The 72089-nt window shown below is 39.5% G+C and overlaps 1 protein-coding gene across 2 annotated transcripts; it reads right to left on the bottom strand.

Moving 5' to 3' along the window:
- Positions 1-33435: 33435 nt before the first annotated feature.
- Positions 33436-71873, bottom strand: BCKDHB (branched chain keto acid dehydrogenase E1 subunit beta). Of its 2 annotated transcripts, XM_053381346.1 has the most exons (11): positions 71695-71872; positions 69059-69136; positions 68539-68607; positions 66463-66596; positions 65540-65695; positions 64032-64140; positions 59090-59187; positions 58174-58284; positions 54225-54311; positions 37189-37337; positions 33436-35051 (listed from the first exon to the last, which is right to left on the bottom strand). In XM_053381346.1, exons 1-10 carry the CDS (start codon positions 71837-71839, stop codon positions 37197-37199), a joined length of 1128 nt encoding a protein of 375 aa, XP_053237321.1. In that variant the 5' UTR covers positions 71840-71872; the 3' UTR covers positions 33436-35051; positions 37189-37196. The 2 variants fall into 2 exon arrangements, with proteins under 2 accessions (XP_053237321.1, XP_053237322.1); XM_053381347.1 differs by lacking the exons at positions 33436-35051; positions 37189-37337 and adding an exon at positions 49704-50266 and having other exon boundaries at positions 71695-71873.
- Between the last annotated feature and the right edge of the window lie 216 nt (positions 71874-72089).

Here is a 72089-nt window from a genome sequence, read left to right as displayed (position 1 = left end):
CTTTCAGGGTTCTTTGTAGTTTTCTTACGGAATGAGACATCGATTCTATAATTATCCCAGCACCTCTTCAATGAATAATAAGCTATTCTGGGGGTGCAACTTTTTTCTCACTCCGTTCTCATCAATTATCAAGGTGATCAAACTCACAAGCTCAATTTGAACATCAAATTTACTCAAGTTTTACAGCAGCAGCCTAATTTGTTTTCACATTCTTACCCACAGCAGCTTCATGAGACGGAATCATGCTTCACTGTGAAATCTCAAGGCCACATGAGAATTCCCCTTTTGGGGGAATTAGACTTTTCAAGATGGTAACTTTTAATGCAGCCTTCCCCAAACTTGTCTTCTCCAGATGATATGGATTACAACTCCACGAATTGGAATTGTACGACCTGCATGGCCAGTGGTCCAAAATGTTTGAAAGGCACCAGGTTGGGGCAAGTGGCTTTGTCTGTATTCTGGGGTAGAAGGCTGGTAGAAATGCATGCCATGGTGCTAAAAATTCCCATACAAAGAGATGTGGAAAGAGAAATGGGCAACACTGCCCCTGTCCCACCATCCTATGCACATGCTATAGCACAAAAAGTTTTCTGAGTCTGGCAGCCAATTCCACACCATTAGCGTTTAGCATTCCAGAGCACAGTACATCAGGATAATGTTCCATGTTTTCCTCCTTCTGATCTAGAGCCAAGCAGATTCCAAGGTTCCCCTTCCATACCAACTGGAGTCCTAAACTGAAGCACTGTTAGGGATCAGGGACACACTGCAAGATTATGTTGCAGGCTGATTCCCACTAAGGTTCCATCTGCAATGTACATTTCTCAAGAGTGATTTTATAGTCAGCCCCTCTTCCCAGAGAACTCTGGGAATTGTAACTCTGTGAGGAGAATAAGGGCTCACCTAACAGGTCTCAGCACCCTTAACAAACCACAGTTCCCAGGATTCTTTGGGGGAAGCCATGCTTGTTTAAAGTAGTGTGACATAGCTCTAAATGAGGCCTAAAATAACACTATGATAACTACCATTAAGGTTCCTTTTATTTTCTCCAGTGGATTATGACCGTAAGAGATCACATGCATAAGTTTTGAGAAAATTACATGGAGGTTAAAAGGCTATTTTCTGCTTGACTATCCACATAATATCTTTCATACATCATTCTAATTGTAACGTTAGCAAGGCATTGCCCCAATTTTTCTTAGTCATACATAAACAGGCATTGTGAATGCTCCTGTGTTCTGTGCACTTGTGTTAAAATTACAGGAGAGGTCACTGGGTCATTTGGGGGGGGATTGAAATCAAAGGGTGCAATCCAATGGTTTCTAGCCACCTGTAGAATGGACTTTTGCTTGCTCAACCCTGTAACCTTCCACACACACTCCCAAAATCTACTCAAGGCAGTTGTGGGATTCTCCAGAGCAGGGCCTGCAAGGGGCAAGACAGGAAAGAGAAGCCCATTTGCACCATGTTGTGTGTGACCTACAATTACTAAACCCTCTGGGACACGGGTGGTGCTGTGGTCTAAACCACTGAGCCTCTTGGGCTTGCAGATTGGAAGGTTAGCGGTTTGAATCCCTGTGACGGGGTGAGCTCCCAAAAGCTCTGTCCCAGCTCCTGCCAACCTAGCAGTTCGAAAGCATGCCAATGCAAGTAGATAAATAGGTACCACTGCGACAGGAAGGTAAATGGCGTTTCCATGCCCTCTGGATTCCATCATCGTGTTCTGTTGCACCAGAAGCGGTTTAGTCATGCTGACCACATGACCCAGAAAGCTGTCTGTGGACAAACACCAGCTCCCTCAGCCTGAAAGCGAGATGAGCGCTGCAACCCCATAGTTGCGTTTGACTGGACTTAACCGTCCAGGGGTCCTTTACCTTTACCTTTACAGTGGAACCTCAGGCTACGAACGTGATCTGTGCAGGAGGCACATTCGCAACCTGCAGCGCCGCGTCTGTGCATGCGTGGGTCGTGATTCAGCGCTTATGTGCAAAGCGCAATTTAGTGCTTCTGCACATGCGCGAGTGCCGAAACCCAGAAGTAACCCGTTCCGGTACTTCCGGGTTCGGCGCAGTACGCAACCCGGAAACACATAACCTGAAGCGTCTGTAACCCGAGGTACCACTGTACTAAACTCTCTCCCCTTGTCATCAGCAATGAATTTATGGCAGCTTTCCTGAAAATAGCTGAGTAGGTCAAAAGGTTTTTAAAAATAGCAATGATTTTAGAAGGTAAAACATGATGGCCCAAGAAAGGTACACAAGTAGTAGTATTATGCAATCAACCTTCTAACCACAGGAAGTTGACTGATCAGGGAAAGAAAGTTGGTGGGGCGAGAGAAGGGGAAATGGAAAGGGATGTCCTGAGAGATGCTGTGACTGGATGGCTGGCTGCCTCCCTGAAGATGAGAACTCTGTTCATATCACATTCATATTCATTCCTTTTCTCATAAGCTCATGTGTTTATTGTATAAATATTTTTTGCAGTTTTCTCCCCCTTCCGTATTTGTGGAGACATGAACTTTTTTTCTTTTCTTTTTTGGCTGGGTTTCTTTCATTGTTGCTTGTTTGTTTCTGGCAAAGTACAGCATTTCCATCTCTATTTAGTATTAACTTTGCATTATGCCCATTTGTGATTTCTGAGAAAAATGAACTTCATTTTGAAGGGTTGCTCTGGTGCACCAGGAAGAAGGTACACAAGGCAATTACCAGTGTGGATTTGACATTTATATGGCATGCAGAGGAGATTATTATTCTTTTTCTTTCATTTGCCAAGTCTCCCTGATCTCTGAGAGAGTGCTATTAAAAGAAAACTTGTCTCTCCTCCTCCCTTGCCCCAGAACCTCTTATCGTATAGATATGGAAGTTTTTCCGCCCCTCTGAAGGTCATTTACACTGCGCATTATCATAAATACATAAAAGGTCAAAGCTGTCTTGAAGTAATGATAAAAATATGTAAAATTACAAAGAAATGAAACATGATTTGGCCACTCTACCCACTTCTACTCCCCCTCCTCATGCACATACCATTTAAAATACAGTTACCTCTTGAAATAGGAAAGTTTCCCCATGTCAATTACGTTATATTAGTGGCTGGAGTTTTGGAAATTGTGCCATGCATTTTCCCAAAATGAAAAAATAAAATTATGTTTCGCATGAATCATCCATGTTATGGTCTTCATAAATCTACATCATTACCAAAATACGTTCCAAATTACTGTGTAAATAAGAAGATTTGAAAACACTGGCTCAGAGGAATGGCATATTATGTTATGTCAGAGCAAGACTGGTTCTAATATGATGGCACAGCATAATCATGCTGTCAGCAGATGAAATTTCTGTGGTACTATACCAACTTGGAGACATCTGACTTTGATACAGAAACAGATGTGGAAATATTGAACTTTGCATACAGTATTATGCCTCCATCAATTTGTGGTAAAACAACCTCAAACCATAAAAACAAAACAAGATGAACTTTACAGAATTTTTTTTTTTTAAAAGTGTGGATTCTAGAGCTCCAGTGATAGTGGTGGTTGCAATGGATCTAAGAAGACAACCCCTAGAGGAGAGAACTTAGGCCTATAGCAGCGATGGGGAACCTGTGGCTCTCAAAGAGTTGTCACACATCTCCTTCCATTCCTTCCTCCAGTGACCTCTAATGATGCAAAATGTGGACTGTGATAGCAACACACTACATTTCCCTATTCCCCATTCCCTTCATGGGCTGCCATTTGTAGGAATTTGCAGCATGGTAGTGTCATGTCACTTTTTACTTTCTTGGGCTCCACGATCACCACAGATGGTGACAGCAGTCACAAAATTAAAAGACACCTGCTTCTTGGGAGAAAAGCAATCACAAACCTAGACAGCATCTTGAAAAGCTGAGACATCACCTTGCCAACAAAGGTCCGTATAGTTAAAGCTATGTTTTCCCCAGTAGTGATGTATGGAAGTGAGAGCTGGACCATAAAGAAGGCTGATCATCGAAGAATTGATGCTTTTGAATTATGGTGCTGGAGGAGACTCTTGAGAGTCCCATGGACTGTAAGAAGATCAAACCTATCCATCCTTAAGGAAATCAGCCCTGAGTGCTCACTGGAAGGACAGATCCTGAAGCTGTCCAATACTTTGGCCACCTCATGAGAAGAGAAGACTCCCTGGAAAAGAACCTGATGTTGGGAAAGATGGAGGGTACAAGGAGAAGGGGATGACAGAAGACGAGATGGTTGGACAGTGTTCTTGAAGCTACGAACATAAGTTTGACCAAGCTGTGGGAGGCGGTGGAGGACAGGGGTGCCTGGCGTGCTCTGGTCCATGGGGTCACGAAGAGTCAGACACGACTAAACAACGAAGTGTCATTTCTCGGGATTTGTATGACATGATGCTACCAAAGGAGAGAAAAGACGGAGAGGTGAGGTGGTTCATAACTACGCTTCTCCTGTAACATCAAGTAAGCCTTCTATGCAGTAGAAAATGACCACAATCTGTGTGAAACTTAAAACTGTAAGTTAATTGGTTCTTATCTTCTTGGAAGCAGGAAAAGAGTAACTTTACCTAAAGAATAAAGCACAATCCCCAGTCACCCCAAAGACCCATCTCATCCAGAATCCTGCTCTCACAGTGGCCAGCCAGGTGCCTAAGGGAAGCCCACGAGCAGGACCTGAGTGCAGTGTCAAAGATCCCACACTTCCTTAAGAGCCAGAAGCATTACAGAAATGTTCAATGTGCTGGATAAGTCATGCCTAATCGTTTTGTGTCTTGCACCCAGTCTGTGGTTTGGTCACCACAGCAGCAGAATGCTTGTAGCATCTCTAACAGTCCATGGCCCTCACACTGCTTGTACCTTTGCGGTTCCCTCAGAGTGGCTGGTGTTGACTAGACATAGCTTGTTCCTGTGAGCACTAAAGAAAAAGCTTGGGCATTTGTGATTAATAGCAACTCAGCCAGATCAAACTGTGCTTGACAAATAGTTACCATTAATTATAACGTTATTGGACCACAAATACACTCTTCACTGCTCTCCGCTTGCTCAAAGTGGATGATTAGTAAATGAATTTGGATTTTTAAGAGTAAATAGATTATTCAGGGAGATTGTACTCTATCAGCTGCATTGGCCAGAGATATATTATCTACTTTGTGAGCTGTGAAATATGAGCAGGCCAAATTTAAAGTGCTGTAGTTATATATAAAGTCCTAAACAACTTGGGTCCTGACTCTCTAAGGGACCACCTCTCTCCATACGCCATTGAAATCAGCTGGAGGGGCATTTCTAACTATGCCTCATGATGTTCAATTGACAGTGACTAGGAATGGAGCATTTAGTGAGATCACACCAACATTGCAGAATTCATTACATATGCATATCAGGCAGGCCCCATCTGTGCCAAATTTTAGACATCAGCTTAAAACACTTTTGTTTCTGCAAGCGTTTCCAGATATGTGACCCAGTTAGATGTTTATCTCATTTCTAATGCCAATAAATCTAATTTTATGGTGTGGTGATTTTATTATGTGCACTGCTTAGATAAGAGTTTTCGTGTGTGTGTGTGTGTGTGTGTGTGAGAGAGAGAGAGAGAGAGAGAGAGAGAGAGAGAGAGAGAGAGAGAGCTGAATGTATGAACCATCTTCACTGAAAAGTAAAGAAGGTAAAGGTACCCCTGCCCGTACGGGCCAGTCTTGACAGACTCTAGGGTTGTGCGCTCATCTCACTCTAGAGGCTGGGAGCCAGCACTGTCCGCAGACACTTCCGGGTCACGTGGCCAGCGTGACGACGCTGCTCCGGTGAACCGGCACCAGAACAGCACACGGAAACGCCGTTTACCTTCCCGCTATAAAGCGGTACCTATTTATCTACTTGCACTTAGGGGTGCTTTCGAACTGCTAGGTGGGCAGGAGCTGGGACCAAAGACAGGAGCTCACCCCGCCGCGGGGATTCGAACCGCTGACCATGCGATCGGCAAGTCCTCAGCGCCACCCGCGTCCCAACCACTGAAAAGTATGGTGCTTAATATTAGCTGATGTCATAATTCACTCTGTAATGACAATAAATTAACAAATTCAAGTTATCACTAATGCAACAAAGAGTAATGAATAATGAATGTGTGAGCCACCCCTCACATTCACAAACAATAGATCTGCAAGGCCAACATTTGACCATCAGCCTTAAGTGTCAATGGACTTGTGTATATGAGCTCCATTATGGAGCCGACATCCACATCACCTCATGGAACGAAGCTGCTCAATTGTGTCGGCTCCTATGTTCAGCCGTGAAAAATTAAGTGTTCCAGTAAGGAGAATTCAAATTATTACATGCATGTGTACCCCATGCATGTGTGACTTCTCTACTTATTTCGTTAAATAAATGCCTGATCTAAGCTTCATTTTAAAAAACAGAATTAAACACCTGAAACCATTTCAGTCCTCTAAGCCAGTGGCTGCAATCCAGAGAACTGCATGATTGACTTGTGAAAATGCCCTTCTGTTGTATCAATCGGTAGCGCAGATAAGCTGAAGGCCAAACTTTGGATTTGGACACTGAGCACATGCACTTTAGTGAATGAGCAGTATTTCTGTCCCTTTTCTCTTACTCCTTCCCCAACCATGTGCCCTTCAGATGTTGCTAGACTACAGCTCCTGCTATCTCTGATGTATAGCTAGGGGGCTGATCGGCGTTAGCAGCCCCAAAACATCTGCATGACACCTTGTTGAAGAAAGCAGCTCTGGTCCTACTAAATTAATTTTGAATTACATGTGAGGTAACTGCTATCAACCAGGGCCTTAAGAGCATCATCGCAAATTCTAGCAAAAGGTTAATGTTTCTGTCTACTTCCCCCCCCCCCCCCAAGCCTGCTGGACCTGGTTTCTTCCTTGAGTGGAGAAAAAGCTCTTTTCCAAGAACAGTAAATTCGGGCTAAATAAAAAGACATTTAAAAATACTTTATTGGAACATGGTCTAGGTTGTTCTGTGATTGTGGTCAAGATTCCTTTATCTAACCTGCTGCTCCCTATTCTTGAAAGGTCAGCCATCTTGGACCAATTTGATATGTGAGATTAAACCTTGTGCCCAACCTTGAGTCCTTTCTCTGACGACCAATCAGCTTCAGGATCGTGATGCACACTGAAAAGTGGATGAGAAACAAGAACTTCATTGCCTTGTCTCAGCCTTAAAACAAATAGCAGGGTACTGTGTGCTCTGAAAGGGAACTGTTTATGTTGGATTAGCGTGATGAAAAGGATGCGGGAGTTTCAAACACCAGAACAAAAGTAGGCTGAGTGCATGGAAACAAATGCGAACTGATTATGGGAAAGGATTTCACAGAAAATACAGATGTGGAAAATAGAAAAGCCCCAAAGCTTAAACCAAGGAAGGAAAGTAAAGGCTGCTTGGGTTTGAGATCTGAAAAAATATATAAATTGTAGCCAGACCCTGCTCATGACATCAGCTTCCCTAAGCAACAACAAAGTCCCATATATCATGAGTGGGGAACTATGGCCCTCCAGCGGTTGTTGGACCACAACTCCCATGATCCCATTTTTGTGTTATGGGATTCCTGGCCATTGGCCAGGCTCTCTGGGGCTGATGGGAGCTGGAGTCCAACAAGCTATGGAGGGCCAGAGGTTCAGCATCCCTACTCTAAGCATTAAACTATCTTTTAAAAGCTTGCTCTTGGGATGGCTTTTACTCACGTCACTGGACACCTGTCTAGCTCTCAGTATTGTTCTTCTGACAATCAGTTGTAAAGTTTTGCCTTACAGCAACATAAAACAGATCTTAAGCAGGGCCGGATTAAGACCTTTAGAGGCCCTAAGCACTTAAAAGATTTGGGTGCCCCCATATATATCTAATTCAAAAAATAGGCAATAATAAACCGTGAAGTAAAAAAAAAACATTTTTCAAAATGAAACAAATCCTTCAGGAAGGTGGAAAATAGTTCTATTTTTATATGCTTCCACTTTATTTATATTTGATTTTTTCCCCTCCTACTTTTTCAAATTGCAAAGTCCATGGTAAATCTGGCAATAGGAAATTTCGGTGGTGTCCTCCTTCTCTTGATGCCCTAAGCATGTGCCCTAAGTAGGGATTTCACTGCTAGCATAAAAGAACTGGGCCTCCCTCATCTTTTATCTATATTTTAATTCCGCATGTATTTTTGTTCAGCTCTCCTTGTTCTCATCGAAAATTTTGCCTCAGTCAGATTGTGAACCATTTATGAGCAAAACTGGCTCACAGTCTTACATGTCCCTTTGCTTAAAACTGTGGTGGCCAATAAGCTTTTGGCTCAAGGGCCACAATTCACTATTTACCAACCCTCCAGGGGCTGTTTGGTGAGTGTGGTCTCCCCATACTTTCCCATGCACACAAAATGCACATGCAAAACAGCTGGGGGAAGTTGTTGCCCTCCCTTGCTCTTTAAGTGATCAATCTGGTGATGGGAGAGGGGTGGTTTGCATCCCCTTCAAGCTACTAAGCTTTAAACCTCTTTGCCCATTGCAGCACTAAGTCTATTTTTACAAATTTGTTCTTGACTGCAACTGCCAAATTCAGTGGGGAACCAGGGGGAAAAAATTGCTTGGAGGGCTGCCACCATTAGCTTAAAATAAAATAAATAATGACTTGGGACAGAGCAAGCCATAAATCAGGAAAATTTTGTTTTTATTTCTTCTTATTTGTCAACTTATATCCTGAACTTCCTCCCAAAAGAACCCAATGAGGCAAGCACATCAATACTAATAATAAAACAATTCTGTAAAAAATAATAATTAAATATTAAAACAGTTATCTCAGGGTTGTAAGCAACTGCGTTCTTCAGCCTTCTAACCTTCTAATCCCTAGCAAACAAGAATGTTTGAGTAAAGGTTATATCCAACACATGAAAGTACACAAACTGAATTATGGTGCTGCAAATTGGTATGGAATGGAAGAGGTGAGAGGAAAGGTAAAGGAAGCATTGGGAAAACATTGTCACATATTTCACCAATTAGCAACTGTTGTGTCATTTAAAATGGCAGCTATAGTACTGGAATACTCTATACTATAACTCTCTCACCACACAAAATGCCAACTGAAACAATGGTGTCCATTCATAATCTGACAGTACAGTGGTTTCCAAACTCCCCCCCCCACCCATGGAACACTTGAAAAATGCTGAAGATCTTGGTGGATCAATTAATGGTTTTTCTGTCTCATGTAGCAATTGTAATGTGCTGCATTAGATGCTGCATTGTTTTTCACTGTATTTTTATTGCTTCTTTTATTTCTTATGTTGGATGTTGTATTACAATATGCATTCCATAGAATCCAGAATATATTAATACGATAAAATACAGTATAAGAAATAAAATAAGTCATAAAAACACAATTAAAAATCAATGTGAATATTTACTGCAGACATGTCACGGACCCGCTGAATGAAGCTCATGACCACAGTTTGGGAGCTTTTGCCCTAGGCAGTGATTATTGCAGCAATTCCAAAAGCACAATGGCTGTTCCCTTAAGACTCACTGTTTTTGTAGAATTAAGCTGGATAAGCTTGTTAGGAAATGCTTTGTTAAGTTCCTCTGGGTTTAATATTCATATTAGAGCATGCTTCTACAGTACCATCATAAAAGCAAAACAAAATGGAATGAATAGAAGTAGTGGCATGTGTAATTATGACATGGAAATGTTATGAGTTAAGTAGATGTTTATAGAAGGGATTTTAATTCCAAGCTACTCATAAAAGTATAGCCTGAACAGACTCCTTTAAGCACTGCCCACACCCAGAGTGGGGTTTTTGGAAATAACAAACCTAGAAAACACTTCATTTTACTTTGTTTTTTCAAGAGAAGACTGTACCAGTGACTCCATAAGATTTAAAGCTCACTGTGGCGTTGACCACAAGAACTTTTGTTGCTAGTGTGAGCGGTATTTTGGTCTGAAGTATCACCAAAAATAACTGGTATAAACTCATTATTCTCAAGGAAAACAAGCCGTTAAAAAAAATCTGAATATATATGTGTTTTTTATGTGGGTATATATCAGCTACTGTCATGGATGGCTTATAGGACTCACCAGTCAGGAAGCTTGACAAGAACTTTATTGTCCCTTTCCACATGAATAGAACAAGAAACTCCTGAATCCACTCAGACATAACTAAGTTCAGTGTCTAAATGATTTAGGCCTCAAATATCTGAAAGGCTATTTCCATTCCTACAGACCCTCTCACGTGTTAAGATCTGCAGAGGGGGGTCTTGGAAATCCCACTACCTTCAGAATTGCAGGGAATGGTGGCTCGGAAGAGGGCTTTCTCTGTGGCAGCACCAGTGTGATTTTTCTAGAAAAAGAGGTGCCAGAACTCTCCATGAACACCTCCCTCATTCTCTTAGAATGGCAATGGTGACCACCTGAGAGGTGCTGGAGCTGAGCTTTGGTGAGCTCAGGTTGCAGAGAGAAGCCATGGGCTTCAGTTTGAACTTTGAGGGCAATCCAGTCAGGGGTTAGAACAGTAGATGATCTGCTGATATGACAGAGCCAAAAGCTTCTCGCAGCCTATCAGATCCATATATCTGTTCTGAGCATGCTCAGAGCTGTTTCACTGAAGGCAACATATCACCACAGCTCTGAGCAAGCCCCCCATATTTCTAGCCATGCCAATATTACTTTATCATTTTTAGATTGACAGCGAGAGCCAGTGTGGTGTGGATAAGTGTTAGTCTTGGCTTAGGGACAGATCCATTCAGGTCTCCACTAGCCCTGAAACACCCTGGGTGGCCCTTGGCTGCTCATACCCCTTCTGTCATCCTAACTTCCCTCACAGATTGCCATGAGGATAAAAATAAAACAGCAATCCAAACTTTATCACAAATGTTTCCCTTAATGTTTTCTAATGAAAGCAGACTCCTTCTGACAAAGTACAAAGCTTTTCTTTTTTTTAATGTGTGCATACTTAAGATCTGTTTCTAAAACTTCTAGAACATGCTTTACTGTTGTCGTGGCACTACTAGATGCATTTCAGTTTCATGCTTGCCACCATCATGTGCCATAAAGACAAGCAACTACCAACCACAAGTGTAAAGAAAGAAAGAAAGAAAACCATCTCTTGACTTTTGCCACATCCTAATAAATAGGAGCATTCTCTCAGCAACACCTGGAACTAACTAGATAGATTTATTGTCCTTGGAGCCTAGAGAACATATGGTTGCTCTTTCCTTTCTTAAATAAGGAATTAAATGGATGGAAAACACAACAGAGAAAAAGATCCTTTCTAGATAGCTACTTATGACAGGCCCACCTGGCAGCTGAACTTCACACAGCATTAACAGAAATGAGAAAGGAGGGAAAGCACATTTTCTCGAAGACAGCCGGGGTGGAGGTGGGGGCTGTCGGTGTGATGAATAGGAAGACTAAGAAATCGAAAGAGAAAAGGCTTCTCATGCTGTGTTGCAGAGGTGGGAAACTTCAACCTGGAAGCTGACTACAACCCCCTCTTCCTCCTTCTGGGGCTCTCAGTCTGGTCCTTGAGATGCTTCGCCAGACCATGTCCTCATTCCCCAGGCCATACCCTTTACTGGCTCCGTTTTGCACACCTCTTAAGTGTTTTTTCCTATCTGAAAGTCTTCTTGAATTGTGATGATGCCTCTTGCCTGGGTGTACAAATGTCGCAGAGGAGGCAGTATAAACTTCTAGCTTTCGTATGGCTATTGTGCATAGATAAGAGTCACATTTGTTGCTGCACACTAGTTTTGCTTTTGACCCCACCACCACGCAGACATGTGTCCGTGAGGGAATGCAGGAGTTAGGCTGAAAAGAGTTCCTTGGCCCTGTGATAGTGCACAAAGTACTGTATTTTTTGCTCTATAAGACGCATTTTTCCCCTCCTAAAAAGTAAGGGGAAATGTGTGTGCGTCTTATGGAGCGAATGCAGGCTGTGTGGCTAAGACAGAAGACAGAACAGCGAGAGGGAGTGCTGTGCACCGTTCCCTCTTGCTGTTCTGGCTTCTGGCTTAGCCACACAAAGCCTCCACAGGGCACGGGGAGCCTTCATTTTCTCGGGGGAAACCTGCAAGCACCGCACACACGCTCCACGCGGCTCATGAAAGGGAGCGCTGAGCAGAGCCTGGGATGCATACAGGCTCTGCTCAGTGCTCCCTTTAAATAATTTTTTCCCCTTGCATTCCTCCTCTAAAAACTAGGTGCGCCTTATGGTCAGGTGCGTCTTACGGAGCGAAAACTACGGTACTCCTAAACATGGGAATATTTTGAGTATGGAACCTATGTTACATAATCCCTTAAACCTTGATACTGTCCCCAGCACCACAGCAGTGTGATGCAGATTAACAAAATATCCAGCCATCAGGACCACCCAGAAAAATTCCCCTCAGTGGTTCCCATCAACCTAATACCACCTGTCTGATAGAAGAGGGGGGAAACCCTTTTCTTCAGTTACCCTCCCCCCAAAGCCCATAGCAACATGGATTACCTCTCAGTTGGCCTCTTGAGTTGCTGAGAGACATCCATGCTCAGAGCAGGGCCAACAGCCTCCTGTTCCAAGATGAGATCAAGATCAGCAGCAGATATTTGGATTTTCACTCCCAGGCATCGATGGACCACACAGGAAGCCACACTTCTCATTCCCAATTCCAGTTGGCATGAGTGAGGAAGCACAGAGCAGCCTTTGCCGAACACGCAGCATAACCTTGGAAGCAGTTGCTAACGGTGTAAACAGAATCACAGCCAAAGATTATTGCAGGCCCACCACATAGCCAAGGACGTGAGGAGGACAATAGTTGATTGATGAGCACATGCTTGGCATGCTGCCAATCAGAGCAAAGAACCCTGAGCTAGATGGACACACAATCTGACCTGATGTAAGGCAGGTTCCTGTGTTGTCACATGACTTGAAGAACAAATGCATTGACCTGTAATGAATAATGGCCTATGATTCAATACATGCTCTACAGATTCGAGATAAAGCCCTGCTAGGCAAGCATCACATCTGGAAAAACAGTTCAGATCCTGACCAAGCCTTGTGGAATGTGCCAAGAGAAGAGACTTCATACAAAGTCTACAGCTTTGTAATATGAATTGTTCTCTTCAACTTATTGTCATTAAAAGAGCATGGGGCACAGACAGATACCTCCTTCACTGGAGCTTTTTAATCAGAGGTTATGTTGCCCTCTGCCAGGGATTTTTTTTTACCTGTGATTTCTGCATGGAGTCCCTTCCAGTTCTATAGCTGTATAATTCTATGACTGCACTGGAGTCCCATATTGTAAGAGTGAAGACACTTGTCCTGTTTTGCCATGGATCATACTTCTCCTGCCCAAGGGCCATGACTTTTCTGCAGGAGAGATTGCATAGTTGTAATGCTGCTCTATTCAGTTTCCTTTGTGGAAAGCCCTCCTTCCTGATGGCTTTCCACAAAGGGCTATATTTGTGATGCTCTGATCATCATCAGGCAGCTTAACAACTGGCTGGTGAGTCAATAGCACGACATTCAGGTACATTTATACTGTGCTAAAGTGGCGGTTGCTATTTGAAATCCAAGCACAGATGCAAAAGGAAGTGCAGGGATTGGGTAAATGGTTGTGTCATTCTCTTCAGAAACCCTTCTATATCTGTCACATAAGTACGCACAAGAGACGAGCTTGAAAAAAATTAACACTATAATTATCATTAATAACAATAGCAATCATTGTTATTGTTTGTTGGGACCAAGCTAAATTATTAGTGCTGGGATAGATGATGATTAGATAAACATGTAAATGAATACTCCCAGATACAAAGTTCTTGTGTGGTTTAGTGCATCTTGCTCAGCCAAGGCTTCTTCCATATGGCAAGTCAAAGGAGGAGAAAAAATAGATATTTCCTTGTGGGACTACCTGTGTGTTACGCACATATTAGAATGCTGCTCCCCACCTTTTTAAGGATAGACATGTTTGGGATGAGGGGCATCCGGAGCACAGAAGCAGTAGGCAAGTGTTGCTTAATCCTTTTTCCTGCCCGTGGCTCATCCTTTACACATCCGCCCCACCCCAACCAGCTTCCATCCCTCCTGCATGGCTGAAATCACATCCCCTCCCGTGTCATAATAAATGGTTACATCTGAGAGGAGAGGAGAAGAGAAACCCTATTAAGTCAAACTTAAAAACCACAGGATAAGTATGCCTGAAACTAAAGGTTTTTATAAAATGAGGGGGTCTCAAGGTGGTAAATAAATAATACCTCATTTTAAATGCAGATATGATCAAACGCAAAGTATTGTATGGCTCGTATTTGCTTGCCTCATTTTTCAAAAATAAGAAATAAACTATACCAGTTATTATTCTGAATGTATTTTTTATGACGCCATCTGGTTTATTTAATAGTAACCTGCTTCATTTTCCCCAGCTTTATATAAACATTTAGTCACTTTATTACCTTTTACGTATTCCTCTGCTCATAAATGCATTCCACTGATTACTGTTTATGAGGTCACATGAAAACAGAGCCCTTTGTGCCAGGCCTGTGAACTTACTTGACGGTAGCCTACTTTTGTGCTTGAGCCTCAAAACTACTGTGCAGAATGTATATAAAACAATGGCAAGTGTTTGCAAAATTCCTCAGGCGAGATTTCAAAACCAGCCAGCCCAGTAAAACCTTAAATATATTTATAGGCATTTTACTGCTGTCACAGCTAGGTTTCAAATGTAACCTTCTTTCCTGATGACATCATCCTGCCCACTGGAACAGCCAAAACAGACGATTTTCCTCACTCGACAGGGCTGAATTTTCCAAAGTCACTTCTCAATGGTACCCAGGCAGGGCCCTTTGAAAAGCTGCTTTGCCACACACATACAGCTTCAATGGCAAAGAACTGGGCGTTCCTTCCCTGCGGTGTCACAAATGCAAGGCCACTCAGTGGGATAAATGGGATTCATTAAAGGTCCTGACCACCTTTATTCACTCATTGCAAACCCACATTGAGGCCTTGGGTGTAAAAATTTAAACAAACAGAGAGAGAAGTAATGATATTGAATGACGGGTGAGTCATTGAATCCAATTCCCTATGCTGAAGTCCAATTTTCTAACGATTGGAGTGTTTGTCTTTCAGCCTACCAGATGCATACTGAAATCTTCGGGTGATCACCACATGGCATGAGGCACACAGACCTGCTCAGCCATGAAACATGCTCTGTCCCAGCTCCTGCCAACCTAGCAGTTTGAAAGTACACCAGGGCAAGTAGATAAATAGATACCACTGCGGCAGGAAGGTAAACGGTGTTTCTGTGTGCTCTGGCTTCCGTCACAGTGTCCCATTGCAGCAGAAGTGGTTAAGTCATGCTGGCCATATGACCCAGGAAGCTGTCTGTGGACAAATGCTGGCTCCCTCGGCCTGAAAGCGAGATGAGCGCCGCAACCCCATAGTCGCCTTTGACTGGACTTAACTTTCCAGAGGTCCTTTACCTTTACGTTTTATAATAATAATAATAATAATAATAATAATAATAATAATAATAATTGCACCATTTGCCCTCCCATAAATACATTTCTGTACAGAGGTGCAGTTTTCAGAGTGGTTTCTCTTTCCTAGGGAATTCTGGGAATTGTAGGTCTGTGAGGGTAACAGGGGTTGCCTAAAAACTCTCTACACCCTTAACAAGCTACAGTTTCCAGGAGTCTTTCTGGGAAATCATGACTGATACTGCTTTAAATGAATAGATCAGACGAGGCCTAAGTTTTCCTCAGAGTTGATCCAATGATGCTCATGGAAATGACTATCTAATTTCAGTGAGTCTAGTCAGAGCAGAAGTTAGTTGGCTACCACCCAATAACTTGTCCTGTGGCAAAAGTCAGGGAGGGTCCCTGTGGCTCCACGGCAGAGTCGGGAGAATCAGGTGGAGAATCAAAGACCTGGGGGTGTTGTAGCCCCACACCTTCCCCCAAATGGGAAAAACTAGCTCCTCTCTTCACCAGCTCGCCTCTCAATATTCTGCCAAACCAATCTCCTGTCTCTCCATTCCACTCTCTTTTCATGTATTGTAGATAGTTAGCCTAAAAGCAAGTCCTGCATCTTATTTTGATTTCATTTCAGCACCTAGCTGACATGAGCATCCTAGAAATGAGGAGGTGGAGGCAGCAAAAGAAGAAATAGGAAACAAGCACAACTTAGTGTAAGACAGCTCTATAATTCTCATTTTATATCTTGGTGTGAAGAAAGCAGTTTTTCATCAGTCATCTCTCTCTTTTGCTAATAGCACTCAGGAGGATCTTTAACCTTTAATTGGAGCAAACAGTGTAATGGATAAATGTTGAGAATGTGCTCATTAGTATAAATGTTGGATGTGGGTGCCTGTTGAATGCTTAGCAGGTAATTAGACATTTCCTTTCAACTGCCTACAGAGCTTTGTTGAATGAGACACACTAATTGTATAACGGGGAGACCCATCAGCATCTCCTCATTAGACCATCTATGTCCAAAGGCAATTTGAATCAGCCGCTGTCGCATGCATGCCTTATGCAAAAATAATTTGCCTCATACACACACACAAAGAAAACATAGGGTTTACCACGTGGGCAGAAACAGAACAGGAGAGACAATTACTTCTATGAAACGAGGGCAATGCAGTTGTGATTCTAGTTTGGTCTATTCAAATGAACATTAATAACTGGGCATTTTGCAATGAAGGGAAAAGGAGTGTGCACTTTTTGGTGAAAGGTACACAATGTATAATGAGAAGATACAGGTTGAAATCCTCACCCCATGCATTATAGCTGTCAACTTACAGATTTGAAAATAAGGGACCAGCAGCCTCGAAAATAAGGGATCAGCAGCCAAAATAAGGGATCAACAATTACTTTGATAAAATACATATTTTGTTGCGTGCAAATGGCTTTAGATACCTATTAGGTCCATAAATTACCATATAGCAAAAAACAGCAACAATTTGTTGTTGACAAAGGACAGCTCGACATAGAAAGGGCCCCATTACCTTCAGTAGCTTATTTAAGGGACATCATCAATAAGGGACAGCAGCGGGACATGGCCCTGGGATAAGGGACTGTCCCGCCAAATAAGAGACGCTTGACAGTTATGCCATGCATCCATGCAGCCCCTGTCACTTATTCTCCGCCCACATGTTCAGGGAATGCATAGAGAGAAACACTGTTCCCAGCAGTACTGTGTTATTCCGTCTTAGCACTGGCACCTACACATCTGCACACCTGAAAAGGTTCCTGATTGCAAGCAGAGCCTATATGTGAAAACTGCCCTATGAAACATTGTGTAGACAGAGCTGTTAGTGCATGCATGGGGAAAGGGCAAGAAATGGCTAATTGAGGTGTGCTTGTCCTGGACCTGCAACTGGTTAAGTGGGAGTCAGCAAACTTGTGAGAGTGACTCAGCACAATCTAATACATAAATACCCTTGTGTTTGTAGCAAGTTTGCCTCGGCCTCCTGCCCCTTGGCTAGAACCTAATCTGTGTTGGAACGCTGCAAGAAAGACATGTCACTGGAAAGGAAGACATTTTGCTATAAGCTCTCTGTTGGGACAGTATTACTTTATGCTGCTCCTGTGCGTAACTGCTAAGCTGAGAGGAACTGCATTATATTTTGGACTACCTGTTAGTAAAGGAATTGGCCCTGCGCAAGCTGTCTGGTGTTTTTCTTTGACAACCCCCTTCTGGGTTTTCCAATAGCACAATCTGCATATAAATGGAGACCATGCAGCATCAAAATGGTCTCATTTCATAGCCTCTTAGAACTCTCCTGTGATGGGTTAAATGCTCAGACAAGGCAACATCCCATACCCTTTCAAACCATCCATCCCTAGAGGGACCCAGAACTATTGTTTCTTAAGGTTCCCGTGAATTGTAACTGTGAGGAAGGCCGAAATGTACTTAAGAACCTATTCTTGAACATGTCAATGCCCTAGAAACCAGTGAAACCATGAAGAGGAACAAAAACAATAAACATTCCTTAGTCAAAGAGACACTTTGTAAAGAGCGGAGCACCGAACAGTAGGTAAAGAAGTAGAAAGCTCTAAGGAATTAGGAGGAAATGTAATTCACTTTTGCAATAACTCTTTTACCATAAACATGAAAAGTGAACAGGCAAGTTAATGATGTTCCACCTCAAGCTCTTAAAAGCACATAACAAAAACGGGAAATATTTAAAATTAAAAACCAGTATAAACATTAATTACAAGTCCATTTATATCAGCAGGTTCCAATAAAATGGTCCCCCCAAGTGCTTGTTAAACTAATATAGCCCCAGATGATTGACCTTAAAACCAAAGCCTTGTGGATTGGCTGAACCCCTCTAAGGAGAGAGCTGTTGATGTTTAATGTGTGAATTAAGGTGATTTACAAACAGCTGTTCATAGAAACAGCTAAAAATAGCTTTTAAAGCAGTAGAGAGAAAAAATCCAAAGAAAGCTTTAAAAACAATACAAATGAACAACTTTTTATCTGCCTGCAGGTGCTTACAGAAATAAAAATGTCTTCAGCTATTTGCAGAAAAGTAAAAATAGTAGGTGCCTGGGCTCAATGGGGATGCTGTTGAACAGAATGGGGCAACCCCACTAAAGGCCCTGCTCTGACACTTCTTGCTTCCAATATTTTAGAGAATCTAAAGCAGGGGTCAGCAACCTTTTTCAGCCATGGGCGGTTCCACTATCCCTCAGACCATGTGGTATGCCAGACTATATTTTGAAGAAAATAAATGAACAAATTCCTATGCCTCACAAATAACCCAGAGATCCATTTTAAATAAAAGGACACATTCTACTCATGTAAAAACACCAGGCAGGCCCCACAAATAATCCAGAGATGCATTTTAAATAAAAGGACACATTCTACTCATGTAAAAACAAAATGATTCTTGGACCGTCCGTGGGCAGGATTGAGAAGGCGATTGGGCCGCATCCGGCCCACAGGCCTTAGGTTGCCTACCCCTGATCTAAAGAAAAACTCCCCTACATAACACAGTGACTTATTAGGGATATAAGGGATAAGGCAATCTCTCAGGTAACCTGGTCCTGAGCTGTAAAGCACCTCATACGTTAGGGCCAAAAGCATGAATTGGCCCAGAAGCAGAGTGGCAGTCGGTGCAGATCCTACAAACAAGCAAAGTGTTACATGCTGGTGGTAGTTTTCATCCACAAGCAACCCATCCACTGTGAACTGCGGCCTCCAGACGAACCTCAAGGGCAGCTCCTCATAGAGCGCTTTGTAGTGAGTCCACCCTGAGTTTACCAATGCATGGGCAACTGTGGTCAAACTATCCTGGATGCAAGAATGACCAGTCTAAGCTGGTAAAAGACACTGTAAGCTACCAAGGACACCTGCATCTCCAGTGACAGAGCTGGATCTAGGAGTCCTACACACCTGCTCCTTCAGGGAGAGTGCAACCCCATCCAAAGGAGACAATGAACCAACTTCACATACCTGGGCATCACTCATCCACCAGGTTTCAGAATCCGTTTATTACTTCTTATCCAGCCCACCACTGCATCCAAATACCATTCAGGGCCCGCTCAGCTATTCCCAATTCAGATGTTACAAGGAAATAGAATTGATTTCATCGGAGAACTGATGACACCTCACTCCAAATGGCCACTCCCCATTACTTCTTATAGATGCTAAACAGCATTGAAGGCTATGCTGTGCTCCGTGGTATCCCATAGCTCAAGAACTAGAGGCCCAATAAATACTCTGTCAGTGCTATCTTCTAGAACCACTGGAGCAATGTGCGCTATATCTACCTCCTGTGGATGGTATCAAACGCTGGTGAGATATTGAGCAGGAGCAGCAGGGTTGCACTCGGTCCTCCTCCTCCCAATAAATGTCCTCCATCCAGGCAACCCAAGTTGATACACAGCACAGATGTCACTGCTATAATGCCAGCCAACCTAGCATCTGCCATTGTTCACTCTCAGGTCTGGTAGCATCATCTGAGATATCCTGGACCTGATTGATTTAATGTGCCACAAAACTAAACATCAGCCAATGTACATCTTTCAGCACAGGCATTATGAGCAACCTCTTGCTATCAACAGGCTGCTACCATATTTGGAACCATTTGCAGTTTCTGTACAGTCTTCCAAAGGCAGCCCCGTGTAGAGCATGTTATGTTCGCTTGATGTGGTATTATAACTAGCAGAGAGATACATTGTTCTTATTTTTATTATGTATTATGGTTTTTATATTGTAATTTTATGTCGTGAACCACCTGACATCTACAGATGAAGGTTGGTATACAAATTGAATAAATAAGAATAATAATTTATTCAGGTTTTCTCTGCATTTCTATTAAGACTGAAATGAACATTTTGCAGGAGAGGCAGGGAACCAGGCAGTGGGCCTTCTCAGTAGTGGCGCCCGCCCTGTGGAACGCCCTCCCATCTGATGTCAAAGAAATAAACAACTATCTGATGTTTAGAAGACATCTGAAGGCAGCCCTGTTTAGGGAAGTTTTTAATGACTGATGTTTTAATGTATTTTTAATCTTTTCTTGGAAGCCGCTCAAAATGGCTGGGGAAACCTAGCCAGATGGGCAGGGTATAAATAATAAATGATGATGATGATGATGATGATGATGATGATTCCTACCCACCCTTTCCTTTACTCAGTTGCTTACTTTGCCACTTATTCTGGATCTAATCTATTCCTTGTTCTGTATCTGGTTTTTCTTCTTGGAAAAGATACAGCTGAATTGGGAGCACACAGGGAGCATAATGACTTATTGCAGCCAATCAGATCTGGCTACATGACAATATCATGAAGCTGATTAAGAGTCAAGGCATTAAGATGCATCCTGCATCCTCACCTTCATTATAACTAGTTAAACATGTTTGTCTCATTCCACAGTACTGCTGAAAATTCACTCATAAGGAGGCACTCTTGTGGCTGCTGAAAGTTTTCCCTTTTATAATATTGACTCCACCTTATTCCCTTTCTGGTGCTTCCCAGTGGTACTTGCTGATAGGAAACACAGGTTATTATAAACCTTTGTACCACAATCCTTAAGTATATCAGGAGCCTGAATAAGCCATTCAATTTTCTTCCTACTACTGTCTGCCTGTGGTTCATTTGAAGCAGCCTACGGACAACAATGTCCAAGGGATAAATACAGCGTCTCACTTGTCCTTCCTGTTTACTGCAAGGTATGCATTTGGACAGATAAACTTGTTTATTGTCTCGCTTACCTTCAAGCAGAGGGATTGTCTCAGCAACAATAATTTTCAAGGATCATGTTACCTTGGATGCAGTAGTGATGAGAACAGTCTAAAAATAAATTAAAAAATAATCCCCTTTTCAGGAACTTGCCTGAAAAAGGAAGGGTGTATCACAGGCACTGAAATGGCCCATAAATTATACAAGCAGTGAAACACTGTCAGAATTAATTGAATACATAGGATAAAGACAACACTTCTCCACTTTATGCAGAAAGCATGCATCCTGCAGGTACACTGGTGTGGGCCTCTAGATGTTGCCCCATGGGACACTGAAAAATGTCTTCAGGGGACATATATATCCCAGAGACTTGCTACCCCAGGCTTAAAAAAACAAGTCTGGATCTATAATAAATTATATTGTTAGATACAGATACTCCAGCTTGAGAAATGTATTTTTCTTGTCCTGCCAAACAGATTTCCTTACGTACGCTTGTGTGAATTAATATCAATGGGCTGAATATGCTTCAAACTTACTGTAGATTTTTTCCTTCCCATCTTGATTTTTTTTTAAAAAAAAACACCTGAGAATATCACAGCTGAATATAGGAAATTTAAAGCTGTTTGATGCATGCCACAAAACTGCCTTTAAAGTGCAGAACTTCTAACGCTGAAATATCTCTTTGATCTGAACAAGTGTCTATGAAAGACAAAAGTATAGGCTCTTCGGGAAAAGAATGTTTATGATCCTTCCCCTTGGAAGGATAATAACTCAAATGACATTTGAGTCTTTCCTTATAGTAGTCAAACAACGCTGTGTTCAGAAAGATGAGGAGGTAAACATTGATGGTGTTAGAAGTGTCTTGTTTATGGTCTGAAGGTGGTTCAGATGGTAAGAGGCATCAACATGTGTAATGCTTAGTGCAGGCGTAACCAATGTGGTATCTTCCAGATATTGTTGGACCACAACTCCCATCATCCTAAGCAGCTGGGGCTGTTGGGAATTGTAGCCCAACAACATCTAACAAAACCACATCATCAGGTATGGTCACAACCCCACCATACATTTAAAGCACTCTTATACTACTTTAACAATCATGGCTTGTTAGAGCAATCCATCAGCCATCAACCTTCTAAATCATCCATCAGAGGTTGATGGATTGATCCCATATGGCTGCCTCCAAAGAACAGAAACTTGTTAAGGGTGCTGACCTCACAGACCTACAAGTCTCAGCATCCTGTAACAAACTTCAGCTCCCAGGATTCTCCAGGACCATTAAAGTGGTGTAAGAGGGCCTTAAATGTAGGGTGTTGATGTAATGCAGGATGGGGGAGAGTGGGAGATGGTTTTATAATATCTGTTATCCCATGATACCATGACTAAATACAGAGATAATTTTTACAGATGGACACTGGTCTAATTTTCTATGTCAATGATCCAATAGTAGGTTGTATCCAATGATGCTCTTCCATACATGGAAGAGTCTTGGATCTAGCAGAAGCCTCCAGTGACACAGGAAGTGCCAGCTAAAGGAAGAGAACGGAAGGCCATTTTCACTGATTCCCTCCTGCCCTGAAATCTCTTTGCACCATCTTCAGCTTTGCTCGATACGATACAATATTGTTATTGTCATCGTCCCATATAGGACAATGAACCCTCTTCTCTAGAGCAGTTTTTTAGGCTGCAAGGGAACAGTGGAATTGGCAAAAATCCTCTCCCTTTCCCTTTCATTAGTAGAGACAGATTGTCAGAAGCTCTTCCATAAATGGAAGGACACAACTTCAATCAACGCACACAGAACTTAAAGGGTCTTAAAGAGACCGGAGAATAATTCTAGTGTTCCTTCCTTTGCTTGACACAGTCAGCATTAAAATGGAAGCAGCTTCTTTTAATAGTGGATTATTTTTAATAGTACATTTTTAAGCACCTTCTGTTCCCCACCTGCATCTCACCATACATATAGACATCTGGTCATTTTGTGGAACCAGAAATCTTTGCTGCTGTTGTTTACAGATGGAAACAAGGTTTTTCCATAGCAAGGAGTCCTGAACATGCCTTCCCCTCTCCCCCCCCCCCAAGCATCACCATCTGTGCCTTGTCTGTTTCATACGCATTCTGGAATCCGCACCTCAGAAATGTTTGGCAGACAAAGCTTCATAGCTGTTTTTTTCTGATGCGAGAAGCTCTGCTAAAATTTCCTTTGCACAGTATGGCCTGTTCGTTCCCAGTCCTAATTATACGGTTCAGAAAGGGAATAAAAATAGTATCTCCTCCAAAAAAAGAGGGAACACCACAATACATGACTGAAATACTAAATCCTGTAACACTGCCACAGTCACTTTACATCAAATTTGGCTGTATGACTTTCTTCAAATATGAAGACTGGGGGCAGGGAATGTAGAGGTGTGGGATCCACTGAGAAGTCTTCTCACCCTTTGCGCTGACTGGAGCCAATCAGAATGAAGGAAGGCGAGTCAGACACTGAGGAGCAGCGGATGGAGAAAATAGTGAGTTGTTCTGCATTCTCCAAAGCTGAGCATTTAGGAACACTGGGAACGCAAGGTGCTTCTGTTTCAAGAGAATGGTGTACAAGTTCTCTCACGTACAATGGAGCTTCAAGGAAAACACGCCTTAAATCACTCTGAAAGAGGACACTGGAACACTGTGCCCATCCACAGAAAAAAAAGTAGATCTAGCTGAAAAGTGAATCGCCATTTTAATTTTAATCAATGCAAATCTCCCTGATTATAATTATTGTAGAATTATAAAACTGGATGATCTTAAAGGCTGTATAATCTTAGAAGCATCTGTGGCTGTAACCATCATGAAAAGACCCTGCACTTCTGAATCGGCCACTTCACAATTGCCTCTGACAGAAATTACAGTGGTACCTTGGGTTAAGAACTTAATTCGTTCTGGAGGTCTGTTCTTAACCTGAAACTATTCTTAACCTGAAGCACCACTTTAGCTAATGGGGCCTCCCGCTGCTGCCACCGTGCCACTGCCGTGCAATTTCTGTTGTCATCCTGAAGCAAAGTTCTTAACCCGAGGTACTATTTCTGGCGGAGACTGTAACCTGAAGCATCTGTAACCTGAAGCATCTGTAACCCGAGGTACCACTGTAGTAAGAAAGGATTTGATGCATGTACAGCTGTATGTACACAGGATTCTGTTACTGCTAGGAAGCTTGATCATTCCAGAGTTCCTGCTCGCATGAAAGATCTATAAACAAATGTGGTCCTTTCTCACTAACATGGCAGAAGCTGTTGAAATCTCCAGCACTTCAGGGTTGGCTAGTGGTTGCAATCTTCACTGCATGTATGTGTGCAGCAGAGGTGAGGGACTGAGTTCATCTACACAGCTTAAGAAATAAGCACAGTGAGCACCTGATGTCCCTATAGGATAAAAACATAGAATTCCAGTACCTATCACCATGGCCAGAGAAATTCCCTTCTTCAGAAGGTTGCCATACCAGCCACAAAGCTTAGTCTTAGGATGTAGCCCAAAATAAAATAACTACACTGAGCTCTCTTAGTGCAGACCCAGGTAATCGAGCCTGAGCTTCCACAGCTTCTACCTGCCATGAACCATCATTGGTAGGATTGGCAGCAGCAGATATGTTCTATGCTTATCATATTTTGTTTGCTAATTACGTTGTTTTAAATGTGCATTTTATATTTGACTTCCTTTGTTGTTGTTGTTTAGTCGTGTCCGACTTTTCGTGACCCCATGGACCAGAGCACGCCAGGCACTCCTGTCTTCCACTGCCTCCCACAGTTTGGTCAGACTCATGTTGGTAGCTTCGAGAACACTGTCCAACCATCTCGTCCTCTGTCGTCCCCTTCTCCTTGTGCCCTCCATCTTTCCCAACATCAGGGTCTTTTCCAGGGAGTCTTCTCTTCTCATGAGGTGGCCAAAGTATTGGAGTCTCAGCTTCATGATCTGTCCTTCCAGTGAGCACTCAGGGCTGATTTCCTTAAGAATGGAGAGGTTTGATCTTCTTGCAGTCCATGGGACTCTCAAGAGTCTCCTCCAGCACCATAATTCAAAAGTATCAATTCTTCGGCGATCAGCCTTCTTTATGGTCCAGCTCTCACTTCCGTACATCACTACTGGGAAAAACATAGCTTTAACTATACGGACCTTTGTTGGCAAGGTGATGTCTCTGCTTTTTAAGATGCTGTCTAGGTTTGTCATTGCTTTTCGTTGTTTTAAATGTGTGTTTTATATTTGACTTCCTTTAGGAATGTTTTATTCTGAAATCTTCAAGATAATATTTTAGTTTCCTGTTAATCATGTTGTTTTGAACGTATACTTGGCTTTCTCCAGTAATGTTTTATTCTGGGTTGTTTTATTTGATGTTTTAATGTAGGTTCTAAACTGCTTTAAGATTCTTTAAAATGTAAAGTGGTATAGAAATGAAATTAATAATAGTAGTAGTTGGTTAGACTGCATTTCTCTGGTTTGCCTGCTTTGAAGACCATTAATCATTAGTTGTGTCTTTCAAGAAATGGGTGTGCAATTGTTTCAGCAGAGCAGCCATGGAGAAAATATGCTACTGGAAATGATGGTTGCAGAAGATTTAGAGCTAAATGTAGAAAATGTAGCCAGTTTGGTGCTTAGGAAATCAATCTTTCTTAACTGGCTACACTTGGAGGAAGCCAGACAGACTACTTTACTTGGCAAATTTACTCACTTACCTGTTTCTGCGATGTCTATCTTTTCAAGTAAAATTTCCAATGGCATAGTCTCAGATAAAGCATATAAAAAAATTAGGCTGCCACCAACATTGATTGCAAAAATGTTTCTTTTCCGTAGGCCTTTTGGATTTCGTTAAGATATTTGTGGGGAGTGCCTGTCATTGCCTGGGGATTTTTAGAAACCAAAAAATTATGTTTCTTAAATGGATAATGCAATTTGTGAGATTGGACCTGTCACACCCAAAACTGGGTGAAGTCACATTCCAGTCCACTATCTTGATTCAAAATTGTGTCTGGCATCCAAATGCCAACAAAGACCCTGTCTTACCTCAAGAACCCCCGTGCTGAGTTCGGCAGCCGTATCTCAAATGCAGTAGAACCTATGCCATAAAATAGGCAAAGTCATGCCAAAGTCATGCTTCAGGCCACCATCTTGATTCAAAATGACACCCAGCACCCAACGTTGAAACATTGATGTAGATCCTTACCCCCGCCTGGAGAATGCTTTTGTGCTAAGTAGTCTAGCAGCAGTATACTATTTCTGTCTCTCCCCCCAAAATCTCCACTGGCTGTTTTATTTTATAAACAAAGAAATACTCAAGCTGAAGAGTCACCAGCTATTTTTGTTCTATTATATAGGGAGATTATCCAACCTTGTTCTATTTTAAATACATTGTTCTTAATTATGTTTAATTTTATTTTTAGTATCATTTATCTACTTCTGTGATCAATTATCTATGTTTTATTTCTCTTTACATATTATCTTCTGTTAGTGAACTATCATTTTTTTGTTGTAAATCAATGAGGATCACAGCTAATTTAAAGAACCACCAACACAATGCTCTCCTTGAAACAAAACATCAAGAAAATACCCTTGGTATCACCAAAAAGAAAAATAGAGCAGTGGGAAATACAGGAGAAACCATTTTCTTACCTCTGTAAAGGGGGCTGACAATGCCTGAGAGCCAGATGGAGCAAGTGTCCTCTGTGATGTATGGGTGGGATGAGTGATATAAGTACAGTACATTTCTGTGTACAAGACTATGTTTTTTACTCTGAAATAATGTTCAAAATCTGGGCTCATCTTGTACACAGATAGGATCTCCCCCCATTTTCTTAAATCGGAGTCTCCAAAAATAGGGGGCATCTTATAAACAGAAAAATACGGTACTACCTGTTTCTCACAAATAATCATCAATGGGAGATCTGGGTACTAGGTATTCGTAATGCCTGTTACTTGGCTAAATTCCAGGTGCTAGTACTGGAACCAGCTACCATATACACCCAATTGATCACTGGACTCTACAGAAGAGGACCTCCTGCAGATACTATCCTATCAGGAAAGCCATTCGGTACGATATTGGAACTTGGCACCTACCCTTTGGAATTTTCTCCTGCTACATATTAGATAGGCACTGTCTCCGTGAGGAATGGTTTTGCCTGGTGTCTAAAGATATGTAATGAAGGTGTCAGGCAAGCCTCCCTGGGAAGAGCATTCCACAAGGGGGGGGGAGCCATTGCAGAAAAGGCCCACTCTCATGCACACAAACTATGCATTAGAATCACATGACACTATCCTGGAAGCTGATGTTTACTCATCACAGAGCTACAATTCCCAGCAATCTGAGCAAACTATTTCCCAGGATTCTTTGGGGAAAATTATGTGCCCTAAATGCATGGTGTGCTAGAAGGTATCAGTTGCTGGAGAGCAACAATGGCAGAAAGTTTCTGCTCTTATATTGTGCTGGTGGGCTTCCTATGAGAAACTGGATGCTGTGCTAGATAGGGTTGGGATCAAATCCAGCAGAGCACTTACATTTTTAATGATTTTAATCTCAAATATTATATTTGCATATTTGTATTTCCATTGCATTTTTCTGGAGCCCGTTGAAAATGGGTGCAAGGATATCATTTTGAACTTGTAGCATACAATGGTTTCCTTAAAATGGGTTATATAACAGAGCAGTCATAACCATCTCTAGTCAAGTCTTTTTGATTTCAATGGGGTTTATTCAAAAGAAAGTGGGGCTAAGATTGCTACCCAAATTTATTGGTTTTAATAATTGGTCCAATAGGGATCTTTCCTCTCCTGAGCACAACTTAATTTAACGTGTGCATTGTAAAATCTCACCAGATCAAATTTCAGCAAATGCGTATTCCTTCTTTAAATTTTTTTTAATGATGTCTATATTACTCCTTTTCTTACATAAAGCAGTTGAAATACACATGGAATAAGTCTAGGTTTATTTATGTTTTATGGGTGGTCTGAAGAAACTTAAGTTGTTTTCTTTCACTGAAGATTACATATTGTGGCAGCACAACTAACTTTGCGTTTATTTTTATTGCCTGCTTTTGCTATACCGGTAGCATTTTAAAAAATCACATTTTCTTGATACAGGTAGCAATACTGTGGGTTCTTCTCTGCTGCTTAACCATGCCAGTGCCCAGATTAAGTGCCACAGATATTTCTCCAAGAGTAATCAAATTGAGAACCAAGAAAATTTTGCATGGTATCTGGAAAAAGGTAATTGCACTCTGCATGTTGAAAACGCAGGCCAACTTTCACTGAAATAAACCATTCAAATCCATGATGAACATCAAAGTTGTAGACATAAAAGGCAATGCAGTAAATTGTAGTACGACAAAATAACTGTTTAATTATGTCAAATTCTATATAATTTGAGAGGTTACCTCCAATATGGGTTATTTAAAGTTACGCCTAACTTCACTTCCTTTTCTGAATAAAAACATTGTCTGCTGAAAGCCATGGTACTGATCAGACCTCTATTTGATAATTTGGAACTTGAAAATGACTCACAAACCTGTCTGTATTTTGCTGCTTCCTTGTTGCAGAGCAACAGAAGCGCCTTTTCAGGCTGAGTTACTGTACAAAATCTTAACTAGGAAAAGGGCTGCCGAGGAGCATTAAATAATGGAATATATGAAAGCATTTTTGCTGTCTTTGTGTATTACACACACATGGTCGAGATAGAAATGCATTTATTGGCCTGCCAAAAGTTAAGTAGACATCAAGGCACCATTTGTATTCCGTTTTCATCCCTGTCCTCTTCCCTCCAGGCTAGATTGGCAAGGAGAGGTGGAATGGAGAGGATCACAGAAGCTGGTACAAGCAAGCAGCCATCCGTTAGTCATGTCTTTGTGTATCAAGTGCACCTTGATATGGATTGCAAGTTCAAGTAGGCTGCTGTTCTGGTCTATAGCCGGAGGTGTGGGAGGAGCCATGCCCATCTACCTGGATTAGCACACAAAAGCATTTAAATCAATGAACTGATCTCAAATGAATCTACAAGAAAAACAGGAAGGGGAATGGGGTGCGGATTTATATTTGGTAAATTGTTTTGTACTTATTGAAATAGTTCATGTTTTGCTTTAAAAATGAATTAAGACATTAAGATACACCCACTGGCAATCCCATGAATTAATAAATAGGTTATCTAGCAGGGCTCTGGAAATTTTTTAAGAATAGCATCGTACTGTAAATTGGAGAGGCAGATGGAGGCACAGGGAGATCTTGGATGCTCCCAAACATGGGCTAGGTAAGCATCACAGGGCTTGCAGTTCTTCCGAAAACCTAAGTTCTGCCTGAATTCTTCCTTATTACCTTCCTGCCACTCACACCACCTTCACGGAGTATTCTGGAGAAGTAGGAAGACAAAGCCCATAACCCTCAATGCAAACAGAAGCAGGGATGGCAGCCCTAAGCTTCTAATGAACCAGGGGTTGAACCAGACCTAGAATTTTGTGGAAAGGCTTGGGTCTCCTCATGATTTTGGGATCCTTATGTTATAGGTAAGACTCTGAAACAAACAGACCCTTGAAATATAAAGAGGAAGCCCAGAAATGATGGAATTTGCTGGCAGCAAGACTTCATCCTCAGAGCTCCTTAAGGCAGAAAGACAAGTCACCCCACTGGTGCAGAAATCCAAGCCTTCAAAGACTTCCCAGAGAGAAATTGTGGATAGGTTCAAGGTTTTTACATCTAGGGATATGAATTTGCATTTCACTTTGAAAAATAGGCAGATTACGAATCTTTAATCAGTATCCATTGCAATTTCTTTTAAAATTATATTTGCACATATTATTGAACAGCCAATTGTGCAATCGATGCATATTCAATTAATTATCCAATCATTTTGAGCATTTCTCATTGCCATTTATAGCCAAGTACAATTGATTTTCAACTTCTGACATATCAAATGCAAGTAGTTAATCACATTCACTTCAAAATAAACATGCACCAAGAGATATTTAATGGCTTGAAGAATTCTATTTCCCCACACCCACCTTTTCCTGCTGCAAAATAGTGACTTTTCAAAAAAAAATCTGGTTCTTTTTCTTGGGTTTTTATTGTCCCTGGACTTCCTATAAGTAACTTCCACCCCATAACTCTTTTCTTCGGTTCACATTGTTTGAGTGAATGTAGTGTAAATTTCTGGCAGGGCTATTATATAGTGATGCTATCAGCAGCCAGGCTGGCAGTCTTCAGTGACCTGTCCCAAGTGCTGACACAAGCCTCATGGTAGGAAAAGCACCACAGCCAGGAACAGTACTTCAGCACTTAATAATAAAAGCAGCAAGCAGCACCACTTTTTAACAATACAAGCATTGGTGAGCAAAATGTCTGCTGATTTTGGTTTATTGCAGGGAAGGGAAATTGGAATGCAGAGGATAAAAATGAATGCTCTAGAAGGCAAGGGGATAAATTTGTGGGAGAAGAAGTTAATGAAATTAATGTGGGTGGGGAAATAGATTTAAATATTGACATGGGAAGTTAATGGAATGAAAACTAGATGATACACTAATATTCTCATTAATAACCCAAGGCAGTCCAAGTAAGGGATACAAGAGAAGCAGAAAACATGAAATTTCATCAGTCACTTTTAATACTGGAGACAATTCATACCATACACACACACACACACATGCATCTACATATGCACACACACCCATGAGGCAAAGTGTGGCAGTGTGCTCACCAGTACCTCTTATGGAATTAGTTAAAAGATCTCAGGAAATATCACCATAAAAATCCAAAAACTCCTGCATTAGGCTTAATCCATGAATCCTAAATCATCCACTCAATGCGTCTAAGAGTACATTTAAGGGAGGCTCGGGTAAAGCACAACATGTCTTTGTTATCTTATGTTCACAGATATGGTCCAAATGACATAGCACAGGCAAAAGAAAGACCTAAAACTTCCTCAAATCAGTTATTCATGACTAGGTGCCAAAATTGTGTCACTTAATATGAACCACTCAGAATACCTATACAAATGCACAAACATCATTATAGCAGTTGTTGACTGAAGTTTTCAGTTTCATGGCAGACTCGTCTGTTGTGCTTTTAAATGTTAAACATTAAGAAGGAAATGCAAAACACACATTCTCCAGAGCCCTGATAAAGAAAAAACAAAGTTTTTGCTCTAATTAAGCTTTTAAGTCATCTAGCAAATAATTGAAACTGGTACCTTCTGTAACTTTAATCATAAAAGGCATAAAAGAACTAAGTAAGCTTGCATTTATTGATAGTCGTTAAAAGTGAGAAAGTCCATAGAGACTTTTCCAGGGATAGCATAAGAACAAACATGTGTAGAAGTTGGCTGTGATCGCAATCAAGATTCCAAAACAGCCATCCAACCATCTTCTGAAACAACCCTGGGTGCATTTTTCTTCTTCACAAACATTCATTCCCCTCTGAATTATAAATCAGATAAATTATGCCAGGCAATCTATAAGCTAAGCAGGCGGCAGGTTTCATGAGCCACCCCTGTTTTTTAGTGTTACTGTTTTTAGCATTTGTTTTAAGTCCCCTTTGCTCTCCATCCCACATCCCAATTCATCACTTAGCTTAAAGGTAGCACCTTTAAAAAAATATTTAAAAACTCAAAAGAAATATTCAAGGCAGTTCTATTGTGTTGGAGAGACTCCACCACCCACTTTTTTGTACAGAACAAAGGTTATGTGTGATTCTGTTTTCAAAATTAGCATCAGACCTAAGTATCACACAGGAATGGTTCGACCGTGACAAAAAGAATCAAGTGCTACCTGTGCTCATTTAGCAGCATTACAGTAAATCAATGCATGCAATATTTAGAAGCAAGATTAGATTCCTCAGGTGGCTTGTAAAAATCAATAATTCTCTTGGCAAGTTTAGAAGACAGAAGATCTTGATACTTCTCAAAAAAATAAACAGGTGGGTGGGAACAATATCAAATCTTAGCTTAATCACCTTGATAAATGTAATACTTAGTCATACATCCATATTCATTCACACTAGCACCAAAGGTGCTTCACAGTAGAACAGGTGGGTGTTCTGCAGGAAGATCATGAAAAGAAAACCAAAGTGTTGCTGCCTGCTAAATAGGGGTAACTGAGATTCAAACCAAGGACAAAACCAGTTGCTTGGATCCTGGCCTTAAGTTTCATTTATCTTTTACTTTTTTGCTTTAAATATCTGATTCCTCCCTCCCTAATTCAGCAGTATTTAAAAAAATCCCCTTCAGTTTCAAATGCCAGACAGCATGAAGAACTGCTATTTAAAAAGAAAAGGACTAACCCTAAACCTTAGGCTCACGAAAAGTTAAACTGGTCTTTGGAGCCATGCCATGACTTATAGAAATCATATGGAAACTACAGTGGAGGCAGAGATTTACTCAAAATATCTGTTTGTAGCCAAGGCTTTAAGCGACAAAGCCAATAACCTGCCTGTAAGGGAAGAACTTGCACATTCACTAAATGCCAAGAAATTTATTTTGCAATGGAGTATTTCTGACTTTTTTTCTTTGATATGCAGCTTTCGAGTTGCAGACTTGATAAGCTATAAGGAACATGAATGTATATGCGTTAGCCTTTTCGTTCTTTCTCCTTAAACATTTGTTTCGTAAAATCTGTTTGTACAAATTGTGATGGATTTGTAAACAATATTTTTTCTATTAAAAAACCACACCTGCCAATACACAGAATGAGTTTTGCACGCTTGTGGTACTTGACTGTGGTAAAAAGAGAGGCAGTACTTTTAACAGGTTTTCTTTTTAAAAGAACATGAATTTTAGATGTCTTTCGTAGCATCCCACAGCTAGCTTTCATGGAGCGATGAAATCATACAGAGACATCCAGTTGTCTTTTTAAACATGAGCACTTCAGCTTGTTAGAGGATGTACTCACATATTAATGTTATTCACAAGGCTATTGGGTATTTTAAAGCTTCCATCAAGCAATGGAACGTCTTCTCATTAGCCTTTCCTAAAGATATATAAAGGCAGAATGGGAGAAGTATTTGCTCATTTTGAACTTATTATTACTTTATGAACAACTTTGTTCAGACCCTTACAAAAGCAAAAAGCAACAGATGTCTCAAGAAATTGCATTTCTATCAATAACTAAATTTGATTAGGGAAGCAGGCATAGCCAAACCAATTCTAATTTCAGAATAAATATATGCATTCGTACAGTTGCATACTTCTTTCTATGCTGGCCTGCATTCAGGAATTAGAATAGATTATTACTTGCACCAAACTATGTTTTTATCTTTCAAACTGTAGGCCTGTACTACAATTTGTAAATGAAAAAGCACAAACTAGCACAAACAATCTTACATTTTATTTAAAAGCTAATGTTTAAACAGAGTTAACATAAACATTCCTTATGTTAACTTACATAAAAATGTTACCTTTCAAAATGCTTAGAGGTCCAGGGTATCATATGCCCGATACTAATGAAAATACATTTCATTTGTGACTTTTTAACTGAGGATTTCATTGTCATGTGCTGCATTTTGGCAAAAAGCATGTACACTTTTCACATTTACAAGTATCTGTTTTTGTATGGTAAACACTTTTAAAGGCATTTATCCACAAATACAGGTTGAATAGGTGCACACTGCCATCTAGACAAGGCTGTGAGAGCAGCACAGAAACTGAAGAATTCCAACCATCCATGTTATGAATCTATACCTGTTTTAAATGTATTAAAAATGTAAAAGGTTATCTTGGTCTACACAATGTGTTAGTAAGTAAATGCAATGCTTTGGGGTGCTGAGATAAACCCATTTAGAAAAATGCACATTTTTCTCTAATGATACAGTTATTATATTCAAGGTTAACATTTTTGCTTTGCATTCAAAATCATAATGCAATATCTAACTTTCATACTCAAGTGTAGACCCACTGAAATCAAGGACTCAAGTAACTTAAGCTCACTCATTTCAATGAGTATAACTTCTGAGTATAACTTAGATACTACCCAGAAATACCTAATGAGTCTCAGACTCACAGGAGTGTTTCTGTGAAATTACTGGCATTAATTATATATTTTCATAACTCCATGGCAGCAGATGCTTCTTCATCAGTTGTGCCAACCCACATTTTTTAACAAAAGCCTTGAGCAAGCAAACTGATTTGAGAATTATGTTTGTTTTTAATTTTGGATCAAAGAGTAGCTTTTGATTCTAACTTTAGGACACTTGGCTTTTTCAAAGAACTGACAGTTTATGCCACTGATACAATGAGATCTAAAAATAAATAAAAGAAAATGTCCAAGTGTAAAACCACTGCCAGTTTTAGTTGAAACACAAGTAAGTCTGTTGTGAAATCAAAGTAAAAAGATCTATAGTAAGGCACACAAAAAAGCATACCAAATGCTTTCTGATTAGTGGGCTGCATCTAATGATGTGTGGGCAATGGTCCGCTATGAGAATCCCACTTCCTCTCATCTTCCTGCAAATCTGCGCCAAAGGACCCCCAACCCTCTGGAGATTTTGAGGGTGCACAAGGAGCTAAAGGGGAAAGGAGGAGTAAATTCTGTTGCACAAACAGAAGTCTTTTGTGCTAGTGGAACAGCAATGTTGGATACAACCCTCTATCTTCATTGTGTGGAACCCAATACATCATTTACAGGGTAAAACATTTTAGAAGTTTTGTCACATTCAGAATGGGGAGCGGGGAAAGAGAATCACAGCCAATGTTTCACGGCAATCACCTGCCCATTCTTGAATGCACAGCTGGCAGAAATGTTGAGCTTTTGATGAATAGCCAAGATGAGTATCCAAATCAATGCATTTGAGAAAATAATCTCACTTAGTTCTCCTCTACAATTTTTGAAAGATCTCAATTTTATGTTAATAGTTCCACCAACAGCAACTGCTTTTTCTTCTTGTTCTTCTCACCTTTGTAGAAGCAGAGAATGTCTAACAGAGGTTGTTTCTGGGGGGGAAAAGAGAACGTATTACAACAAGTAGAAAATGTTTATGCAGAATTTCAATATGCACACTTTTAGGCACTGAAGGTTACAATCCTATGCACTTTTTAGAGATTCATGGATGATAAAGCTATCAATGGCTACTAGTTAATATGTCTGATCCAGCAGAACAGCAACAAGCAGGAATAAGGAGATGGAGAATGCTGTTGTGCTCATATCCTACTCATAGCTTTCCTATGGGCATCTGGATCGTCAGTGGACTAGATGGGACTTTGGTCTGATCCTGCAAAACTCTTCTTATGTTCTTGCATTTCATGCATTTCCTTTCATCATTCCATTTGGAATGCTCCATTTGTTGAAATATACTCTAATTCCATTTAGACTTTAAAGAAATACATTAAAAAGACCTCTTTCGGAAAGCATGTATGCGCTTTGGCAGTCAGTCCTTTCTGTTACTTTCATCCCTCTTTTACTTCTCTCTCTCTCACACACACACTAATATTGCAATTTTTACTGAATTGTAAGCTTCTTGTCAGATAAATTTAAAATAATAATTTTGTACATTTTTAATAATAATTTTGTACTAGGCTTGCATGGCCCATTATTAATTGCTACTACTACGGAACACAGCATGCATGTGGAAATGGCATAAACATTACCCTAGTCTTATAATTCGGTTGCCTTGATTGTAATACCATGTTTAATGATATTTTTTTCTGGCAAGACATAACATCATCACATAACCTCACTTTAGTGTCCTGTTACGCTTGCAAAGGGAAATACTGCGGTTAGAATGCAAATAAAGCACATGATCTAGAAATGTTTGCTTCTATTTACACAGGCAACCTTCATGTATGAAATTTCATGTCTGAAGTGGCCCTGAAGTCTCATATATCCAGTAATTGGTCATTTTACTCAATTTGGATATAGAAAAGACAAAGAAAGAGTAATTATTAGTAGCCTCCCACAAGTACTTCCAAAACATTATAAACCCCTTTTTATTTGCACTGGCACTTGGAATGAAAGAAAAAGCTTTTAATGGGAATTGGGGAGGCGGAGAAGTTGCCAGTTTGGTCTGCATATTTTTAAACTTACTTCCCACTCCCCAAAGCTCTAGCAGCAGTAAAGGTCAAACAAATAGGTAATTAAGATAAAAATCACAGCACCAATTAACTAAATAGGAATGTATTATATCAGGCAGTTAGGTACTTAGTACTAACTGAAATGTTAAAGATATCAATCAGATTTTGCAAGTATACAAAACTGTGGCTTAGATCCTAACCAGCCCTCTATGAATGGGACAGGCTCCTTCCCTTTGCAGAGAGAACCAAGATCCAGCAGAGGCTCCCACAGGAGTGAGAGAGCAGGGCAAGATTTTCATTAATTTAACCTTCCCACTGCAGTGCTCTGTGCTCTCTCTTATGCCACTTCATAGAGCCCCACAACCCTTCAAATGTATTGCTCTGATTTCCTTTGGAATACATCAATGAGGCTGAAGGGGGGGTATCTTGTCATCCAGAACCTCCATATACACCACCCAGGCTTGTGCCCTAGGGAGGTTATTTGGGTGCTGCTAATGCAGAGGTTTGTCTTCACCCCAGAAGTCGTCACCTCCATGATCTCTTGAGACAGACTGATACCAACAACCTTAAAAAATAGCTCTAAAGTGAGCAGTCAGACCATGAAAACTGTAGGGCAGTCTGGCTTGCAGTGCTTGTTTTAGTTTTCTCTCTGTGCAGATCCAAACAACCACTTAGTCTTACATCAGGAAAACTACCAAAAAAAAGGTTATTTTTGAAAATAAATTGTTTCTATCCACATCTTATAGCGAAATACGTGTTTTAAGCATCAATGAATGGTTGTCTAATCCCTTGCCAAACTGTAGCAACCCTAAACAAGTAAAAATATCTGCTACCGTGCCACTCAGATTTATATGGTGACTTTGCTCAACGGTAGCACAATCATATATATGTTTAATAAGAATTCATCCTGCAGAATTCAATTATATTTGCTCCCTAGAACACATGTTTGGGATTGCAGGCAAGGGCTTATGTAGTTTTTTAAAAAATCTTAGAATTTTATCTGAACATTTTAAAACTAATTCCAAACTATCTAAATATATCTTCTCCACCCCCCACTTACCTGCATGATCAATAATTAATCATTTTCCGAACTGCATCATAGCATTTCCATTTGTCTGGGATATAGAATGGCTCAAATATGTGAGGAAATGGAGTGTCATAACCACACACTCTTGAAATAGGCGCTTCTAGGTTCAAGAAACATTCCTCCTGTTAATGAAAAGATAGAAGAAAGTGAATAATGCCAATAGCTTTAAAGGATATTCTTGACATTTTAACACTCATTAAACTATGCTTGGATGAGAGTCTTGGAATTTAAAGAACACAATTAAGGGTCGTCCTGATCCTCTAGGAATTCCATTATCCCAAGGTGACAGCTTAGGTGACAGGTCACAAGCCAGTAATGTTCTGGAGAAGGCAGGTTCAGGACCCTGGACAGTTCTGAAAGTACTAGCCCAGAGTTTTTGGCAAGAGTTCAGGACTATGACTCCTGATCTTGCACTAAGAAAAGAGGCAAGTTAACTCAGTACCAGTACCAGCATGAAGAAACTGCAAGACTTTTATAGCCAGGCCATGAGAGTCCTTCTCAAAGCTCAACTCCCCTCAAGGATTCATGTTACTGAAAAAGACTCATGTGATTTCCCCCTGCACACATGGCTGGATCATTTAAATGTTTCCCAGATACACAACAACTTCTCAGTGATTAACAGGTGTGAAAATGTCTAAGGGACACTCAGGTATATAGCAGTCTAAAAACCAGCTATTATCAGTCAATGGAAAAGATTTGACCTTCCCACTTTCTCCTTTCACTTCCCATTTATGTACCAGAAGAGCAGAATAATCTCTGTGCCTTGAAAAATAGTAGAAAGCAAGACATCGTTTTCGTCAACCCCACTGGCAATACTTGTTTGCATCTCCCAGCTGTCACTACTGAATATCAGCTATGTTTTAAAACTCTCAAGTTAAAAAGGAATATTTGGTTTTTTAAATCCAAAAGGAAACAAGGGCAAGGCAAGGAAGAAGTCTCTTGCCCAAAATAAATTTACTGTCTCAGTGATGTCTTAAACTTCAATGTTCTGTTCAGGGAAGAACCAATAGGACACAAACAAAAGAAAGAAAAAGTTTAAAAAAGAAATGAAAATGTTAGGTTTTATAGGTCAACACCAGCACTTTGAATCTAATAGTTAAAAAAAACTTATCAAAATTCATCAGTTACCATTGACATGTTTAGTATTAGCTTTAAATGTGTCAGCTATTCAAACCCATGCTGCTCCCATTATCTAAGAAACCGTAAGTCCTCAAGATTTTATGCAGGAATGAACAAAATAGGTAAAAAAAATAATACATTACATTATTTAAGTAAATAATTCAAATACATGAATAAACTAAACTGCTAGCTGAGCTTTCTTCCTGGCCAATAAGCTTTCCATTTTCCACTTACAAGAAGATTTTCACACATAAATGCTTTCAAAAAAAGCAATTGCCATATGCATTCTGAGGTGGAAGAGTCCCATGAGATGACCATGTTACTAAGTGAACATTTGAATGAGCTGGGTTTGGGGATACAGTTGATTACAATTAAGTAGCATAATGCACAACAAGCATATTAAAGTAGCATAATGCACAACAAGCATATTAAAGAAGAAAAATGGCAAATGAAAACCAAACTCACAAAGATCTCTGCTTTGTATCTTTTCTTTAGCACAGCGTATCTAAATCCCAAACCATTAAACTCCTAACACCAAATGTGCCCTTTTTCATTGCTATAGCACCAGGGCCAGTTCTAGAGTTGAGGAGGGCATTCCTATGATAACGTCCCTCAGGCAGACTTCTCTGGCAGTAGCAACTGTGAAGCTGGAAGCCATGACTTAAAATTTTCCATGCTGTACTGTAGGTGCCTGCTGTGAGGGGCACAAGCATGCATCCACACCAGTAGACGTAGCTAAGGTGCTAGGGCCTCTCTTGTCCGGTATGCTCTTGGGGGTTGTTTACACAAAAGATTTATTCTATCAGCACATCACTTAAAGCATGGGTAGGCAAACTAAGGCCCAGGGGCCAGATCCGGCCCAATCGCCTTCTAAATCCGGCTTGCGGACAGTACAGGAATCAGCATGTTTTTACATGAGTAGAATGCGTCCTTTTATTTAAAATGCATCTCTGGGATATTTGTGGGGCATAGGAATTCGTTCATTTATTTATTTTTTCAAAATATAGTCCAGCCCCACACAAGGTCTGACGGACAGTGGCCTGGCCCCCTGCTGAAAACGTTTGCTGACCCCTGAACCCCTGACTTAAAGTAATACTGGGGAAATGGAAGTACCATGGTACATGGGTTTGTAAACTGCACCATTTCTTTGGTGTGGGTTGCACCATATACTCCGATCCCTTTGAGGGTCAGCACAATTGACTTGTAAGGATCAGCGCATCATATTTCCAACCTTCATGTGAAACATGGCCTTACGATAAATCACACAAGGTGAGCACTTCCTTTGAACTTTATACAGAAGAGATCTTTCCTTTTCCTTTTCCTTTTCCTCTTCCTTTTCCCCTTCCTTCCTTCCTTCCTTCTTCTCTTTCTTTCTTTCTTTCTTTCTTGCATTTCCACGTTAGGGTTTTTCTTAATCTATTTAAGTTATTGCCATCCCTGCTTAGCATTAATCCAACCACTCTACAGATGACTTCTGGGTTACATTTTTCCTAGATATTTTTACCAACACTTTTTTTCCTATAAAAAAAGAGCTTCTAACATTATGTACTGTGTTCTAGATTTTCTTTAACTAATTACTTTCACCCTTCAGGCAATAAATCTATTCAATAAGGGGTTTTGGATGAGAGTGGAAATGCTTATTTTAGCTTTTCATTTTCTTGTACTGTGAAATCCTCAATGTGAAACCCTTGGTAAAGCCGCAGTTCTGCTGACAAAGTGAAATGAAATTAGAAAGAAAATTGCTACTTGTAATTTTAAATGTTATGATGAAAACAGAATGTATTAAAATCTGAAGTATTAATATTTGCTGATAGAATGCAGCACCACCATATGTTAACACTCTGAGTCAGTTCTTTCCAATATAACTTGGGATCCAATGCTTCACGATTTGTTCTGCTAATGATGTTTTTAAATTGAGACTCCACACTAACAATGACAGATGGATCACTGATGAAGATTAGTAGCTAATAGCACAATCCCAACCATGTCTACATAGTATCAAGTCCCAGTGAATTAATGGGGTTATCCATTAATTAAGTGGGATTAAGGATTGCTATCTAAGAAATTGAGCTGTGATCCAGAAAATCCCAAAGATCCAGGAATTATTGCTTCTACCATAAGATCACTGGGTAGTCTCATGCAACTTACCATCACTTAGGCAACCTCAAGCGACATGTTATTATTAACTGCAACAAAGCTGGTTGCTGCAAATGCAAACGCAGCAGCACTCCCTCCCTCCCTCCTACATCCTATCCTCCTACGTCCTATAACACATATCTTCCTGTTCCCATTTCCTCAATAATTTAGAACACCTGCATGTCAGACTACTGCTGTTGAAACACAGGAGTTTGGGAGGACAGGTACATTATTTAAATTAATTTTGGGATGCATTTTAATTGATTGTTTGCTTTTATGCATATTGTATTATTTATATGATGTTAGCCACTCTGAGCCCAACTCCGGCCGGGCAGGGCAGGGCAGGGTACAAATAAAAATTTATTATTATTATAATTTATCATGGAAGGAAAAGACTTCCACTGTATTAGCTGATGTGGTATGATTTGCGAGTGCCACTCAGCCACCTGTTTTAAATACGCAAAAGAAAAAAGGCAGTGCTGTTTTTCTAGAAAAAGAGGTGCCACAACTCACTAAAAACGCCTGCCTTTTCCTCGTATAATGGCAATGGCGCCCACCTGAGAGATGCCAGAATTGAGTTCTGATGAGTTGCAGCTGAAAAAAAATCCCCAAGAAAAAGTATCCCAAACTATCAACTTCCCATGCTCTGTGTGTGTAGATAATCTATTCAATATGAAAAATCTTAGGATGAAGAGATCATATTTAATCCTGACAGTTTACAAACATGTTATAAGAGAACAACCAATTTAATACCACCCTACAGACAGTGGCATAAAGATTTTATCTATGTTGAAATGCATTTTAAAACCAAGTGTGTTTGTAGCGAGATCTATCTTTTTACACAAGCAGACTTATGACATTCAGACACACACATTTCTTAAATGAAATCTGATACTAGCCTTTTTTAAACAATACACCATTCAGTGCTAGCCACCCCAGGGGCCTTCCAGGAATTAATTGCAGAAACTTGGGCCTGTAGATAGCTCCTTTGTGTGACAATACTGAACAGTAAAAGTTGGGCTGTGTTTGGATGAGTGGCCAATCTTCAAATACTTTAGGATTCATACATTTCAGCTTTCCAATAAAAGCATGGAACTTTCAAATTATTTTCTTTTTTTAAGATCACCATCTGAGTTGTCCTTGGATTCTCATACACACAAGCTGTTTCTTGTATTCCTTTTGGATTGTACTGATGCTATACTTCAGCTGTCCTGCTGCAATAAATTATAAAATTTCTGACTTGAATTAAGGTGATTATTTAAAGTAAAACTAAAAGTTCAAAAAGATTAACTTTCAGGTACATCTGAATGCCTGCAGTAACATTTTAAAACAGATCTCACTGAAGTTACTTGTACGCATTTCTTTGATCTATTGTTTAACTTTTCTTTACATTTGTGTAAGATGCACTGCATATAATGAAGGATATGTTTCTGAAAGCTTGCATCTTTATATATTTCATACCAAATTGTATTTATTTATAAAATATAGCTGTACTTTTAAATGATATGGCAAGTAGAAATGGAAAAAACGAAGCTACTTTGGGAGTTATTTAAATCTGTCTTTGTTTTTCTTTGTTTTAATTATTATTTTTCCTGGGGAATCCTGTATTCTTACTATAAGCATTTATTCATGAAAAACAGATTTTTGTTCCTATTATTAGCTTCAATGCTTCATCAAATTTTCAATCTCTGAAAACAAGAGCTTCTAATGTCAATGTCAATGTCATGATTGTTTATCAAGTTACTTTCCATCCAAACACATCTGTTCTACAATGCAGGAAAATATAATTGTTAAGCTTTGATCATTTATTATTATTTTTTAGTTTCAGATATAGAAGAAAATTATTGTTAAGAAAATAAGTGATCACTCTATCAACTCAGTAGGTGCTATTTATACCAATAGTATATATGTTACATGGGATTTGATTTCAAGATGTCTAACACGTTACACATGATTATTTAAAATGTAAAAGCTTTTAAATTCTAAAAGAAATTGTGGTATGATTTTATAGTATTAACTTGAACATGTGAAAATAGTTAGCTACGTGCACAATAAATTAAGTTTTGCATATCCCACCAAATGAAATGCCGATGTACCCTTAGCTATTATACTATTTTAGAAGAATGCAGTGAACAGGAACCTCTAGCAATGAGGAAAACCTGTTAGCGCTGAGTTGCAGTTTTGTTCAGAGCTGAAATCTGGGTTCTCTTTTTCTTTAATTTACGACAAAAAATAAAATCCCAGGCTGGAATCTGCTGCCCCGTTATATACATTTCATTACAGTTAAAATCAATCTGACTAAACACATGGAGGTGAACATCTGAATTCAGTCTCAAATAGCCGACTTCTGGAGCAAAATGCTTTTTGAAACGCTTAAACAAAGCTTTAGGTACAGTTTCCAAACCTTTGGAAATTAAGTGGATATTTAGGTCAAAAGCAAATACATTGGCAAGTACAGTCAGTTCCTGACAGCTTCTAAGTGATCTGAACCTTTTGCTCAAATATTTTAAAGATATGCAGCAACATATGCATTTATTTAGTTTTGAACACTTTTCTACAGGAAGGATGCAATCACTGCAGATGTTTCAGAAAGCAACAAGAGGAAGGAAGACTGAACTCGCTAACAGAAAACGTTTTATTGGGGAGGAAATCGATAGTGAAATTATTCAAATTGTTATACAACTATAAATTGTTGTTCTATTGGCACCCACAATCCTAAATTTATGACAGCGCAGTAAATCAATAAGCAATGTCATATTAATGTGGCATGATCTAGATCAAAGTGGCCTACTTAGGAGCTAAACATTTCAGAGCCAAAACCCTGTCATATATAAGACCTAGAAATTCCTGTCCGCCAAAAGGTTTCAGTATGAAACAAAGTACAAAAATAACACTTGCGCAGCTGAAACATCTCTTTAAAACGTACCTGAATATTAGCACAGAGGTGATCGTAAAAAAATGTTTACTTAACTTGATTTATATTGCCTCTAATAAGTTTTCTATACTAAGCACACAGAACATTCTTTTCTGCTTCACTGAACTTGTTTAATATTACCCTAAAGTATATATCTCAGTTTGAGTGGTGCTAGAGCCCTGTATTGGCAGACCTGAGCATTAACATAACATGTTTAGGACTGACCAAGACCTGACAGGTTGGATTCAGACTTAGTCATGCTGAGATGAGAGCACAGTGAATCTAACTCAATGTTCTGATTTTCAAAAGGCTTTACAATTCTGAACTGTGATCAACTCTTCATGCACAATCCATGTTGAAGTGAAGAGGATGTGAAACAGCATTAGAAAATCAATTAAAACAATTCCTTAACACTGTGCGCAGAGAAACTGACACAAGGATGCGATCATCTAATATTCACTACTAGATTGAAACTGATTGCAAGTAATGTAGGAAGTACTTAAAAACTAACAGTTGAAGAATACATTTTAAGGAAGATTCAAAGTGCTGCAAAAAGCAAACAAATCTAATTAAATCAACTAATATTTTTAAAGGAAGGTTGCATACATACTTCAGCAAACTATAAAATTCATCATTCAAGATTAAATAGAAACTGTCAGGCAAAACCACAATCTTGAGGACTAAGGAAAAAACTATTCATGTTAAAACCCTAGCTATGTAAGAATCGTTGCACATGTGTCTTAATTAAACCTTGTTAAAAGCTTGAAATAAACTATGCTAGAAGGTCAGGGGCCTTTATTTGTAAAAGAACAAATTAAGCAGTTTTACTCTTATTGTACATAATATTTACTTTAATCTACTATTCTCACAAACGTAGTTTAATCTCTGTCCCTGTAATGTAGACTCTGACACGATAAATATTTTCATTAAATATTTCCTTTAGCTCACTGCAAGTTAACCTAAATATTGCTACTTTGTCCTTAACACAGGCTATAGGTTTTATACTCCGAAAGTGTAACATGACATAGAGTATCTAAATGCTTAGTATATGCATGCACACAAGCAAAACTGGTGTTGTTTGTCTCAGCCAGTTCAGTTCAACACACAGCACATTTTTAATCTCATAAGTGTATCTAAATATGCAATTATTTAGGAGACATTCAATTCCTAAGAGAAAGATGTGTATACAAACAAAAAGCAGCAGGGAATAGTTAATTAATTAAGGTGCCTATTGGTGACAAATTTGCTTGATGATAAGTACATCAACAAGCTTCCTGAAGCACCAGGCTAATCAAAATATATCATATTGAGTTTGCTATCTATATGTGGGAATCATGCTACATGGAAATCTCTCGTGTATGAATTTGGCTTAGAATCCTGCAATGCAGCAGGTTGGAATAGATTATTGTTGGGATCCCTTCCAGCTCTGCAGTTCTATGAATCTACAGAGGTTTTTCTTAGTGATTCCCCCTTTATCAAAACGGGGAAATTTATTTAAGTAGCAATGGAGAAATTTGTTCTTAATCTGAACTGACTTCTGACACCTAGAGCAAAGCTGGAAGGTAAGCTTTCAATATTTTTTATTTTATTCTGATCATTAATTTAATTTCCCCACACATTCATTGAAAGTATGTTATCCCACAATCCCCCAGCGTACAGCAAACTAACAATTCAAATAAAATCAGCAGGAATATCATTCCCGAGTCTAATAAATCCAATGAGTTTGACACAGACCTGTTGAACAACAAAACTCATATCAAGTGGATATTTCCACAGTAGAAGGATGCAGAGTTCAATTCCCCCTCCCCATTGCAGCCCCTCTCACCACCTCTCATGCAGATCTAGAGGTTCCCCAACTCTATAAAAAACATTTTCAGATGCATGATAACTGCATGTTTATAATGTGTTAAGAAGTTATTTGTGCATTTTTAAACACTTTGTATGTAATCTCTCACCTTCCATCATATACACACCTTTGTAAAAACTGCACATTCTACAATTTTCCTTTTTCAATAGACCTAGCTCACATAAATTAGATTTAAGAACGTTTATCATAATTTTCTTCAGTCTATGAAAAAACTCTTTTATCTGCTATAATGTCCTAGGAAATAATACCGTAGCTGAGAAATTTATCTTGTGCTGTTTTAGACCAACATCACAGCACTGTATCATTTCAGGTGTACAAACTGAAGTATACAGGTCCAGATTTATCTTTCAATTTCCTCGCTGCATTCTAAATAAGTTTAGAATTGTTTATAGTTGAAAACAGAAGTCTGAAATACTTTTCTTTTCCCATGATAAACTAGCCTCTCTGCATTCATTTGCCAGGAATTCCAAGTGTATAGCACCTGGACAAATGCAGCCTGTCAAACCTTAATCAATGCTAATTTTATTACCACTGAAATTACCATTGCTGCTCAAACTTTCTCCTCTTCAAGTACAAAAAGCTAATCAAAAGCTGTAATTAGTTTAAGTACCCATAAAACTACTCACAGAATTATGCATTGCTATATAAAGTAAATAAACCATTAGGTAGCAGGTATTACCAGCAGCAGATATGATTATTTCACAATTCACTTATCATTGTGGTTGTTGACCAAGTTGTATGAGGAGGTAAGGACATGGTTTCTAAAAACAAAACTGCAGCCTAATGATGAAGACGTATTTGCTATTTGATATTGACAGAAGCATCTCAGAAACACTTTATCAGAACACTTGAACAAAGCATTGATCTGGTTCACACACCACGCTAAGCCAACCCACGCTAAGCCAACCCCTGGCTTAGTACAAACAAGCAAACATGCAAACTCTCAAATAAGTCAAAACAAAAAAAAAATTCCTTCCAGTAGCACCTTAAAGACCAACTAAGTTAGTTCTTGGTATGAGCTTTCGTGTGCATGCACACTTCTTCAGATACACTGAAGTGTATCTGAAGAAGTGTATCTGAAGAAGTGTGCATGCACACGAAAGCTCATACCAAGAACTAACTTAGTTGGTCTTTAAGGTGCTACTGGAAGGAAAAAAAAATTTTGTTTTGACTATGGCAGACCAACACGGCTACCTTTCTGTATCTCAAATAAGTGTTTATGATCACGATGTCTCCCCTTGCCAGCTTGTGGTTACAACTCATGGTTTGCTAGGAGAGAGTTAAACCACAGCCCTAGTTTAGATGGCACACTAAGCCAAACCATAGTTTAGCTCAGCACAGCAGAATGACCAGAGGAAGAGCAAAGTAGCTGCGACTTCCTTTCTGGAAAGCTGTATGTTTCCTCGTTCGCACTAAGCTAGTGGTGCAAACCAGGCTACTGCTTCAGTCACTTGACCTCTGACCTCAAAGAACCTGTATTGCTTGTCCACACTGGATGAGGATGCCTCGTCTCTCTGAGAATATTCAATAATATTAAACCAGTTCATGGAATCCACTGAGGTGAACTTGCAAAAAACAGCCAAGTTTAAATCTGTGTTACCGGCAGTGCTTGTGTGTCACTTTAAACCATGGTTAAGTTTAACTTTGGTTTAATGGTGAACACAAAGTGAATGGTGAACAGAGCGATAGTTGTGGCCACTTCATTCGTCCCCGATTCCTGAAGCTGCCACACTGTCATAGATTTGGACTTAATGCTAAGCCAGTCTGGCTTCATGGCTTGTTTTCCCCAAATAAATCATGAGCTATAGCTGTAAGGTTTGGCCTTTGTTTAAAGGAAAAGGTAAAGGTACCCCTGCCCGTACGGGCCAGTCGTGTCCAACTCTAGGGTTGTGCGCCCATCTCACTTAAGAGGCCGGGGGCCAGCGCTGTCCGGAGACACTTCCGGGTCACGTGGCCAGCGTGACAAGCTGCATCTGGCGAGCCAGCGCAGCACACGGAAACGCCGTTTACCTTCCCGCTAGTAAGCAGTCCCTATTTATCTACTTGCACCCGGGAGTGCTTTCGAACTGCTAGGTTGGCAGGCGCTGGGACCAAGCAATGGGAGTGCACCCCGCCGTGGGGATTCGAACCGCCGACCTGACGATCGGCAAGTCCTAGGTGCTGAGGTTTTACCCACAGCGCCACCTGCGTCTTTGCTTACCACCCAACAAATCATGAGCCTAGGTTTGGATATAACACTAAGCCTAGGTCCCAAACTGCCCAGTAGGGGAGAAACAATGCAACTGTGATTATCACCTGACGCATGCCGCAAATTCACTGTTAAACTTAAACATTAAGCTTAACTATGGTTAGTGACATGCAAACCAGACCATTGGTTGATGGTGCTACTATTGTTGTAATGCAGGGGTAGTCAATGTGGTGTTCTTCAGCTGTTGTTGGACTACAACTCCTATAAGCCTGAGGCAATATGATCAATGGTCAGGGACTATGGGAGCTGCAGTCTAGCAACAACTCTAGAGTTCATATAGGCTAACCCTGCTATAATGTGTTATTACATAGTATCACTTTAAAAAAATGGAATAGCTCCTATTAATGTCTTCAGAGTTAACTAAAGCTTCCTAATAATTCAGTGTTATGTTTTGCATGTGGTACAGTCTATGTTTCCAGGTACTTACAAATTTTGTGTGTGTGTGTGTGTGTGTGTGTGTGTGGATTGATGCTCTAGGTGATTAATTGAAGAGAAAGATCATTATTCACATTTGGTCATTCCCCCTTGTGAGCAAATGAAATAAATCTTTGTCAATGAAATGCATCTTTTCTGTGAACTGCAAATTACTGAAATTATACCAAGCAACACTTCCACATTCTAGGATGCCCTTACATAGTTATAAAAATTAATAAAAGCATTAACTACTTTCATATTGTGCAAGTGTGTGTTTGAAACATTAAAATTTGGCAACTACTTTGGAATAAAGACTTTCCTGTAAGCCAACCCTTTCTAAAATTAATCCTCCATCAACTTTTATTCTGGTAAGATAAATGCAGTGATTTATTTTCAACCTCACAAAAAAAGACTGCAGTCTATTTCTACATATATGTTTAATGTCCGGAAGGTATACACTTAAATATAGTATTTTTTGGATCTTTTTGCCCTCTAAAGGAACTCTTTGAGAGGAATAGTGAACAGCATTTGCTGTTTTGGTAGAATCTGTCATCAATGAATTTGCCAAAACTGGGAAAGAAGTCCATATAGCATTACTATGCAGCATTTATGTGTAGATAAGAATGCCCTACTCAGAAGCTATCTATGAATGGATTCTCCACAAAACAACTGGCATATTGTAAACTGAGAGCTCTCGTTTTTCTTTATGAGTATATAGTATGAGATGATACCTTTTAAAACTGGCAGATTTAACAGTAACTCCTACAATTTCATATTTAAAGCCATTTCTGTGGGTTTTTATTTACAATGCCAAACAAAATAAAATGCTTTCAAGCCTTAATTTTTGGAACTGGGACATGTTGAATGTGCAAGACTTTAGGCATTTTATTGAACATTTTCACAGCTATGTCCTGTCACATTCAATCTGTATTAAATAAAAGTCATACATGTAACCAGTCAGAAGCCAAGTAAATGATTAAAAAGAACACTAGAACTGAACTACAGATTATTGATGCAATGCACTGTACTTTATGAAATCTTTTCTAACTAAATAGGACGTGAATGTATACTAAAGAATCCATATGTCTCTCTGATCCCAAATTATCATTCAGTTTATAAACTTGTTGAAAATGCTGATGCATCCAAACTTTAATGTATCTTTGGAACAAAAAAGGAAACTACACCAGTTCATAAAACATAAGTTGCATAGTCTGATATGCTTTTTCAATGAAGTCCCTTTTATTGGTTAAATTCTAACAAAATATAATATTGAAAAAATCTTTCTAAGTTTCAGAAAAATTCTACAAAAACTTTCCAAAGGTTCACTTTGTGCATGAGAATCCCTCATTATTTAAGAGTTATCCTGGTCCTTTTCCCATTATGCTTTGAATTAATGGTATTTCAAGCAAGCATGTTATAATTTATCTAGGTTAAATTTAAGTTTAGGTCCGTATTTCCAACCATATTGGTTTGAATTACAAATATATTTTTGCAGCTGCAACTATATACTAAATAACAAGTATAACCCAAAACACATTTTAGGAGAGTGAACATTAACAGTTGAACAGAGGCATGTGCTAAACCCACTAAAGGAAAGAAACTCATTAAAACAAAAGTTCCATATTTATTCCAGTTCTGCTTTGGCAGGCATATATTGAGTTATAAATCACAGTCAGTAAATATAAATGTACTACTATGACAATCATTTTGCCTCAAGCAGATAAATATCTACGGCAAACTGAACATCCCAAAATGGAAATAAATTTTCAGTAAAAATGGCCCACATTTCACAAGTTACACTCTATTGATCTATTCAATAGCCAATAACAATCTGTATCCCAATACTAATGGTAGAAGAGGGGTGGGTGGTTCACATCATTATGCAGACTTTATGCTAACATGGCACACAAAAACCCTCATGTGGCCCCACAAAGACTGTCTTACTCCATGCATAATCAAAACATAGAAAGTAAATCTCAGGAAAGGTAGCTGTCAGAATTTTATTTTTTTTAAATAGATGCATCTTGCCACGCTAACTGTAGTTCGACACAAGGGAATTTTAACAAAATGCTTTTCTTAACGAAACGCCTTTTTGTAGTCATCTGAATCAGAGCCCATGTTATCAATGCTTTCTTTTTATATAGCTCAATTCTTCTTGCTTATCATCATCACCCAGGCCACCCTTTTCACCTTTCTTCCTTTTCTTTTCCATTTGGCTTCTATTCCATTCCGCAGGCCTCTTTTATTGCTTTACAGTTCATTAATTTTGTCCAACAACCCAAGGACACTATCTTATACTGTGATCTATGGAGCTGTGACAATCTTTTAGAAGTTGTGATTATTGCCAGCTGAACTGCAGAAGATTAAAGAGCAAAACAGAAAATTAGCTGTATGGCAAATCCCGAGTATCTGGCCCTGTTTTACAGAATGAGATTTTAGGAAATTTAATGTGTTTCAAGCGGCTCCAGGTCTGCTGAGTAGCAGAGCTCAATCCATTGACTCTGCTGTGGCAGGCCAGCTCCACCGGGCCTCTTTTCCCTCATGTCTCATCTAGAGGCAGTCATTTCATCAGGCACCTCCAGCCTCCGAAGTATGCTAGGATTGGCATACGCCAGGAAAATTCCTAGCATGTCCTGGCCTTTAGGTGTAAAAATGGAATCTGATGAAATTCTGCCAAATTGACAAAATGACAGGGAAAACCTGGGTGTATGGCAATGCACTGGAAAAAGCAGCAGAAACAGCTCAAAAAGCTTAAAATGACTATTTTAGGGAAAGGTTTCCACCAAAAAGCCCAACAATTTTGGGGTCTAAACAAAAAGCTCAACAACTTTTTTTGAAATATGGCAACCCTACAGTATGCAAGAAGCTGGTCAATATACGAGCAGCTGTCTATAATTTGGTGCCTGGGTTTTGAGTTCTATTTTCATCTTCCCTCCTTGTCCCTTTTCCTCTGTATGTTATTTGTTTGTTTGTTTCAATCTAAGCCTGCAGCTAGGGAGGGTCTTGTTCTGATTTCATGTAAGCCGCTCTGGGAGCCTTTTTGGTTGAAGAACTGGGTACAAATGCTCTATATAAACAATGCTAAATAAAAGGAGCTGGGAACCTCTGATGATTAGCAATAACTATCACCTTATCATGCTAGCATAAAACAGATGTCCAACTCTGTGACAGGTAGATACCACCAACAACCACTCTTTTAGAAACACTTTAAGGGTGAGAGGTTATCAAATGCTTTCATAATTTGTTAAAAGCAACATCATGACCAGCAAAGTCTTGATATAAAATATTATGCCCAGGCAACATCCTTCTACCCCCAGTAAACTTTGTGCTACATGAAGTCTTACTGCCAATACACCAGGAAAGATAACCAGGAAAGCAGGAAGTATGTCTCATTACTAATTGCATTCCACTAGTTCAGACATTATTTTTCACCATGTGAGTGTATAAAAGGAAAGACTAGGGCTGTTCACATAGACAAAAAAGACACAATGTGGATTAGCTCTTAGCTTTTGCATTTGAAGCTCTAACAGCTTACGGATGTTTCTGTGATGCAACATACCAGATAATTGTGCAAACAAATTGTTTCCCTGCATCCACTTAGATAAAGCTTTGGATCGGGAAAGCAAACTTTTTAAAAATGTTTATTTCTACTTTTGTTGCAACCTGTGTAGTGACAGAAGGCTCATTATCTAAAAGCCACACTTTCCAGGCAATACCCACATGAATTGACTCTGGTGGGCAAGAAAAGTAAAAGGTAGGCTCAATAGTTTTTCACAAATCATACTATTGGTCCCTGCTGTAAATTCCTGGAGCTCAATTCACTATACACAGAACTTATGGCTCTCAAAATTAAAGATGAGCATCAGTGTGGCAGGTGTAATTCATCTCTGTTCCATTTTCATTTTAACAGAACAAAGTCTATTTAAATAAAACTACATTTATAGTTCCAGGAATAAGTCACCACTAGCAGGCAATCCATACACCATCTTCATTAAACGCTAGGATATGCATTAAAAGATTTTAAATCTTCCTTCAGGATTACATCAATGCAAAAGATAAGTTTGATAACTCAGGCTTCAATCTATACCTACTTTTCTAGGAGCAAGCTCTGCTGAAATCAGCATGACTTAAAGTTAACATGCCCGGGATTACAATGTGACTCTCTCTTTTATTTAAGATCCATGCTGACACCATGCTGTTGTGTGTGTACACTGCCATAAGATGCAAAATTATTAATAGTAATGATTATTATTTAACTTACATATATTAAAAACAGAGGAAAAATTAAAAGGCAGAACTAAAGTATCTCGCCTACTGAGGGAGACATCAGATAAATTAAAAAACAAAGGTCTGGTGCCTAAAAGTAAGAAATGATGATGCCAGGATTGCCTCCCTGGAGAAAGAGTTTCATAAGCAGGGAGCCGCCACTGTAAAGGTATGCTGACATCCTCTGAACCTCCCTCAGAGGAGGCACAGGATGAAGGGCCTTGGATGATGAGCGCAAGTTTTGGGTTGGTTCATGTGGGGAGAGACAGTCTTGAGTTATTAGGATCCTGAACAGCATAGGTCAAAACCAGCACTTTGAATTAAGACTGAAAACCAACTGGTGGCCAGTGCAGTTATGCCAGAATTGGGTTTATATTGTCAGACCACCTTGCACCAGTCAACAATCTGGCCGCTGAATTCAGGACCAGCTGTAGTTTCTGAACAGTCTTCAAAGGCACCCAGCCACATGTGTTAATGCATTGCAGTAATTTAGCCTAGAGTTGCCAGAGTGTAGACAACAGAAGTTAGGCTGTTCCTGTCCAGACAGGGGTGCAAATTATAGAAGGAAGTCTGTGGAATCAAGGACACTTGAGCCTCAAGCGACAGTAACAGATCCAGAAGTACCCCCCAAGTGATGCATGCTAATACTCTTATGGTAACCTGCATATTGTTATTCAGTTTCTTCCACACAGTTAGGATGAATGATATGAAAATAGAATTTTTCTACTGCAATTGGACTCTCTTTATTTAAGTTTTATTACTTCCATGTGCAAAAGTAAAAGCCAACTCCAATCCTGAGATTTTTGGCATTCCTACTATGCGTTTCATCCAGCAAAATATTGATTGGGGGGGTGTTGGATTTTTGCTTTCTTTTCATGATACAGATGTGTCAAACACTTTAAAAAATACATTCACTGTGAAGTGAATATGTGTTAGAAATTAATAATAAAGCTGAATATTTTGTGTGCCTAAACTAACGTTCTCCTACAATATATTTCATAAATCACATGACAGAAAATCTGATTTTACATATGGAACTTATGAAAAATGACAATGACAACAAAGGAAGGGGGAGAAAGGCTTTTATATCCAATTATAAAGCTTTTGCCCACTTTTGCAGTTGTCATTTTTTAATAAAATGCATATATAAAAATTACTGAAAGGGGGGGATGAATAAAGTAATAGAGAGTAGAAATTCAAGGGCATTAAACTCTGTACCAAATGAAAATGGCTATGTAAACAATGGGTTTCCAGTTTATATGAAAAGAATCATGAAACCAATATTTTCAAAACAAGCTGTCATAAATTGCTCTGTTTAAATAATATACTCTATTTTCAAATATGAACAAAATCAGAATTTTTCAGGATAGGCAAGTTTTATCTTGAGTTTTGAAAAGGATAAACTTAAGTAACAACATAATCACCACTGTAAAATAAAATCAGCTGTGAAAAACACAGTGTGTGGCACAGTCTTTCTTCTGCTTTCTGAAACTTCTAAACTTCCCTGTATACCCATAACAAGTCAAGACTCAAGAGAACCCCATTTTCACACATCAGTGCCCATTTCTTCCAAATGTTTAGCTGTACTATACATGACAGTTCTAGAGATTACTAGTCACCACTTAGTTGTAAGTGTACCTATGTTACTGTTTCGCTACAACCACTACAAAATTAATCCTCAAGCAAAATTCCATAAAAATTTGTCTTTGATAAAGACAAAGGAAAACTAGAGGACTCAAGGAGATACATGGGCACTACAGAAGACACAAATGAAGTAAAGCAGAAAACACAAGCCTGAAAGCCAACAAAGAAGCATAGTACTGAGATGCAACCACAACGAGACTGATGGCTTGGAACACTGAGATTTCCCTGTTTGTACAACAATTCTCCCTTCAACCACAAGGCAGCACTCAACTCCCAAAATGATGGAAAATTAACATGCACAAGAGAACTGTAACATCTTAATTATATTTTTGAGTATGTCATTCTTAACACTATAAATATCCTTCTAGAAAATAATCTTCTGGTACTTAAAAACAGATTACCTGAACCGTTGAACTAATTTCTGACGCAAAACCTCCTGTAATAGGGGCTTCATGGCTAATCAGCAACCGTCCAGTCTTTGCCACCGACTGCAAAGATAAAATAATTTAAAACAATGATCTTTCAGATGCATAGTATAAATAGAACATGCAATTTCATGTTTTAATAAGCATACTTGCAGAAATATTCCTAAAAGCTAAATTGTTGCTCTAAAATATCCAAAGTTTATCCAGCAACAGTTAAAATTCTGTAAGAAATGTAACAACAGTAATTGCTACAAGAATTTAATGCAATACAGAGTGAAAAACCCTGCAGATTCATCCATACAATGGATCAGTCTTAATTTTCTATTAACACCAGTAAATCAATGAACAAGTTAAAAGTTCCAAATTACTTTTTTAAAAGACTGCAGTTATCACAGTTACGAGTGTCCAACATTTTACTAGTTCAGAAGCAAATGATCTCTTTGCAGCCAAGAACTGACATTCTTGTTGCCTTATTCGTTCGTGATTAAGGAACATGACAGCAGCAGGTATAGGGCTGGGATTTCCTCAGAAAGCCACAAAAGTTTTCACAGAAACTCCACAGATTTTGCTGGGTTTATCAAACTACCATAAAAGCTGTATCTATTAACTGCATGCTGTGTTCCAGCTCAGTGATAGAATGATAGAATTGTCGAGTTGGAAGGGACCCTGATGTTCATCTTGCGCAGCCCCCTGTGATGCAGGAACCTCAACGAAAGCATCCATGACAGATGGCCATCCAACCTCTGCTTAAAAACCTCCAATGAAGGAGAGTCCACAACCTCCCAAGGGAGACCGTTTCAATGGCAAACATTGGCTTTTACTGTCATTAGACAAAAAGACAGTCAGGAAAACCAAAGGTTCCTGGATTCCTTTCCATTTGCTAAAAGCTACAGAGGAAGCTACAAGATAAATCTACCCTGTATCAAGAATTAGTTGGGGAGGAGGGAATGTATGGCACAGCTATACATAAACTGAAAGGACAGCCTCCAAATACAAAGCACTGACGTGATATCATTAGTTTAAATGCAAGCCAAAATTCTTTAGATGCTGAATACAAAAAGATAACCCTTAACAGTCCTACATTCAAACCCAAGTGATTTCTAGAGAATTGCTTGGCTCTATGAGGGCCATTCATCAAGACAATATGCCCTGCATTAACAGTTCAATCCTATTAATTCAGTGGGGTTTACTGCCTGGAAACTTGGTATAGATTGCAGCATGATATCTAATGTGAGACATACACATTAATTCTGCTGTGCACACATGGCAGAAATCTACTGCTTTCTGGCACTTCCTATCACATATATCAGCCTTCCATCACCCCCAATCATTGGCTATGTTACCTAGATTGATGGGAGTTGTAGTACAATCCAATCCAAATAACTTTATTGTACTAGCCATTGGCCAGGACAAATCTGAATCAAAAATAAATACAAGCAAAAGAGGTGTCGCACCACAAATAAATGTCTCTATTTAGATATTTGCATCTCCCTTACAGTTCACTACTATATTGTCCAGGGTCTTCATTGTGATCTTTTTGGCCGCCAAAGCAAATTTTATGAGTCACTGAAGTGTTTACATCGCCAAGAAGTCATAGGATCTTCTCTGCTGGGAAGAGACATTTTTCCTGTACGGATGGTAAGGTGATAAATCGCCTCCTCAGTCCAATGTATAGTGGGCAATATAGAAAATATTGCAAGACGTCTTCCATCTGCGGTTGCCCACATATACAGAGTCTGTCTTCGAATAGTACCCTGTTATATTGTCCGTTTAGGACAGCGGAGTGTATAGCTTGAAAACGTAGCTCAGGAAAAGTGAATCTAAGCGAGGCTGGCCAGAGATTTGACAGGTAACTGGCTCTAAAATGGACTGTTTTTAGGAGAAACCAAGGAGAGCATTTAGAGCAGGGATGTCTAATTCCTGGCTGATGCTGGTAGATCCCGGGATTGTTATTGTGTACAAAATTATGGGGGGGAAGCTAAAATACTCTGTGCATTCCTTCCCCCAAAAAGCTCAACAACTCTGGGCAATCCACCCACCCCACCCACGCTCCTCCTCCCTCCAATCACAATGGGTAGATCACTGCCAGTTTTTTTATACTGGGAGCAGATCACAATCTCTTCTGAGTTGGAAATGCCTGATTTAGAGGATTTGATCACTTGGCACCAATCCCTTAATTGGCGTTTGTCTGTGGATATAATCTCCTCTAGTTTATGGAAATAATAAGAGTTCAAATAACGTTGCGTGTTAGATTTCCACCACTGACTCTTCTCCAATTCCGCACAGCACAGGGCTGTCAAGCGCTTGCGAGGCATGGAGGACAGTCTTTTCAAGTAATTTAATCTGGTGCAATCTTGCAGTTAACATTGGAGTTATGGCCCAAAATATCTGAAGAGAACCTGATTAGCAACGGCTGACATTTTATTTTAAAATTGCATTCTTTGTGCTCCGTTTTCATTGCTTTGTAGTCCTTCTTGTATGTTGCTGCAGGATATCACACCTTATTTTGCTAGAACATTCTTGGTTCCTAGTACAAAAGTCCAAATTTCACTAAGTTCTCTCTTCAAATTTCCCAAAATGTCATTAGGAATCTTGAGTTTAATTGTGGTGCCATTAAAGCAGGTGGTCCTGATTTTACTTGTTACAGGAACTCAAGAACATTTACAAAAAGAGGAATCTACCAATGTGGAAAGAGGAAGCTTTAAATGGGGAAAATAACAAAAAAAAATGCATGAGAAACCATCTGAATTAGCAAAATTAATGATGAGAATTTAATTATTTACTGACAACTAGGGCACATGCAGCTGCTGTTGTCAACATTCCTCACTTGAGAAATGTGTGATATGTGTGCGGTACAAAAGTATTTTAAAAAGAAAAAACACATGTTTAATTACTCTTTAGAAGTGCATAGCAGCAGCTGGAGAAGGGTCCGGCAATTAGTAGCAGAAATAAACAGTCCTGTACTTGGGCAAACAAGACAGAAAAGCTGGAAGTGAAGGAGACAAAGCTATCCTTCTCTGCTTCTATGCTGCACCAACCCAAAGCTCCCGATACTGCATTTCATTGTTGTATCTTGAAATAATTTTTATTAAATATTTTCTTTTTATGCATTCTCAAGCATTTGGAGAGGCAACACACACATTTTAAAGTAAAATATAATCAATAAATGAAACTTTACTCATCACAGGAATAAGGGAGAGGGTGTCCCACATTTGACAAGGTCACACTCATTCTCCAAATGTTCAGAGATTCAGAAGGAATGAATGACAAGATAAGGATGCATTTTAAAACTAAGCCCATCACCTACCTTTACCTGGTCTAGCAGGCCAATCAAAGTTTTTCCCCAGGGTGTGCACACTGTCGCATGCTGCCACTTCTAGGAAGCACAAGTGCAGGGTGGGGACCAAAAGTGGACAAACTACCCCAGAAGGAGCATAACATGTCCCCCACCAGAGGCAGTACCCCTCCCCCAACACGCCCCATTATTAGCCAGTTATTCTAAAAGTTCTAAAGAAGAAAAAAGCTCTTTTAAAAATTATAAAGAAAAAATACACATAATATATTTCAGAAAATAGATTACAGATTTCTCTTCAAGTCAGTACTGTGAATACAGGTACCATTCCCCTGATTTTAACCATCATGTTTTCCAGGTAGCCTTCTGACTACCCATCTCTACCTAAGAAGCTAACGTACCACAATATTTTACACAATCTCATATGACTGAACAGTATAGAGTAGACTTTCAAAATTATTTTGGAACAAGCTGAAATTCTGTCTTCACAGTATAGTAGTCAGTAAAACAGCGCCAAAACTCAGTTTTAACTTGAACTAATAGAGGCCTCTAGTGGTGGTCATTCCACAAAGACCTACGATATGAAAAAATAACTGAAGTGCTTGAATGCGCTAATGTGCCATATGTACCTACCTTGCATATAGTCTCTGCATCCCAAGGCAGAATAGTCTTCAGATCAATTACTTCACAGGACACACCAAGCTTTTCTTGAGCCATAACCGCTACCTCTTTAATAACATGAACCTAAATATTGGGTGAAAACATGCAATAGTATATTAGATATGTAGGCTACTGAAATTTCATTTCAGCAACACTCAGAGTGCTTTTGAATATTTCACAACATGCATACTGCACTTATCTTAGCATGACAGCTAAATAAAATAAAAACAGAATTGATGCTATATGTGTTTAATTTAAAGGTTTCCACAATGCACTGAAGTATTTAAGTTTCACAGTCAAAAGACTGTGGATTGGAGCCATAGTTAGCTGCCCTAAGATCCCACTGAAATAAATGGGACTTAAGTCATGATGAACTTTTCACACTGCTTCCATTGGAACCTCCACACAGAGTAATCGAAACCCACCTTATGCTGGGAAAAGGGAGGAGTTGGATTAGGTGGAGGCATTGCACCACCCAGCTCTCCTGGCTCAACCTACCAGTCACTGAACACATGGACAGGAGCCAACGAAAAGGCCTAAAACAGGGCATTCAAGGCTGGTCCCACAGCCATCACACAACAGCATTGGGCCCAATCATCCTGTCTTCCTTCTCCCTACTCCCAATTTCTGCTGTCCCTCAAATGAGCAGCAGGGCTGCGGATGTGGCAGGGGCTTCACCAAGCCCCACTGGCAAGGGGTGGGAGTTAGGAATGTGCCATTAAGTCTGGATGACATGTACTAGATTACTGTGATCCCTAGTCTGCATAGCCAATGGCCAGGGATCATGGGAGTTGTAGTCCACTTCATCTGGAGGGCATTTCAAAGAACATTTTTCCAGGAGATAATATAGCATAATTTCTCTTTAAAAATCCATCAGAGTCTTACTTGCCTGCGTACCCCAGGCCACCAGTGTAACATCACTTCCATTCTGAAGGACTTCTGCTTGAGAGAGTGGAATGTAGTATGGCTCCACAGGGACTTGCTCCACTGAATAAATGCAAAGCAATGTAGGTTAGATTCTCCAGCTGCTAAACAGTTACATGCTGAACGTTAATGATTTAAAATTTGCATTGTGTTACTCATGGTTTTGTGTTAGTTGAACATACCTTGGGGGTACGAAAGAAAACTGTTTTCCCATAGTCAAGATTCAATGACCCGAGTTACATAACCACTTTGAGGTTTTATTACAATCAAGCAATATATAAATCTTCTGAAATTAATTAATTAATAGCAGGTGCATATTACAAAGCACCCAAGAATGTAAACTGAACAGGTGAGGCTGAGGCTGCAAGAAGTTCCAGGAGATACAGGCTGCACAGTGGCAAGGCACCCCCAATAGCAAAGGGAGGTCTCTGCTTGCCTGATACTGTACATGGTATATTAAAAGTTTAGAAAACAAGACTTAACAAAACTCATCACGTAATGAGCCACTAGGTTAATGCTGCTATATGACTCTCTACCAAAAAACATGAATTGCTCAACAACAAAATTTCCAGTACCAGTATCCATTCTTTTAACAATTTGAAACAATTATCAGAAGCAAAAACAAAAACAACACATTGTTGTATGTTTTCATTTGTAGTTTATTTATAGGTTAATTCCACAATAGCAACACTGTAATTTCTAAGGAACAGCTATGGATTGGGAACTGCACTGAAAGATACAGGCTTGGATGCAAATGGCTATTTCTCCCAATGCCCAACTCCCCGTCTGCAGCCTTCTGCCAAATCACATCCATTCCAAGGGCCCCCCAGTCCTCAGCAGCGGCTTTCTATTGCTGCAAAGAACAGCCAGGAGTCTGTGACATTCACATTTTCATTGAAATATGTTGCGTCATTCGATATTATTGACCATTCTCAGCCAAACCTTCTGCTAAAATAAAATAAGCTACTTTCTCTAGCTTTAAATGATTCCCATTTACCTCATTAGCTTAACTCAATACAGTGAAAGACCAAAGAAATCAAAAGAGAGCCTAAATATATCAGTGCTCATATGTGAATGCTGGTAATTTTAGATGTAAATGCTCTTTCACACTATTTTCCCACTAACAATGACATCTGCTCTTAGTTATATAATACTAGTGAAGTAATTATTCCAGCCTGGGCATTTTCAATTATAGTTTCCAGGTGTAATTCTAGTCACTCTAGCAACCCACAGAATAACATACAGCTATATAGTAAATTATTCTGAAAATAATTGTCAATCTTTCCTTGTATGCTTCTATTAAAGCTGCAGAAGTATTTTTCCCTTTGGACAATGAGGCCCTTTTACACACTGCTTCTTCAAAATTTCATATTTGGCAGCAACTCTGAAATGCTATAGTCCTGCAACCACAAGTTATCACCTGCTCTAAATTGGCTGTACCAGCTTCTTTTCCTTGAAGGGATAAGTACACTGATTAAATCATAAATTCTGTTACCATCATGTAGGCTCTACCTTCGTGGGATTTCAGAAAATTCCAGAATGACCACAGAATTCAGTTTCCTAAGTGTCTGTACTTTCATTTAACAACAGAAGAAGCAAATTTCTAAGCCACATGACTGCAGAGATAACGCTGGGCGCCGCGCCCCCGCCTACTCTCCGTTCCCTGATGCTGGAGCCTGAAGCTCCACCACTGGTCACAATACCTCCAAAGCAAATATTCATTACTTAGCTTGAGGAGAGCTGGGCTGTGGTGCTCGTTGTCATAAGAAAAACATTGTGGTACAGGATATAATAGTTTTCAAATATGGATTAGACAGAAGCATATAGAAAATGATATCAGTAATTTCGGGTTCATGCAACACTCTGCCTCCATCTGCCACCATACTGTGACTTGTGGGCTTCAGTTACTTTCAGTCATCTCAAGAAGACCCTGGAGCTAGAAATTTTGAGAATCTCTGGTCTTAGGTAAGCTAGGTTGAGAGTGTATGATTCACCAAAAGCCATCCAATTAATTTCATGTAGCTATAATTGTTGGAACCCAAGTCTCCCACTGCAAAGGCCAAAGTTTGCATAATGACAATCCTGTGATTTTTAAATAGATATTGTAACATGAGGTCTAATTTCAGCTGGAAATTAGAACTTTATTAACAATAAAAATCAATGGAACCAGTTATCTAGCATTACCAAAATGCTTGGCTCAGCTAGAACTTTGAACATGCCCTGGAATGATGTGACTATGTTAGCTTTACTCTGAGGTATGAGTGCAGTGCCATGGCAAAGGAATCAGAAAAAACTGTGGTTTAAGCCAAATCTTCTCCCACGGAAATAACTGTGCAGTACCTGTGTAAGGAATGGCTTATTTTAATAGACCACAAGCCTCATTAGCCGTCAGAACCTTTGCCATATCTAATGCAAGCATATGCTCTTGTTTAGCTCTGAGGACATCCTCTGGCAAACATCTTCCACCAGTAACTGGATTAAGTCTAAATTTGCATTTCCTGGGAAACACTGCCCCCTTTCCCCGCTAGTGACAGATTAGCCGCCTGGCTCTATGTCATGTTTGCTCAGAAACCCCTTACGAACATCCTGCAGCTATGGAGTGAGTAACTTGTGTTGATATATCAGAAATGACAAGTTAATTAGCATTTAATGTCCCTTTCAACCCAGCACTGTTAAGTTAATCACCCTTTGCACAGAACTAATGGCAGCTTCCGGTTGCAGAATGCCCTCCTCGGTGATGTGTGCCTATCTCCCTCATTATTAACATTCAAGAGAAAGTTCAAAATGTTCCTGTTCACTCAAGCATTTTATAACTGAAAGATGTTGTCCACATCAAACTTGTAATTATTAGCTGTGGGGATACAAGACTGCTTTATTAAAAAAAAGTTTTCAGGTGCTTTAGATTATGTTTTTATTTTATTTTTAATTGTATTGTTTTGCAGCTTTGTTCTTTACTGCCCTGGGCTCCTTTTTATTATTGTTAATTGTTATTAGCATGATTATTTCTCACCTGCAAAGCTTCCTCCAACTAACATTCTATGAATATTCATAAATCCGAAGTCATGCATTTGGCAGTGCTAGTGTTTGATTTTATTTACAATTAATTGCAATAGAAAAACACGTCTTTGTGACAGGGCATTTTAAACGCTGATTAAAAACAAGCAAGTTTTTCCCATCTTACCTGCCATGTCACTATAACAACCACTGATGCAAATCATTTCTGCTCCACTCATGTCATATATGATAGAATTAAATGAAACTGAAAAGGTCATAAGCCATAAGAATACTCTCTCCACAAGATACTTAAACCTGATAATGTCAAGGTGACTCATTGTTTCCTATGAATTACCACTATGTGCTCTTGATTCACTAGCAAATATAGTTTAAAACACCTCTATGTAAAATTTATGTTTTGTTTAAAACAATTCTTATATTTTGAATAAAGCAGTTTTAAAATGTTGCTATTATTAAAATAACTGACTTCTGTATTCACCATAGTACTTTGCATTGCTTCCTCCTGCATCAATATCTTTACAAGACAATGCACACTGACAAGTCTTGCCAAAAATTAAACGAAAAACCTTGTTCAAAGGTAAAAAAGTGTATTTTTTCACCAATATTATAAATTATGCACCTAATAAAAAGACAAACAGCTTATTTCCTTCTCTCTCTTATTTTTGGCACATCAATATTTTCAACAACAGGAAATATGTACTATTTTACCCTTTCATCATGAAAACGTGAAAAATTCAACTCTTTTGTATATTACTGTATTTACTCAAATCTAATGCTCACCTTTTTTGGCCAAATTAAAGTGTGAAAATTAAGGCGCGCATTAGATTTGATGCCACATTTACATTTGCTAGCAAATACTTTTGGGGGTTTCAAGGTTCTGAAAATTGAGGTGCACATTAGATTCGATGGAGCATTAGATTTGATGGTGCATTAAACTAGAGTAAAAACAAACATTTTTTAAAAATGCTAGCAGGAAGACTACCTAAAGCCAAAGGTGTATGTATGCAGGGCAAGAAGCTGGATCACACCTGAATAGTCTGCCTTGAAAATAGCCCAAAACCTCCATTTCTAGCCTAACTGAAAATTGAGAGCCTCCTCCCACATGATACATATATTAAGACCCAAGTTCTTTCTTGACTGTTTGTACTAAATGAATTGTTCCTTTGATAAATAAGGGAACATTGATTCAGCACTCGAGCAAACACTTTAACAGATACAGGCCCAGTTCACATATAATACTAAGCCATAGTTTAGAGTTATAAGGATGAGCCACAGCAAGTTGCAGCTTATGCTCACTGTTCACCTCACTTCTTCTAAGACAGCTGTGATAAAGAAATTGAATGTTTCCATTAATTGCAGATATAGCTGAATGAGAAATCTAATCTTAAATATGATTAGTGAAAATAATCCTATTTCATAAAGTTTGAAACAAGCTCAAACTAATATGGCCAACTTAAACCTCTTTAAACAGATACCCTGGGCCATTATTATAGCAAAATACCCTTAACAGTGAAATAGTCCTATTTCATTCTTCAGTCATTAATAAAAGGCTACCTTCCAGCTGGTCAGGCAACCTTCAGCCTATTAAAAAGATAAGGGAGGCAAATCCATAGTTGTCAGGCAGGAAATCTTTCTTTCAAAGATCTTAAAGCACCACCACCATCAGGACTCAACACAGTGGGACATTATTAGTAGTATTCTTTCATATGAATAAACACACAGGACTATGCTTTAAATAATCTATTTCTTCATATCCAAGCAAATGTTCGATAAACGAAATAAGGAAATGAGTAATTTAAGCTGGCTGCTCAAATAGACCATGCTTCCTTATATGCCTATACAGAACATCATCTTCATTCACTTATTTTTATGTTGTGCATAAAAGCCTTTACCTGCTGCTCTGTACAGTATTTTAGGTTCAAAGAATATACAAGGGTTTTTATCTTCTATGCATGATAGCAATAGTCCTTTGGCTTCTACAGGACCTCTTGGAACAACAACCTGGAAAAAAGATAGAATAAGAAAATCTACAAAACAAAATACTTCACTTATTAAGAGGCTAATTACAGAAGCAACGTAGCATACCTATCACCTTCTTATACTACTATTTCTATTCAAAGTTTAATAACTACCATTATTCAATCATCAAAACTAGCTCAGAAATACCTGAAAGAGCCTACAGCTCTCTACTGTGACCACTGCATCCAATGCATTTTTTTCTGAAATATGAGCACATTATAGAATAAAAAAATCTACATCTGGTCAGAGTTCAGAGTAGTTATCAGGTATATACAAATCAACAACACAAACAGTCTCTCTATGGTTTTCTTCAAAGAAGACTAATGGCGCAAGCTACATTTTAAACTGGCTTGCTTCAGTAGCAATTAAAACTGGTGTGGCACAAACTACAGTGGAACAAACAAAGATTGAACAAACTTACAAAAAGAGCCTCAGAAGCACAGTACTGAAACATCACTGTATGCCTATCTTGCATTGCTTTTAGAACAGGCTTGAATATAATCCTCAAAATATTATCCAGTGACACTGCTGTACCTATACACTTTATCTGCTACTTGCCCCAATAAATCGAGGGCAAAACACTAAGGCACATCAGAAGCTAAACTCAGGCCAATGCAGTCTGCCCTAAATATCAACTGAAATTCTGATTGTGGCACTTGTTCAAAAGCAATACCATTCGACTGGCAGTATAATTGTCTTCTGACAATTCTGTTTGATTCAAGTACACTGGTATTTGATCTGTTACGAGTTTATTAAAGGCAGCTCTAATCATCACTCTTCAAACCTGAGAGTAATAAAGGGACTCTACTCAAGTAGCCATGCCAGCAAAAGGTTCCCAGCTGATAGTTCCTAAAGATTTCCCAAGAGATTTCGTAAGTTCTTCTCTAAACCATGCTCGTTTTTGTGTGAAGTATAAACAGCTTAATCATACAAAGAAGTGATCCCCTACTTTCAGACTGAAGTGATACATTCCAGCAATAACTGCAATACACAAGTCCACTGACTGTGAGGTGCAACTTTTTAATGCATATTTGATAGGGTAGCACTTCGTTCTTCAATGAAGACTCAATCTCAATTCAAATGTTTGATTTTAATTTAATTTTAGCATTTAATTTTGGGGTGGTGAAGTCCTCACAGTACTCTGCTACCACATTAGTAGTGATCCTTATACATAAAGGAACCATGTGAAAAATTAGTTAACATGTCAAAACATGTTAACAGAAAAGGGAATCTACAGAGTCCATCTACAAACATCACCAGATTCATTCACAAGGTAACATGGCAATTGCTTAAGTCACAGAGAGCCTCCCATGAGGAATAGTTAACCGTAATGGTAAATCCACACCAATTATAATAAAATCCATTTATCCAATTACCTTACCTTTAGTCCTGGACAATGAGCAAAAAAGGCTTCAGGGCTTTGAGAGTGATATAATGCACCATGACCCACACAACCCCAAGGGGCTCTTATAGTGAGGCTTCCACAATCAAAGAGATTTCCAGAGCGATACCGATACTTTGCCGCCTCATTAACAATCTGAGGGGAAGATACATTTATTTAATTAATCTTGAACATACTCAGGAACACACATACTATGCATTTTGATCGTTCATGTTCCATTGTACAATATTAAGCAGGAACAGACACCCCAAATCTTAAAACCAAATGCTAATAAATTTTTACATCATTTTCTTTGCTTTACAACACACTTCCTTGAGCCAGCTACAGATATAACACAGATTTCTAGTATCTGATTCCTACAAATTACCCTTATGTGTTGCTCTTTATTATTTCTGTAACAAAGTACATTTTATCAAGTATGCAACAGCCGAAGTCAAAGCTAAATACAAATGTTCAGTTTTTAGCCTAGCTCCAATACTTTTTCACTGAGGGCTGCCTCACATTACAAGCAGCAGCAAGAAGTAGCACCAAAATTGCATTCATCTCTACTTTCCACCACTTTTTGAAATGTCTGCAAGGGGACTCATACATTTCCCCTCTAAGGAGATACAAGCATACTATCTGCCCACAGGAGAGCTGTAAATTTTCTTCTTCTTCTTGCATGTTAGAAGTATGAAGAGCAAGCACAGGCACCACTGCATTCATACATACAATTTTGGTGCTTCATGTAACATGCAAAGTGCCAAAACCTTATCAGCATCCCCACCTAGTGCAGTCATATTGACATTCTGCTTCAGCCTCCCTCATGTCCAATCCCATTTCTGTTCAGCTTTTCATTACTTTAAGGAAAAATAACAATAAACTGTTATTCTTATTTTCAGCATCTTAGATTATGCACCAACCTGATCAAAGGCAGGGTAGATATAGTCAGCAAACTGAATTTCTGCAATGGCTGTAGCACCAGTTACTGCAACTCCAATGCCAAATCCTACAATTCCTTGTTCGCATAAAGGAGTATTGAACACTCTGTCTTTACCTACAAAAATAAGAGTTTCTCTTAATAAACCTTTTAAAATAAGAATATAGGGTAGATGCGCAGATGCAAAAGATACTTCTCAGAGTACAAGCTACTTAGTGGAATTCAGGAGCCTACAAAGTGACAATAACTTTTTTTTACTAAAAGCTACTGTCAGAAGTAGTGATGTCAGAGAACAATGATGGGAAAGTCTGAAGCCACAGAGCTTTTCTCCAGTAACTTTTGTTTGTTTTGAAATATGTTCAATATTTTATTTGGTGTGGTTTCTTATCAAACCCAAGCTAAATTTACTCATCTATAAACATTTAATGTATCATGTGTAAGTGGACACCTAAAAACATAGTTTGATATATTTATGAAATGTTACCATATGAATCGCTTTAGCTTTATGCAAGCATAGCTACAAATATACCTACTGTTAAAAGGGGCCATTGTTACAATTTATACTACTAATATGCAGACAAAGAAACTTGTGTAAGGGTAAGGAAAGTAACACCTACACTAGTAACTGTTTATTAATGTTGCAGTTGAAATATATTTGTGATCAGAGCAACCCTAACCACTAATCCATGTTGCTGGCAGGGGTTAGGATTGGGAGAGGTTCCACTGGGCTCTAACAGTGTGAAAGGAGATGTGCTGTCCCAGAAGCCCCTGCCAAAAGTGCAGTGGAATGCACACTACTAGCCATGTTCTCACTAGCAGCAACCAGAGTAAGTTTCCCACACAGTGCATTTCACTGGTAGATCTAAAGCCAGTTTAAAATAGAAGTGTGCAGATCTCTATTTCCCCACATGTTTGTTTGTTTGTTTAGTCGTTTAGCCGTGTCCGACTCTTCGTGACCCCATGGACCAGAGCACGCCAGGCACCTCTGTCTTTCACTGCCTCCCGCACTTTGGACAGACTCATGTTTGTAGCTTCGAGAACGCTGTCCAACCATCTCGTCCTCTGTCGCCCCCTTCTCCTTGTGCCCTCCATCTTTCCCAGCATCAGTGTCTTCTCCAGGGAGTCTTCTCTTCTCATGAGGTGGCCAAAGTACTGGAGCCTCAGCTTCACGATCTGTCCTTCCAGTGAGCACTCAGGGCTGATTTCCTTAAGAATGGATGCGTTTGATCTTCTTGCAGTCCATGGGACTCTCAAGAGTCTTCTCCAGCACCATAATTCAAAAGCATCAATTCTTCGGCGATCAGCCTTGTCGAAAGATTTCCCCACATACCACAACATAAAAAACCACCCCACGTCAGACGTCATTAATAACAAATCTTAACCTACTTATTTCATTTGCAAAATGTTATAGTCGTTCTTGATATATCAACATGTAGAATGTTGTTCCTTGCAAATGCAATCTTTCCCCCTTGTTGGGCAAATTGAATTGCTGAGCTCTATCAGCGTATACCACAGACCCCAAATAAAACCATCTCATGTCAGAAGCACAATCTAACACAAATGAATGCACTGTTCTAACAAAGCTTGACATTAAATGAAAATTTGCTATGTTTTAAAATGATAAATATGGGATTCCTTGGTGCAGAATATTAATAGTTCTGCACATCCTGCATAACTGTCAAAGAGCCTAAAAATCATTCAGTTTTATTAACCTTCAAAACCAAGGTGAACTAGGCTGTAATTCTATACAGGACCCACTTTCCTAGAAGTAAATCCTTCTTACCTCCACCAGGCTTACTTCTAAATAGACATTATAGGACTGTGCTGTTAGCCCATTTTTAAACTTTGGAAATAGCTGCCTGCATTGGCTGCTCTGATCACCTTTACAAGAAGGAAATAACAATTTCTCAAGTGGAATCAAACATATAACCTCTCTCTCTATATATATAATATTATATATATATATATAATATTATATATAGAGAGAGAGAGAATAGTTAATGTGAACAGGAAGAGAAACAACGATCTGGCAAATGAATCATATAAGTTGTAAACTCACCATACTTGTCTCTCAAGCCAAGAGTGCACCTAAAGACTCCCCCAAAGGATACATCTTCACCAAATATTACTGCAAGTGTACAACAAGGAATTAAGTAAATAATTGCTCAAGAATACAAAATGATTCTTAGTTAATAATGATGAGTAATTAAAAGGAATCTCAAGTTCAACCTGACCCTTTGCATACTTTGCATTATATTATTCAATATAATCAAAACTCTGGCTGCACAGTAGCAGGATGTATAGCTACCACCAGGCCTATTGCTTACTTTGTGAGATTATGGCTGGTCCTATCAAACTTATTACCATATCGTGGTTCTGAATAGTTTCTAACAGATCAAAGTCACTGCTTGATTTTTTTAGAATTCTACTATGTTCTTGTGCTACATAAATCTCAAATTAATTCGTATTTACATACAAGTTTTACCTTAATTCAGATTTAGTTTAAGAGTGTGTATTCAATAAAAAGGGCTTCTAACAAAAGAACCTCCACAGACATAATTTTAGATATAAAACTATACCTGCTGTTGGATCTTTCGACAAGGCATTATCCAAGGCACTTGTAATGGACTGGAAAAGGTTCATTTTCTGTGTCTGGCCTGTGCAAAGAGACCAATAAATTAAACAAGACAATGGTTAAATACCAAATACCTGAAATATTGGGTTCTAATCCACAGAGACAGCATGATATATTTCCAATCTACAAGATTTTCCATGACCCCAGTGCCTTCAGCTATTCACAGTTCATTTCACTACCTATAACTTCATAAAGGGTCCATGCAATAAGGGTTAAGATTTCTTGTTAGCTATCACTTTCTGTGCTATTGATTGTAGTTGAGCGCTTCATAAGGTCAAATGAAACACATCAAGTATGAAATGTTCATCACTCATCAATAGTTAATTGTCTTTCTTGTACATTAAATAGCTTCTGCTATTCTGCTTCTGCTATTTAATCCAAAAGCTGAATAATGAAATTTTAAGACACATTCACCATGAATAATCTTTGGGGGGCTCAGCTTTGTTCAATACCTTTGCCTACATACTAAGGTTGCAATCCTAACCCCACTTACATTGGAGTAAGCTACAATTAATTAAATAGGATTACATCTGAGTAAACATGGATAGGATTATGTTTTTTAATCATTGTACTTTTCAGTAACAGCTTAAGATGGGGAATGGGGGATGACTGAATAATACATAGTGCAAATTCCCCTCTGTGGTACTGTAATATTTGGATGTTGCTGGTTTGAACTGGTTTTGCACTGTTTCAATTGAAATTTTATCGAATTATTTTAATTGAAACATTAAAATGTATATACTCCACTCTGGGACCTTATGGAAAACCAGATTGTAAATCCTATTATTATCAACTAGAAAAAATACTGGGAAAAATATTGTACAGAATTGAAATGAGCTATTTCTGTTTCTTATTGAAATATAAGAAACAGATAAAGCAGGTATTTGGAATAATGAAATGTATGTAGCCATACACAGAAGTAGTCAAGCCTTGTGCACAGCATAGTTATATCACATAGGGGTCAGTACCGAGACTCACAATAAACTAGCAAACCAATATAATTTATAGCAGAAATCACTGGGGTCATTTTTCTGCACTGAAGTACTATATGTAGATACCATGCCCTACAACAGCTCTTCTAGAGAAGTACCCAATTGTTTGCCTTTGTTCATGTGAATGTAGACATTATGTAACATTATATACACACACACACACACACACACACACACACACTTTTGGATGCACTCATAATAGGCTATCCTTTTAGCATTCTTCCACCGCCAGCTGTTCAATGGTATTTAGGAAGCAAGGAAGTGGAATTACTTAACAGGTGTAACTGTCTATCTCTGCACCCTAAAGTACAAAATCATTATAGTTCTGAAGCCTGACTGACGCAATTTCTCTTCACGAAGTGACCTCATGTACGAACTATAAAGTAGCACAGGTCACATCTCCAAGAATTCATTTCAGCTTATGTAAACTTTTGAGTTTTAAAAATCTTCTGTACAGATAAATTATGGCAGGCTGGTGTCACAGAGTTCTAGTAGTACCATCGTTTACATATACAGTGGTACCTCGGTTTACGAACTTAATCCGTTCCGGAAGTCCGTTCTTAAACCAAAACCATTCTTAAACTGAGGCGCGCTTTCCCTAATGAGGCCTCCCTCCACCGGTGCCCTTTCACTGTTCGGCTTCCATTCGTAGTCCAAGATAAAATTCGCAAACTAGGACACTACTTCCGGTTTTGTGGAGTTCGTAAACCTAATAGTTTGTAAACAGGACTGTTCGTAAACTGAGGTACCACTGTACGCCTGTGTGTATGGCAGGCGGTTTTCATGATTTTTACTGTCACTCCTACCCACAGGAGTGTGTGTTTGTCAGTAACATCTCTCACTCCCTAGAATCAATATTTACAGGACGCCTTGTTTTGGGAGTTCCACGTTCAAGGAGATGAAGGAGAAAAACCCTACTCCAACATTAAGTGAATGTGACCAGATGCAAAGAACTACAGCAAACTACCAGCTGGGTGCAAGCCTCCCAATTTTTGCCATAACTGCTAAAAAAAAACTGCCAGTGTCCTTCTGTCCTCTTTGGCACCTGGCTGCCTTGCTGCTCTGCAGTACCACTATGAGGTGGGCAACCTGAATTTTAATAACGCGAGCACCACCACCCAAGGGAGGGTAGAGAGTAAGCAAGTTTGATTTATTTCTGCCCCCCATTCACAAAGCGATCGCCCTCTAGCTCCAAGCCTTCACCCTCCCCAGCAGCAACATGAGGCTGAGTCTCCATAGGACAGCGGAACCAAGCGGGAATGAGAAGGGAGAACGGACTGCACCACTTTAAGGGGACGAGGGGGGGTGGAAGGTGCCTTTTTAAAATTCGGCTGCACGTAAAAGATTCTTCAGAAATAAAAGGCGCGGGACTTAGAAAAAGGGCCTAGCGCCTGGTGCGCGGTTTTTGAGTAACGGCATCCGGTGGGGTGTGTGAAAATATCTTTTTTTTCTTTTCCCCCTCCTTAAATGGTGCAGTCCATTCGACGGCCTCAGCTTTGCGCCGCCTCAGTCCGCCGGGCGCGTGGACGGGAAAGCGAGGGCGGCTGGCTTCTACTCAGGAGCGAGTGAGGAGGACGGAAGCTCTCACCATACTGGGTGGGCTCTGGGTCCGGCTGGAAAGTGAAATGCGCCGCGTGCCTGCGGCTCAGAGGCCCCGTCGCGAAACGTAGCCGCGGCCGAGGTCTCGACGCCGCCGCAGCAGCGCCGCGCAGCGCGAGCCCAGCGAGCGCCATGTCGGCTGCTGACGAGGAACGCGCGCGCGCGCCCGTGGTCTCGCTACGCCGACCCTGAGAAGCGCAGGCGGGGACCGCACCGGACATTCTCATTGGCAGCTTTGCGAGCGGGGGACGGGCCAATCAGAACCCTCCCTGCTGGGGCGGTGGGGTTGTGTTTAAAAATACCGAGCGAGACACTGCTCTGGAAGGTGGGGGGAATTGGCGTTGTAAGACGCATGCGCAAAGTATTGGTGTGGATTAGCTGCTA

This window comes from Podarcis raffonei, chromosome 3, assembly GCF_027172205.1.
Source record: "Podarcis raffonei isolate rPodRaf1 chromosome 3, rPodRaf1.pri, whole genome shotgun sequence".
Lineage (NCBI taxonomy): Eukaryota > Metazoa > Chordata > Lepidosauria > Squamata > Lacertidae > Podarcis > Podarcis raffonei.
The sequence above is the reverse complement of the archived record's forward strand: the minus strand, read 5'-3'. Positions and strand labels throughout refer to the sequence as shown.

Excerpts from the sequence above, each read along its gene's own strand:
- BCKDHB (XM_053381346.1), bottom strand. The coding sequence starts at position 71,839 with ATGGCGCTCGCTGGGCTCGCGCTGCGCGGCGCTGCTGCGGCGGCGTCG. Across the intron at positions 65,696-66,462 it reads TCTACCCTGCCTTTGATCAG|ATTGTTAATGAGGCGGCAAA; the intron begins GTTGGTGCATAA and ends TCTTCCCCTCAG. Across the intron at positions 54,312-58,173 it reads ATGCAGAGACTATATGCAAG|TCGGTGGCAAAGACTGGACG; the intron begins GTAGGTACATAT and ends TTATCTTTGCAG.